Source organism: Pseudochaenichthys georgianus, chromosome 7 (assembly GCF_902827115.2).
Source record: "Pseudochaenichthys georgianus chromosome 7, fPseGeo1.2, whole genome shotgun sequence".
NCBI classification, from domain to species: Eukaryota; Metazoa; Chordata; class Actinopteri; order Perciformes; family Channichthyidae; genus Pseudochaenichthys; species Pseudochaenichthys georgianus.
Genome location: NC_047509.1, coordinates 22,540,812 through 22,611,267, shown reverse-complemented (window position 1 = coordinate 22,611,267; position 70,456 = coordinate 22,540,812). Strand labels below are relative to the sequence as shown.

At 40.3% G+C, this 70,456-nt stretch overlaps 6 protein-coding genes across 10 annotated transcripts in view; 2 read left to right on the top strand and 4 right to left on the bottom strand.

Moving 5' to 3' along the window:
* The window catches only part of eno1a (enolase 1a, (alpha)), a 10,156-nt gene extending 2,067 nt beyond the window's left edge, over window positions 1-8,089 (bottom strand). The window contains exons 1-8 of one of the 2 annotated variants that reach the window (XM_034087417.2): window positions 7,980-8,089; window positions 5,718-5,812; window positions 2,838-2,933; window positions 2,622-2,680; window positions 1,811-1,880; window positions 1,298-1,431; window positions 582-804; window positions 32-229 (exon numbers count right to left, since the gene is read on the bottom strand). In XM_034087417.2, the coding sequence (XP_033943308.1) occupies window positions 32-229; window positions 582-804; window positions 1,298-1,431; window positions 1,811-1,880; window positions 2,622-2,680; window positions 2,838-2,933; window positions 5,718-5,802 (865 nt within the window). In that variant the 5' untranslated portion in view covers window positions 5,803-5,812; window positions 7,980-8,089. Of the gene's footprint in view, window positions 1-31; window positions 230-581; window positions 805-1,297; window positions 1,432-1,810; window positions 1,881-2,282; window positions 2,342-2,621; window positions 2,681-2,837; window positions 2,934-5,717; window positions 5,813-7,979 lie in introns of both variants that reach the window. The other variant, XM_034087415.2, reaches the window with a different exon arrangement.
* Window positions 8,090-12,886: 4,797 nt separating this feature from the next.
* Window positions 12,887-19,587, top strand: LOC117449629 (carbonic anhydrase 6-like). The gene is made up of 11 exons (XM_034087414.2): window positions 12,887-12,972; window positions 13,554-13,711; window positions 14,225-14,404; window positions 14,835-14,983; window positions 15,840-15,935; window positions 17,565-17,631; window positions 17,706-17,863; window positions 17,958-18,084; window positions 18,210-18,293; window positions 18,378-18,413; window positions 18,765-19,587. Exons 2-11 carry the CDS (start codon window positions 13,618-13,620, stop codon window positions 19,394-19,396), a joined length of 1,623 nt encoding a protein of 540 aa, XP_033943305.1. The 5' UTR covers window positions 12,887-12,972; window positions 13,554-13,617; the 3' UTR covers window positions 19,397-19,587.
* A 762-nt stretch (window positions 19,588-20,349) lies between these two features.
* On the bottom strand, window positions 20,350-31,092 carry LOC117448895 (solute carrier family 2, facilitated glucose transporter member 5-like). The gene is made up of 13 exons (XM_071203799.1): window positions 31,031-31,092; window positions 29,708-30,065; window positions 29,310-29,429; window positions 29,103-29,201; window positions 28,590-28,750; window positions 28,382-28,506; window positions 27,681-27,833; window positions 26,791-27,104; window positions 25,760-25,870; window positions 25,578-25,679; window positions 24,025-24,100; window positions 23,690-23,817; window positions 20,350-20,431 (listed from the first exon to the last, which is right to left on the bottom strand). Exons 3-13 carry the CDS (start codon window positions 29,352-29,354, stop codon window positions 20,360-20,362), a joined length of 1,386 nt encoding a protein of 461 aa, XP_071059900.1. The 5' UTR covers window positions 29,355-29,429; window positions 29,708-30,065; window positions 31,031-31,092; the 3' UTR covers window positions 20,350-20,359.
* A 3,987-nt stretch (window positions 31,093-35,079) lies between these two features.
* Window positions 35,080-41,708, top strand: LOC117449016 (carbonic anhydrase 6-like). Its single transcript, XM_034086335.2, is given in 12 exon segments — window positions 35,080-35,095; window positions 35,676-35,833; window positions 36,351-36,530; window positions 36,960-37,108; window positions 37,966-38,061; window positions 39,685-39,751; window positions 39,826-39,879; window positions 39,882-39,982; window positions 40,077-40,203; window positions 40,329-40,412; window positions 40,497-40,532; window positions 40,885-41,708. Coding segments are annotated over 11 exon segments (1,620 nt in total). The 5' UTR covers window positions 35,080-35,095; window positions 35,676-35,739; the 3' UTR covers window positions 41,517-41,708.
* A 91-nt stretch (window positions 41,709-41,799) lies between these two features.
* LOC117449017 (solute carrier family 2, facilitated glucose transporter member 5-like) lies at window positions 41,800-53,247 on the bottom strand. 3 transcript variants are annotated; one of them, XM_034086337.2, is made up of 13 exons: window positions 53,158-53,247; window positions 51,834-51,902; window positions 51,436-51,555; window positions 51,229-51,327; window positions 50,723-50,883; window positions 50,515-50,639; window positions 49,813-49,965; window positions 48,922-49,235; window positions 47,890-48,000; window positions 47,708-47,809; window positions 46,157-46,232; window positions 45,822-45,949; window positions 41,800-42,640 (listed from the first exon to the last, which is right to left on the bottom strand). In XM_034086337.2, the coding sequence occupies exons 3-13, from the start codon at window positions 51,478-51,480 to the stop codon at window positions 42,416-42,418; spliced, it is 1,539 nt and encodes a 512-aa protein (XP_033942228.1). In that variant the 5' UTR covers window positions 51,481-51,555; window positions 51,834-51,902; window positions 53,158-53,247; the 3' UTR covers window positions 41,800-42,415. The 3 variants fall into 3 exon arrangements, with proteins under 3 accessions (XP_033942228.1, XP_033942227.1, XP_033942229.1); XM_034086336.2 differs by having other exon boundaries at window positions 51,834-52,191; window positions 53,158-53,219; XM_034086338.2 differs by lacking the exon at window positions 51,834-51,902 and having other exon boundaries at window positions 53,158-53,234.
* A 486-nt stretch (window positions 53,248-53,733) lies between these two features.
* Window positions 53,734-63,976, bottom strand: gpr157 (G protein-coupled receptor 157). Of its 2 annotated transcripts, none has more exons than XM_034086340.2 (5): window positions 63,366-63,976; window positions 61,530-61,743; window positions 60,339-60,533; window positions 55,957-56,176; window positions 53,734-54,389 (listed from the first exon to the last, which is right to left on the bottom strand). In XM_034086340.2, exons 1-4 carry the CDS (start codon window positions 63,740-63,742, stop codon window positions 55,967-55,969), a joined length of 996 nt encoding a protein of 331 aa, XP_033942231.1. In that variant the 5' UTR covers window positions 63,743-63,976; the 3' UTR covers window positions 53,734-54,389; window positions 55,957-55,966. The 2 variants fall into 2 exon arrangements, with proteins under 2 accessions (XP_033942231.1, XP_033942232.1); XM_034086341.2 differs by having other exon boundaries at window positions 53,734-56,176; window positions 63,366-63,602; window positions 63,701-63,976.
* Window positions 63,977-70,456: the final 6,480 nt, after the last annotated feature.

The window sequence follows — 70,456 nt, the reverse complement described above, 5'->3', positions numbered from 1 at the left end:
TTGAAGAAGAGGATATATTTTAGAAACCCACCGGGGTAATCTTTGACAAAGCCCCTGTAGAGGTCGGCCAGCTGGTCTGGGGTGATGTAGCGGCTGGGGTCGTCGGGGGACTTGAAGTCCAGGTCGTATTTTCCAGCCTTGTAGAACTCAGAGGCAGCCACATCCATGCCAATCACGATCTTGTCGGTGTAGCCGGCCTTAGCGATGGCATTCTTCAGCAGCTCCAGAGCTGAGATAAAAATAACATATTACAGTAGACATTTGATAAGAGAGTCAAAACACTCACTTCTCAGGAATGAGTCACCACTGAATACTCCGCTCCACTGGGGCATTTGCCATATCAGCCCCTTGACGTGACACTGGAGTCAGAGGCTGGCTGAGTTTAGGTCTTAACTTAGAAACCATATGTGTGTAGAGTGAAGTACTTCCCTCAGAGGTCTAAGAATACAATGCCCTCAGGATATTCCCTTTAACCACACAGCAACAACTTTATATGCAGCTGGATGTAAACTCTGTTAGCCTGTAATGAAACTCTATATCAAACTTATAGTTTAGATTATAGTTTTATTGTTTCCTCTCACCTTCCTTGTTCTCCAGGATGTTGGGGGCGAAGCCTCCCTCGTCTCCTACATTGGTGGCATCCTGGCCATATTTCTCCTTGATGACATTCTTCAGGTTGTGGTAAACCTCTGCACCAATACGCATCGCCTCCTTGAAGGTGCTGGCTCCAACCGGCAGGATCATGAACTCCTGCATGGCCAGCTTGTTGCCTGCATGGGAGCCGCCGTTGATGACGTTGAAAGCCTGAAGGGAAGCAGAGAGGATTGTCTTTCAGCCTAATGGAATCACAACAGAATTGAAATGTATCGATCAAGTTCAATGATACATGTGTTTTAGGCCTATTTGCATTAGGATTAGATTACATTCAACTTTCTTGTCATTGCACAGAGTAAAAGTACTTAAGACAACAAAATGTAATTAGCATCTAACCAGAAGTGCAAAACAGCAGAAAGTGCAGTGCTGTTCAAGTATAATATTAATATATATATACATGTGACGGATTAAACAAACTGAATGTATTTACAGTATGAATATTATGAGGAGGTATAAACATTATTTAACAGCAGTATGATAATAATAATACATTTTATTTAAAGGCGCCTTTCATGACACCGTACAATTTGTTAAATATACTAGGAGGTAAAAGCAACATATATAGAAATTAGAAACAGTATAAATCATGTATAAAAAATATAGGAGTCTCTAAAAAGCCTGTGATAAATGAATTATTGCTCACAGGGACGGGGAGGATGACTTCAGGGTTTCCAGCCAGGTCAGCGATGTGGCGGTAGAGGGGAACGCCCTTCTCTGCTGCACCGGCCTTGCACACAGCCAGGGACACGCCCAGGATGGCATTAGCTCCAAACTTAGCTGAGGGAGGGGACACAAATATTTCAATATGTTCTGTGTAGACTGCATTCAAGTAACATTAGCGTCTTCTGATATCTTTATTCATTATGCATGACCTTGAAATAGTTTTGGTTCTAATCGAAGTATCTGTTGTACAAATGCAATGTTTACATGCCTATTAAATGTGTTTATTTTATTGTTTTAAGCTTGTGTCTATTTTAATCTTTGGTTAACTGTCAAAACTGAATATGACTAGTCAAGATACAACCAATTTAGTGTGGAAAATTGACATATTTATGAAGGGATTGCTTCACCTAAAATACATATGGAAAAATCTTTCACCGTTGATAAATTATTATTATTAAAATAACATAAAACACAAAATGAAGTAGCCTCTTACACTTGTTTTCTGTGCCATCCATGTCCAGCATCAGCTGGTCGATCTTTTCCTGCTCAACAACGCTCACATTCTGGATCAGACAAAAAATGACAAATTAAATTGTAAATCTGGAAATAAGTAACATATACTAGGTTTAATTTGAACTTGTTAGTTAAAAAACACACTCAAATAATGTTAGCATAATCACTGCATATCAGTCTATAGCTACCTTTGATATTAGATTGTTATAAATGCAAAGGTAAAAAAAACCTGATGCCAAATTGAAACAACTGCTCAATATGTCCGTTTTAAGCCTTACCATATGTTTGAAAATTCGATTTATTTCTAAAGATTGTCAGTACTGCTGTAAATGAAACTTTTTGTAATCATTATCTTTAAAATTGTCGAGATACATAAATGATTAATTCAAGGAACGGGTTGGCTGAGTCTGACAATAGCACAGTGATATTAGTCAAACAATAAACGGTCCTACCTTGCTTATCAGTGCAGGTGCAATTGTTTTATTGATATGCTCAACAGCTTTTGAGACACCTGCAAGGGACAAGCAGACCGTAACTGACCCAGACAGCAGAAGACATGCAGAGCAGGCGGGACAGATGACCACAGAGGACCTCATCCAATGTGTAGATTATCCTGACCAAATATGATTTAGCCGTCTATGATTGTCCTCTTTGACATTTTTCTTTCTTTTCAGATCTGTGAACATCTTTGTGCCCGTCGAGATTAGTTTCCAAAAGGCAAAGCCATTCGTCATGCTGCTGTGCACGCCGATTTGTAAGAAGGTCATTCTGTTATTCCACACTATATTTACCTGGTTACACAAAGCAGGGGCCAAGAATTCATTAACATATTTAACTGCTCTTTTGACTCCTAACAGGGTGAAGAAAGATGGAGGAAATGGAAATCAAGAAGGAGGAGATTGGTACAGACAACAGAAAATAAAGTGGTGTTGAAATGACATTAAAGATAGGTAACAGGATGGAGGTGACCAGAGAGGTTGTAGGGGGACTCCGATTGGACAGCGTACCTTTGCCCATGTAGCGTGTTTTGTCATTGTCACGGAGCTCCAGGGCCTCGTAGATGCCTGTGGAGGCACCGCTGGGCACTGCAGCTCGGAAAAGACCTTGGAGACACAAAGAGGACATTTTGAAACAGTCATTCCCTAAAAAAGGGCTGAATCATGTCCAACAAGCAAAGGACTAAATCAATGTATTTTTTCAAGTCAGCCATTACCATGACATTCATGGCTGTAAACTATGTGATGACTTTGTGATATTCATACAGCACAGAAAATGCATGCATACATCTGGCATTATGTTACAAGGGGCTACTTGGTATTCAAGGGAACAAACGGCAAGTAAAAGGAGACGCAGTTTAATCTGCTAAAGGCTCTTAATGTCTGTCCAGAGAGAGAAACACAGCATGAGTGGTGTGGAGGAAGTCGTACAGGCTGTGCGACAGACGGCTCCGATGTAACAGGGGGAGACAGGCTGCCGACTAAGTGGCCATTTCTGCATGGTGGCTGCAGAGCCACCATTTCAAGTATACTACGTCATCGAGTGACACCAAATGCTGGGCATTTAAACAGTCCTTCGGTGCCACTCGATGACGTAGTATAAAAAAAAAAATGAAATAGTGGCTCTGCAGCAGGTTTACTCGACATTGAGAAACGGCCAGTAAGTGCAGGCCAAGCCCCGCCCACATGAGAAGATGGCCATTTGGGGGATTCAACAGAGTAAGGAGGAATTGGGGATGAGCCAAAAAACCTATTGAGTTTGCTCAGTGGAGCGGCCGAGATGGTGTGGTTCTGATGAGATTTAGGGTTTAGGACAGGAGGCTTAATCCAGGTTTAGCAAATCATCTGCATCAAGACATCACCTAGCCACAGCTGTGCGAAAACAGGATATGAACTGAGACGCCATACTATCACATCCTACTAGCATTTTATCTGGGCTGAGACCTATGACCTATATACAATCAAAACTAGGTCATATCATAGTGACAGTGACTGTAAATATCTCTCTAGAACACCAGAGTAAGCCTGCTGAAATTATATAATTGACACGTCTGCAGCATAAGAGGTTTTCTAGTATGACTGTGACCGAGTGGAAAGCTGGTTACCTAACGCAGCAGAACACATCACTATGACAGACGTGCTCTGTGTGCAGCTCCCTCACTTTGGTCCGTGGTGTAAATTATGCCAAAACAGGCCTGGCAGACTTAAAAAGGGTTTTTTATAAAGAAAGGTGCTGTTTACAGTAAACTGGAGCACTTAGTAAACATCCCAAACTAATGAAAGCAGGGCAGCAAAATGGAGCAGTCGATGTATTGAAGCCAGTGGAGGCACTCACTTCCATGCCAATGGTCATTGAGGTTGCTTCATTAACATTCTCGGGACATTTCATTGGGTTGAGCTGGTCCTTTGTTTGAGCTCTCGGAACAGAACTGCTCGCCAAAAAACTTCAATCACATTCGAGCTATTAGTACATTGAAAATATTGATCTCAACCGTAGGCAGACATGTCATACATAAAGATGCTTATGCTGCTTCATTATGTAGTCCAGTGTACAATAAGGGAGGGAGCTGCAGATTTAACACATTATATCTTCCTTGAATGCAATTCCGAGATTTAACTAATCTCATAGATTTGCTAGAAGATCCTACTGTATGAGCTATCTGTGCCCTCAAACAGGAACCATTACAGTAACAGAATGCCGGACAGGCAGTGTGATATTACAGGAGCTATTTTCACACATCCACCATCTGATCTGACCCACTCTGGGCCGGGAGCTGGCTACAGTGTAGGGCCACACAGGATTGACCATCTTTATCTTCAGTTTAACTAGTTTTCACTCTCTAGTCTAGACAATCAAGAAAGACACTAAAAATGTATGTCACTTTTATTATGATATTCTCAATGCAGCATTACAGGTGCTGGAAAATAATTACATATTTGAACTTGTAACTTTGTTTAAATAACCTAAATGTGTGGAGGTTGAAGAAGAACTAAAGTTTGATTTATACATAATGCTGCAATATATCTTTTTTTTTTTAAGTCGCCGATCATTATGTTAACTTGTGAGATAAGTACATTTGATTTGATTTTGCGCTAAAGTATTTTAAAAATAAAGTTACTAAGAGAACTGCAGTTTTAAATGTAACTATCCTTTTATTAGTGCCCTTAGAGTCAGTTAAATGTTTTCCATAAAATAACATTGGAAATTATTTCCTTATATTGAATCTATAGACATGTTTTGTATTTTAGATAGATAGAATAGATAGAATTTGAGGATGAAACCCTCTTTAATTGTCACACATACATGCACACAGCACACACATTGAAATTGTACCTCTGCATTTAACCCAGTACTAGGAGCCTAGCACTAGGAGCAGTGGGCAGCTATTGTATAGCCAAAACCCGGCTATACCCGAGGGCACCGAGCCTTCGCAGCAGCTGGCCCCAGGCTCTGGAACACTCTGCCCCTCCATGTGAGGTAGGCCCAGATCCTAGGGGTTTTTTAATCTACTCTTAAAAACACACTTCTTCTCCCTGGCCTTTTAGTCAGAGCGGAGCACGACTCCTGACTTTTCCCTGTGTTTTTTTATATATCTGTTGTAATTTATTGTCTTTTATTATGAATGTAGTAATGTGTTTTTAAGTGATTGTAGTATTTATTACATGTACAGCACTTTGGCCCGACCAAAAAATGCTTTTAAATGTGCTTTATAAATAAACTTTGATTTGATTTGATTTGAAGAAGCAGACACTCAACAATGATATTGCATATTTACCTTTTACTGTGCAGCCTTAATTGTACTGTGTTCCACTTAACTATTTGTGCCACACCTATTTCTTAGCCTACCAAGTAGAGGAACACATAAATATATACACATCATAGTACAGTACCTTTCTTGGTGTAGAGGTCAACCTCCACAGTGGGGTTGCCACGGGAGTCAAAAATCTCACGTGCGTGAATCTTCAGGATCGACATGGTTCTGGTTCTGCGGATGAAACGACAAATCAGTAAAGAGCTGCAGCTATAGGCCAAGCAGACAGACCCCTGCACTGTTACTCAGGGAAATACAGCTTTGAGTCATAACAGTGAGTTGGCAATAATTTCAACACTAAATGACACAACTTGTGTCACTCAAGCAATAAAACACATTACCCTTGTGTCACACAAGGTTTTATTGCTTGAGTTTGAAGAGTATGAATGGAGCTCATGAATTAATAAAGGAGCCATCTGAATCAACTGTTGGAGGCTGGCCAGGATAGAAGGCATGTTAGTCACACAAGGGCGTGGCCTATGCAGCAAAATCTCTGGTATATTCAGGTTTCTTAATATCTCTGATTACAAAACAGTATTGCAAAAAGCTTGCAAAACTGATTTACGAGAATTACTGTCCCACAGGGAACTGTTGTTAACAGCAGTGAAAGATCACAAAAAAGAAAAATGGTGATTCACTTGGCACACATTTTTGGCTTTTTATTGTCCCAGTTCTACTGTAATAATATGGTATGAATGTCTGAGCAGCAGAGTAATCCCACAGAGCCTTTGTTATCACTCTGAACTGCAGTAGCAGAGGACAGAAAATGTTTTAAGCTTTACAATCAGGCCTTGACGCTTGTTGCCCTACTGATTTCATTGGTTTTATCTGACTTGCCTTACAAGCACTAACTAGCCTATCTATCTATCTATCCACTCTGTATGCATGAGTGAACGTTGAGTACAGCCACTAGTTAAGTTGTACTGCAGTTGAATCAATGGAAACACCTCGGGCCCTAAACACTGACCCTGTTCTTTAGTTAAATGGAAATATATTACAGTTTACTGGGGCCTGATTTAAATTCCATTGGACACCCTATCAAGATAAGCCTGTTTTATTTAGGCAAGTCATATAGATTTGGGTGGTTTTTAAACAACAAGAATGTGTGCTTCTATTGTTAATATGAAAAAACTGAAATATATGTCAATCATTCTTAAAGTAAGATACAGAAATATAGGAGCAAAATATACATATCAGATTTGAGATAAAATAACAAGAGTAGATTATAACAATATATCCTCTTAATATACCTTAACCTAAAAACTTTTCTGACCTTCTTGTCAAAGAAAGCTCTTAAAGATATTCTGATGTTCACTATTTTATGACATTTTATAGACCAACTGACTGATTCTTGTAAAAAGTTGTTGATCAGTCATTCAAATAGTTGTTATTGGCAGCCCTAACTATCTATAGCAGATACACTATATTTATATCATGCATGTTTCACGTGCACATTGCAGTAAATATCCATCCTTTTTTTGTTTAATCTGCACTCCATCCAACCGTGGAGAGCAAGGAGGTAAACTGGCAGAACAAAATGGCAGCCACAGATAAATACATAATCAAGGCTTGATACCTGATATGTGTGTGTGCATTTAAGTCTGGCTTGTTCCTTAATTTGGCTGCATTAGAGTCTGCCAGCAAGCTATATCTGTGTGTATTATTTATCAGAGTAAAAATAACTCAAAAGAAGAACAAAATTAAACTTGCAGTATAAACTTACAATGTCACTAACTGAGTGACGCTTTCGAGTATTTTCTGAGAGTATAAAGAGAGTATAAAGAGACACACTGAGTGTAACCTTACTACATACAGTAATTTTCCTACAACCGGTGGACACACCCCCAAATCTGCTGCAAGCAACTGGTAGCTCTCTGCCTGAGCCTGCGTGCAGCCTGGATGTCTCACACACATCACGACCCGTAAGTCTCTACACAAATATACACCAATAATGGTTCTTTAACACATTTAGGGGACTGTTGGAAGGTGGTCTTGCAACTTGACGCCCATTTCCCCAAACAGCCTGGAGCTCTAAATGGAGTGACATCTCGCCAGCTGACGGTCAGGTTTAAAAATAGACGCTGCGATATAAAACTACTGCATCCTGCGAGCCATAAAACCAACTTATACTGTAGTTGATAATACACGATAAAACGCATAGTATCTGCGAACACAAAGGCAATACTTCGAAGTCATCAGTTGATGAGGAACGCCATGTACAGATGTATAAAAGCAGAGTTAGTTTAACAGCATATCTAAGAGTAGTCATTTTACATTTTGATAGCTGTTGTCGTATATACAATATGCATATAAAAAGCAGAAATCAAGATGTGATAGTTACCTTTTCCGGGCCTAACTGTGTGCAAGGAAGGTGCTGTCTCTCTCTCGTGCGGGCAGGCAGACAAGGCGCTGGTGACGCTTCGGACTCGCTGATAAGTGAGCGTGAATCAGGAAGAGACGCAGAAACGAAGCCACGCTATTGGCTGGGACTGGCTCACGAGGCAGACAGTGTGAGGAAGGATGCACGTTCACCATCAGGAGGCAGCTTGACTGATGCGAATGTTTTAATTCCTTAGCATAGACACAAACATTATTGTCAGTGAACACCAAACATATGTGCATACAAATAGTAGGTTTCTCTTATTTGGGATGAATTATGGGAAATGTAGTATTTTCTTTTCGTGTGATGATGAGAGAGGCAGGACACAAAAAGCTGACGCATTCTGAGTACGTGCAGGAAGGCATGCAGGGATTTCCGATGCAGTGGTTCAGTGTTGGTCACATGTCTGTTACGGTCACGTTTTTTGGCTCTGAATCTCTTTTCCCATCACGAAAATGAGAGACTACAAATGTGGGCATTTCCAACAAGATCAGACACCAAGTAGACTGGTGGTGGTTTTAAGATCAAAAGACGTCTAGGAGTACGCGACTGGATGGGAAATGAATACTAGGCTACTATTATTTTTCTCTTACATCAACCATATCAGTGATACAAATACACTTGTGTTAAACGACACAGTGATCCCAGAATAAGACTATTTCAATGTTTCTGCTTTAGATCCACACCTTATTTGCATAACCAATTTGTTATTTTCTTAGCACATATTATTTGACATTGGAAGTGTTTATGTAGGCCTATATATTTTTTCTTTAGAGTATGAAAATGAAGTGCTACGTTATGTGTATACATATATTGACACATACATATATATAAATCCAAAGATAAGTAAATGGTGAGTTATCCCCAACACATCTTAAGGATTGTCGCTAGAGGACACAGGTTTGGTGCAGCTGCGCAGTGCAGGCAGTGCAGCATCATGGTTCTGGAGCTACAGTGTGATGAAAGCCTGCTGCAGTGACCTTGAGACTCAGTCAGTATTAAAACCAACTGCGCCATCTGCTGCTCACATGCTCTCATTAAAATGTCCCTGCAACAAGTGCCTGCAGCAGACATGTGTTATTATGTAGGGATGGAGGAATTTAGTGACTCAATATATTTAGCAAACAAGCAACAACAATTCTCAGTCGGAAGAAAAAACTCAAAAGAACAATCTTTTGTATTTTGAAGCGATGCCATGATGGACCAACATGTTCTTTTGACCAGTTAATTTCATTCTGAAAGAGCTGGTATTTTAGGCTAGCAGAAATGGGAAAATGCCAAATGTTAACTTAAAATCTAAACAAAGTTGAAAAATAAATACAGACTCAGAACACATTATTAATTACTCGTATACAAACGTATACAAACGTATACTTTGATGTCTTGTTGGAAAGTGAAAGGGCAATTTACGGTTGATGCAGAATACAGTTCAGCAAGTCAAAAACAACTATTGTTAAGTTTTTGATTGGATGTTCAACTGAAAGTTATACAATTTGCTAACACAAGTTTGTTTACTTTCATACTGAGTTAAACAAGACGATCGATACCACTGTCATGTCTGTACGGAAAAGATAAAGCAACCAGACGTGAGGAAGCATGAGTTGTCAATCCTTTTAAAACATTTCCCCATAGCCAAAGATTGTGATGCCAGGCAGCCTGGGGCTGGGGTGGAGGCCAAGCCAACAGTGAAAGCTGCATGTTCTTGAGGAATTGGCTTAATATGAGCTCCTGCGTCTTTGCCCTCTGGCTCCAACAAATCCCCAAAACAGGAATCCACACCTGCTATGATATTGTCAGAAAATATGACATGTTTCCACTGTAATATGTATAATTCAAAAATATTGATGTGTAGCATTATAGAGACGTTTGCTGTATTATAATGTCATTGCCTCCGTTAAGCAGCAGTGGTTGTTCTGGACAGCTTGCAGGCTTGAATGTTTACAGCTGATAGAGTGAGGCCTTTCTGACGAGCCTTCAGGCTTACTAGACCTTGGTTTAAAAAATCAATAAAGAAGAAAGCCCTTAAATTCTTTCTATTCCTGGCATGTCTTGATCCGAATGGCTCAACCAACAACAGTTTGTGTTCATGCATACACAATAACTTGAGTCACTGTCATGGAATTCTTGTTAACACATAACTTCCGCAGTTATCAGTATCTGATGCATGGTCTGTGTGAAATGTCATTCTTCATACCCCCACATACAGCTAAAACAGTTTTTTTAATGGAAAGAAAATGAAGCTGCCATTAAAATGTCAATAACATATCTTCATCTTATTGCTGTGATATATTTTGTTGTTAATTCTGTTATATTGATCTTATAGTCTTGTTGATTGAATCATCACAGCCAAACAAGTTTCTTCCAACTCACTGCTGAGTTGATCAAACTGTTGGCAACAAATACTTTTTTCTCACGGTTGATGGAAGACACTGTAAACTGAATGAAATGTCAAGGTACTAACAGTCATATGGTTTAAATGTGGCCCTTTGACTGTAACGCCATAAAACATCTTCGAAAAGAGATTGTCAGGAAGTAAGGTTCTTGGTATTTCACCCAGGAGGGTACTGGGAAAAATTGGAAAAGTGACATTCAGTGAAATAAATTCTCAGCTGACTCAAAAAAAAGCAGGAAGACATTTTAAAGGTCAAACTAAGGGTTCTTGTGATGAGACGTCGTATCTAGGGGGTTTGAGCACTCGCATGTTGTGAATTGGATCATGCACTTGAGCAATTGTACTCAAGAAAAATGTAGTTTTATTAACTTTCTAAAGACAGAATCTAATTATTCTTGTTTTATTTTCTACACTTTTTGGTCCCATTGTCACCAGCACAGGACAGTTAACATACCACCTGCAGCTCACACATATGTCAACCTGACCATATGTGGGCTTCAAATGACTAGGCTTACTGTTAGCCTTCAATCACATCATCTAAGTCCAGAAGACCTTAACAACTGTTATTGTCCTCAATACAAAGACAAACCTAGTGATTTACCAAGGAAGAAGACAGCTTCAGTTTATTTCTAAGTGCTGGTGTATGCATGTTGAGCGCAGAGGGGCATCACACATGTGGCTTCTTAATGATCTCAGACTTTGTGTTAGCTATAAGAAAAGGCTGGCCTGTCAGTTCACCGTAAAGGTCAGTTCTGTTTTCTCCACCTGGGGTTGCTTAACATGTTTTTTTTATATATAAATCAGCCAAGAGTTGATAGCCAAACACAGAAACAACTGGTAATAATCAAAAGCAGACCGCCGAGAGGCTGTAACTCCAATCCAGATAGGAAGGATGTGAGTGGAACAATGAGAGTCTTAAATCAAGTTGAGTGCTTTGATAATTTCATCAGTAACTCAATCAGACCACACACTCACACGCACACACACAATGGCAAACTTAAAACTAGTTCCAATTTTAATCCTTCATTTAAGTAAGAGTTAAAAAATGTCGTAAAATACACTAATTTGCTCTTCTTCCAAGAGTTAGATGAACAAAACCACTTTTGTAAGCTAATCGCAAAGCCAGTTAGCTTAGCTTTAAGACTTGATACAAGGGAAAACATAGCCTGGCTCTGTCCAAAGGCCTCTAAATCTGTCTTCAAAAACCTCTAAAGATAATTAATTAACTTATAACATTACTACTGTTTTATGTGGGGTCGTGTTGGAGTTTTTTGTGAACAGAGGGTAACCCTTGTTTTGCAAAACTTGCAGGCCCATGACCTTTCCCATACATAAACATTTGAGTTTTAAGCCATTGTCATGAATTGTTATGCCATTTGAGTTTTATCATCTAGACACAATCTTTTACGAGGGGTTATACGCAGCACCATTTCTTGGCAGAGGATGCCATTCCTGAAGTTTCTGTTGTTTCCAGCATCAGGAAGTCTTTCTCGGCCAAGAAATAGTGCTGGGTATAACCACAAATAAACTGCAACTCATCTTTGTTGTGCTTGTTTGTCTGTACGGATGTGATATTAAGCTCTATCCTCCTGCTAAGATAAATATATATACCTAGCTGGCAGACGCTTTATCTTAAACAAAAATATATGAGATTAGCATTCTTATCCAATTTCCAGCAAGAAGGTGAATCAGCTTATTTCCCAAAAGTGTTGAAATCTTTTTTTTTTTTTTAACCTGAAAAAAGATTATCCGTTAAGATAATGTGCTTTCGTCTTTCATCATGTGCATGTTCTTGCGAAGACATTGGCAAGCTGCACACTCACACACCTCAAAGATAAATAGCTCTGGCATGTAATGCTGAAGTTCTAGACATGTTGCAACTAGTTTGCAGGAACAGGTGATTCAAGTCATAATATCCTACTCCTTACATTGGCTATCATGCTTGTTTTTTTATCAGAAAACAGCCAGGTTTTTCAGAATGACTTGCAGCAGCTTTCAACCTAAGTGAGAGTGATGTGAATGTGCTTCTTCTGTGGTTTTCTGTGAAGTGTGATGACAAGTTAATCAGCAAAATGTTTAGAAGAAAGTGACAGCAAGTGCTATTTTAATAATAATAATGAAGAATACAAATATTCAAAGGTGTTGGGACTGACGGAAAACGGAGATGCTGCATTGCAGGCAACATAAGATGTTCTCCTTGTCAACACTGATATCTGATGATATTCCAAAGTCAAACTTTCCGTTTGGATTTGGGCAAGAATAACCAGCTAAAAATGATCAGTTTGAGGGATTGTCACGGTCTGTCTGTGTTGTGTTTTGTCTGTCTCTGGTTTCCTGTTTTATTTTGAAAAGTGTTCACCTCCTGTCTTGTCTGTTGATTCTTGTCTCTGTGTTTTCCCTCCTGTGTCTGATTGTGTTCACCTGTTGCCCTTGTGTTTCTGCCTCCCCTGCCCAGCTGTGTCTTGTCCTGTGATTACCCTTCTTTGCATTTAGTCTTGTCTTCCCCTGTGCTCCATGTTGGTTCATTGTTTGTTTTTCCTGTCTCCCTCCATGTGGATCACGGTTAGTTATTGTGTTGTTGTTTCCTTGTGGTTCCTTTTCGATTCATGCTTGTTCATCAGCTTTTAAATAAAGCTCACTTTTGTTTCTAGACCTTTTTCCGAATCCTGACAGGGATACATTTCAACATTATTCAATTTAAAATGTCAGATGAGTCAGAGTTTTCCTTGTCTACACTAATACAATAGCCTGTATACTTATTCCAAAGTCAAACACGACACTAGCTTTTGTTTCCAACGTCAAAACAAATGATGTATTTGTGTTATTGGGTGAGTAATGCTGATATAAGAGTATAGACGATCTATCTAAGGATAGAGGGTGTCGTTTTTCTCATACTGATATTCTGAAGAATCTGTGCTGTTGTATAAAGTGTCTCTACTGTAGGCTATTTTTATTTTATGTACAGCACTTTGGCTCGACCAAAAATCGTTTATAAATGTGCTATATAAATAAAACTTGATTTGAGACAGAGAGCAGACAGAGAAGTGTTTTAGATAAGACATACCTTCCTTCTCACTTTGGGCCTGATGGGCAGAGCCCTGGGCGGTTTCAGCAGAGGTTTCATAACCTCCCTCTACTTGCAGTTTAAATCCGAAGGGAAAACCTCTGAGGTGTCACTGTCCTGTGTGAAGGAGCAAAGACGCAGCGATGGAGTTCCTCTCCGTGTTTGTCTCCGCGGTTGTAATCTGTGTCATCAGTGCTGCTGGGATCGCTCATGATGGAATACACTGGACATACACAGGTATTTGTATTGGTAGACATTTCAAATCCTTTATCATGATGTTGTATTTATCAAATCAACTTTTACTCATTTAAACACCACATGTAACGTAAGTGCATGTGAGAGTTTTGATGCGTAAAACGTATCCAATTTGTTTAGTATAGAAGTTGGTTAAACATTATATTATGCTATTTTTTATTATTTAACACTCACGCGAGGCACTTGTCAGTTTGTTTAGAATCGCGCACTGCATTGGCTAAATGCTTTGGATACGCACTGAGTCAATATTTGGCGTCAACTTTACAGCGCGGGAGTACGAAATAACTTGGAGAGTGAATACTTTTGGGATAGGCACATGAACTGCCACTGTGCCACAGTATCCAGTCGAACAAATCGTGTGCTTGTCAATACCACCAACATGTGAACGGGATTAATATTGACAGAGTTAATATAGTGCAAAAGTTCGAAACTCCCTGATGTAATAGTGTATTTTAAAATATGGTGACGGTTTCTTCTTGATTTTATTTGCCACAGAGGGAGCTTTGGACCAGATGCACTGGCCAACCAAGTACCCATCCTGTGGTGGGAAGAAGCAGTCCCCCATAGACATCCAGAGGCGCAGTGTGAGGCACAACCCAGACATGTTGCAGCTGGAGCTGAACGGATATGATGCTCAGAGTGGGAATTTCCTCATGTCCAACAACGGGCACTCTGGTAAGAAAGTCCAGCATGAAGTCCAGCATTAACATTACTAACTCACTTTTAAAGGACTAAACCGCTGTTTTCATTCTGTTGTTACTAAACTATGAGCCAATATGAGACTGCAGATCATTTCAATGTCAAGAATTTCAAACGTTTACTTTCCAGTGAGTAATTAATTTAGTTAATTTCTTTATGGTGTAAAACCCATTTAGCACATACTTAACACTTTACATCAAATATAGAAGTTTGGGGTACATTATTTCAGTCCTTATGCTCATTGTAGTGGATTACACAATTTAAACAAGTCTTCAGAAATTAATAGAATCCAACTGATGGAAGATCTGAAATACTAGCAGGGATCAACAGTTGTTGTATGCTTGCTCTGGTGTGCTTTGTTTAGTAAAACAGTTCCGTGATCTCAAAATCTGTATGTTTCCATCAGTTCAAATTGACCTGCCTCCAACCATGATGATCACCAAGGGCCTTCCAGGAAAGTACACGGCTGTCCAGATGCACCTGCACTGGGGCGGCTGGGACCTGGAGGCCAGCGGAGCGGAGCACACTATAGACGGCATCCGTTACATGGCGGAGGTAAGCTTTATGAAAAAAGAGTTCTGCTTGATAAACAAAGGCAGATACTGACCTTTTAAATTCTTTAACACACAATGCATGCATCCTCCTCACAAAACCGGCAATTAATCAAAAAGTAGTTTCGAATTACAGGCCTACTATGTATACTTAACTGTTTATGTAAACATAAAACCTTCAACTATGCATGGAAACTGTATTTACACAGGAGATTATTACACTGCTAGGAAAATATCACTCGACACCAGGTTGAGAATCAATAATCAGGGGAGCAGAGTTAAATCACATACAAAGGATATGGTTTAACTCACACACATGGGGTATGTTGCTCAACGGAGCAGGAAAAAACATCAGGCTTATATAGTCCAAAATACAGGAGATAACAACAAAGTCGTAAATCGAGGTGGCGCTAATATCAGCTGCGGGTGTCGGAAAAGCGTCGGGTCATCTGCGATGGGTCATCTGTGACATCTGGACTTCCTTCACGCCTCATAGAAATGAGATATGTAGGAGACAACAAGTATGTGTCTGTCTCCTCATAAAGATCAACAACCTGAAATGCCCTGCCTCCTCCTATCATAAAGAGGCAGCTGCAAGGTCGTACACAGTTCACAATCACACATGATATCAATGCATTAAAACAAACCCAAAGAGGAGACAACAGTATTTTCTCCAACAGCCTAAAACAAATGTTTTACAAGTATGTAATGCCAATGTTGCGTCAACAATATTATTATTTGAACTTCCATTATATGTCAGCCTTGTAGTAACCTTCCAGTAGAAATGTTTCCAGTTGCAAAGCAGGTCATCGGGCATGTTTTGGCACCTAACCTGTTTTACACTTTACCTTGTCTTTCAGCTCCATGTTGTCCATTATAATTCTGACAAGTACAAGAGCTTTACTGAAGCCAGAGATAAGCCAGACGGGCTGGCAGTACTCGCCTTTTTCTATGATGTAAGTAACTCACAAACATTTTTGTTCCCTTTCCTTTATGCTATGCTTTATCTTTTGTCAAAGGTCTACGGATGCCTGCAGTATTTCGGATTTAAAAAAGCTCTCATAGTTTTAATTTTTAAAAATGTTTAATGACAAACAACAAATGCCTCTTGATGTTTATGACACTTTGTTTCAGTCATCCTGCTGGGTTAAAGGCTCTATTGAGTGTTCATTTACAAGCCGACATATTGAAAGTTTTATTTATATACGTCGGCATGAGCTTGTTTCCAGAGGAATGCTCTGGATCGCAGACAGCCAGTGACTCTCAGCTGCGAGAGGTCATCGCTGCAGCAACACCAGGGCTGGCATCTATCATGATGGCAGCTCAGAGTGGCTGAGAGTTAGTGCTATTTGGACAAACTCATTTAGAAAACAATGATTCACTGACATGGGGGTTAAAAGAAGGACAACGCTTAATTATACTCACTCAAAATAAGTCAGATTGGGCAACCAAAACAGCAGTCAGATGATCAGATTGGATGTTTTCTGAAGGGAGAAAATAATTATGTGAACGCTAAAACTATCAACTTCAAAATATTCATTGTAGCCTTTATTTAACCAGGTGAAAATCCCATTGAGATCAACGATCTCTTTCAAGGGAGATCTGCAGCACATTGGTTACACATAAAAACAAAAAGGACATCAATACAACATAATTACAGGGGTATACATTAGCAACCTATTCACAATGAGAGATATCTAATAACATTTCATCTATCCGAGCTTTAAAATGATGCAAGGGAGCCAAAATGCTCAGTTTAAAAAACACACATAAAAGCTTTAGTACCTAAAACAGTCCTAGCACTTGGCACATGTAATAAAAACATATCCTGGGATCTCAGGCAATCGCTACTTGCCGCTCTCTGTGAGATCATAGAGCAGATATAAGTTGGTAGTTTATATATATACTTATAGTTTATATATAAACTTATATATAAACTGTTGATATATATGGAGAATAAAAGTGGACCTAAAAGAGTTCAACCACTCAGAAGTGAGCCAATCAAAGATAACACATTGGGACCTTTCAGAGAGGTAGTTCACAAACCACCCCACTGCATGGATATGCCAATACTGAGTAGCCTCTGCTTTAAGATGCGATGATCGACGGTATCAAACGCTTTGGAAAGGTCAATAAATAGGGCTGCACAACTCTGCTTATCTAAAATACTTGTAATGTCATTCACCACTTTCATAGTCGCAGTGATGGTGCTATGTTGCTTTCTGAAGCCTGACTGATGTTTATACATCATTCTTACATAAAAACTCCTTTACTTGTTTACTCACTAGGCGTTCGAGCACCTTCGCCAGAATTGATAATTTAGCCTATAGTTATTTAAAATAGTTGCTTCCCCCTCCTTTTAGCAAAGGCAAGACATAAGCTGACTTCCATACTTTTGGAATTGCAGTTTTTTGGAATTCATTACTGTTTACAGACCCACATCCTGGTTCAACTTTGACTTTTTGTATCCTAATGTAACTTAAGCCTTTTGTTTAACAGAATAACCAAGCCTCCTTTCATTCTTTACACACTCACCATATTGTTTTGAGTGAACATCTAAGTTTGAGCTTTGATTTTACCTTCAGGACGGACATTTTGAGAACACGTACTACAGTGATTTCATCTCCAATCTGGAAAATATCAAATATACAGGTGAGTGACTGCACACTTAATTGAATCGACCTTAAGTGTTTGCATCTAATGGGATTGTAATGTGCTGCTGACAGGTCAGACCATGAACATATCAGGCATCGATGTGCGCTCCATGCTGCCCGAGAACCTCAACCATTTCTTTAGATACGAGGGCTCCCTCACCACGCCACCCTGCTACGAGAGCATCCTCTGGACTGTGTTTGATACTCCCATCACTCTGTCACATAACCAGGTACGGCGGATAGAAAGGGCTTCATTACTACATTTGAACAAAATGCAATGCTCTGTGTTGTGATGTTTAAGCTTAATGTTCTTTGTGTATTCAGATCAGAAAACTGGAGCACACCCTGATGGACATCCACAACCAGACCCTGTGGAATGACTACCGCATGGCCCAGCCTCTCAACAGCCGAGTGGTGGAGTCTTCTTTCCTGCCACGCCTCGGGAAAGGAAGTATGTCGTTTATGACGGCAAAGTGATAAATCAAAAGAGCAATATCATTTATGTCTCAGAAAAAGCGTGGGACGACTAAGGCCTGAGTCTAATCTTTATCTTCCTTATTCTCTTTGTTTCTTCAGCATTTTGTCGGCAAGACGAGATTGAATCCAGACTTCTGAAGATCGAGGGTCTGATCACGTCCCTTGGAAAGCATATTTATACAAGTGAGTCACAAAGACTGATAGAGATGGCTGGATGTGAAATAAAAGTGCCCATATTTACTTTATTTCTTACTCATTCCTTTTAAGGTAGACATCACAATCCTTCTAGGCCTACTAGATTAGGTGAGTCCTTGTTTTCACTCCGATTGAATTTGAGATCTAAATGTGTTTAACTGTGGATGGTTTAAGGGGGCACTTTATCATTGCTTGTGCACATTTGGGTATCTGGAGTGACTACCATACTCTGCGAAATAGGGCAACAAGTCAGTGTTTTGTGGACTGACTTGGTCAGATTTGGGTCTCCCAAATTCAAGTGCAGGTTTTTAAAAGACACCACCCCCTACCTCTCCATCCGCAACCTTTGCAAAGTACGAGTGTATAAGGAGCATAATATATCCTCTTTAAAAGGTAGATGTTTATTTCCCATTTTTCTCAACTGCCAGTCTGATTGTAGTTGTTTCTGTTTTTCCTCAGAAACTCGAGCTCTGTTTCCTCTGGTGTTACACTTTCAGGAGAAAAACTCTGGCAGTTATGCTTTGGCTCGCCTCGGCCATCCCATGGAGCTCGACTCATTCACAGTCTGCATGCACGTGCGGCCTCAGCTCGAGGGAGTCCACACCGTCATCTCCTACTCCAGCAACCGCAACGACAACGAGCTGACCATCTCCATCGTTGAGGACAGGGATTCGAGAGAAGTAGGCCTCTGGATTGGCAACGAGTTTGTCAACCTGCCACACAACTTCAAGTCACACAAATGGGCCAACTACTGCATCACCTGGTCCTCCCTCACCGGGGGAGCAGAGCTGTGGATCAATGGCATGGTGGGGGAGCAGCGGTACCTAAAGAACGGTTACACCATCAGCCCTGACGGTGTGTTCATCGTGGGCAAAAACCAGGACGGATTACTGGGCATCTCCAATGCAGACGCCTTTGTGGGTAAGATGACAGACATCAACGTGTGGGACTATGTGCTAACCACGGCAGATATCCGAGACCAGCTGTCATGTGAGACAAACAGCACCGTGATGGGAAATGTGTTCAGCTGGGGAACCACCGAGCTCAGTCTGTTTGGAGGCGTGCAGCTGGACAGTCAGTACAGATGCTGAAGAGCTCTCTTCAAAGTTCTGCAATAAACCAAAATATAAGTGCTGATGTAGGGGAATAAAGTGTCTATATGTACTGAAGGTTCAAATGTCTTTCAGGGAACTGCAAGTCAATATTTAATGCAAACTGCATCTTATAACTTTGGCCATGCATTGTATTCATGTTTGCATCTTCAATAAAGGCTTGAAAGTGACTCGCTGGTTTGTTTAATGACTCAAGTTCACATTCACACCTTTAAAAGGCTGCATGTTATCAAGTTCTACTATATTTTTAGCAATTGAATTACACAAGGATCTTAGTATAACTTGTAGCATTGATGAATTACATATACAAAGAAAAACAGGTGTATTTTAATGCATGATTCATTCCAAAAACCTTGAAAAAACTTCAAATCAATCACACCTAAGGTAAGAATAAAAAATCATATAGGATAATAGATGGAAGCACTCACGTTATGTGAGTACACCCTATGTATTCAATATAGCCTGTCTTTATATTTAGAATAAGCTTAACATCAATATAATTTAGTTGTAATATAGGTATAACTCCACTGTAAAACATCCTATTGTTAAAATATACGATTGCTCAACATAAAGGACACTTATTTTATTCAGGTGTTTCTGCATGGCCACCAGGAATGCATAATAGTGGCTATAAAACAGAGGGTGGCGGTCATAAATAAACCTTTTTGCCTCTAATTATCTTGTTTGTCCTTAAGATCTGAATGTTCTGTAAAAAAAAATGTTTAAGCCACAACAGCCATGGAAAAACTATAAACAGAGATTATGTGAAGATCCCTTGTGAAATAGAAAAGACGTTAAATTAAGACTTATCCATTCCTTTTGAATCCTCCCAGGGTGTAGACTTCCTCTCCCCTGAATGGTCTCATGTATCTTCAGAATGTCGTGACCCTTTCTGCATCCTCCAGACTTTCTTTACCCTCTTCAGAGGCAGATCTCCATCGCCTAGTTTGATCTCCACTTTGTTCCTCTTGGCAAACATTTGGCAGTTCTCCAGGAAGGTCTTGTTCTTTGTCTCTGGGACCACAAGCCAGATGTAGATCAGCGTGACCAGGCAGATGAAGGGCAAAAATTATAAAGCTGTATGAGCCAGACCTCTCTGGAGGAAGAGAAAGAGAGAGGAAATATGATCAGTGTGTCCACACGATGAAACGTTGTGAATATGTTAGACACAACAGTTGGTTGGACATAAACAGCATCCAAGGTGCGGTAAAGTGCGCCTTGCACGCTCATTTGGTTGGACTGCACTTTCTCTGGTTCCTGTTTCTCGAACAAATCCTCCACTGTTTGCATTGTGGTTTGCAGATGAAGTCTTGTGGTGAAACATGAGACATTCATAATGGTGGTGTTTATCTCTTAAGATTACACAACTCAATGACACAGGAAAACACACAATGACAATTGAAAGTTCCCTGAAATAAGAGTGACTAATGCTACTTCTGATAGCAGAGCATCACACTTAGTAATAGTTACATATTTGACTATGATTCGCTTGTGAACTTGTTCAGTCAAAATACTTGTATATCTCTGTGTTGCACTGCTATTAAAGGAGACCGCAGAAACATTTCTTCTTTAACAGATAGATGTGAAAAAAGCTTTTAGCGTCAAACTCCGCACATAAATCATTATGCACAGTGAAGCTCAAACATTCAAGTGAAGTTACAATAACCAAAACATATTGTTGAGTGGAGTGGGACTGGAACTAGTAAACATCAATCTTTTGTAATGTGTTTACAGAGGAGACATTTCTGATCATATGGATTCTTAAAATACTGTTGCTTTTTCAGATACATTTAAAATTGAGTAGGCCTACTCATTTCCAGATTGTACAAACCAAACCTTCTGTTCTCTACAAAAACGTTTTATTTTTCCACTGGATCCTCTTAATACTCAGACATTACATTATGCCAGTAAAACTCTTGTATCTGTCTCCTTTAAACATTAAGCTACAGCCAATAGACATTTAGCTTAGCTTAGCATAGCATAGCATAAAGACAGGGAAAATAGCTAGTCTGGTAACAAAGGCAATACAATTGGCCTTCCTGCATCATGATGAATGTAAGCAGTTAACATGTTTTATTATATCTTGTTTGTTTAATATGTACAACAAATAGATTACAATGTTTAAATGACAATTAGCGATTATGGACAATACTATTTTGTGTCCAGGATCAGTGTACCTACTGGCAACCTCATGGTAAATACAAGACTGTTTCAACAATGCTTTCATGTTTTTAGTTTTAACCTTTATTTATTCAGGTATCTGCCCACTGGCCACTGAGCAGCTTCACTGGATTTAAGGGTCAGTGCAGTCCAGTAACAGTGGATTGATCTTCGTTTGTATTCCCCAAAATGTTGAACTGTTGTATATATTTTTTAATGGTGTATTGTTTCAGATGTTTGTTTCATGTTTGACTGGTTGTGTCAATTCTATTATAACAATGATATTGTTTCATATTGTGAGTTTGGTGCTTGAAACGTAGCATTTCATCCACTCAATGCTAACAGTGTTTCTTTTGTTGGGAGGTATTAAAAGTGTGTCTGCCAATCCAGACAGCCCTTCATTCCAATATTCAGTAAAGTAGTGTATCAATGATCATATCACTGTCAGGAAGTGACCTGGAATGCCTTTTTGTTTACACCTATAACCAGGGTTGCCAACTTTGGGTACCTGGCTGGAGTGAGATTTTGGTATCATGGGTTTGATTACACATATGCGCACGAAATGACTGCTATCGTGTCAGTAGCGGGACCTTAGCATATATATATATATATATATATACAAATACACAATATTGGACACAGACTATAAAGGGCACACAGTTTCATTCACTAATGAAAGTCAAAACATGTTTTGTTTCCACTGTTTTATTGTGTGCCTGTCCGCGATAAGCAATTAGTTGACTTATCGTACGATAAATAAAAATGAACTCGATAAATTGCCATTTACATGAGGATGTGACTAGCAGTTTGAAAGGATGTACTTGAATTATTATTATACATTATCATTATGTCAGTTGTCTAAAATGGTCATACAACGGTGCCGACAATATTATCGTTTATTGCAATAATTTCCGGGAAAATGTATCCAACAAAATTAATTATCGTGAGATGCCTTTACATGAAACACACACACAAACAAATCTACAGACTTACTCTAAACTCCCAAATATATTAATTAACACACTCTCACTCTCATACTCTTTGACTCTATTTTGGCCTAGTAGAACAATAAGCAGCAAACTTTTACTTTTTATCATTTCTACTGGATCTTAGATCTGCGCATGCGCAATACGGGTCGGCAGTGGCGGCCACGGAGTATTTTTGTTGGATAATCTATGGTAGGGCCGGCTAACCCATACAGTGGTGGGGCTCAAATCAGTATTTGCAATGTAATTACATACACGCTCCCCTTGACAGTGAAACGCCACGCGTGAGGTTTAGATTATTTCCCTGTCTCAATCCAAATTGAACTGTATGAAATAAAAGGCACATTTGTCTTGTAGTAAATAAAAAGGGCGACCTGGAGCCAATCCTGCAATTTCCCCACAAGTGAAAGAGTTGACATGCTGAAAACCCAACCCCTGCAGGGGGGTCTGGGTGGATTCTCCCCCAGGAGATTTTTTGAAATACTAACATAAAATACACATTCTGGTACTCTCTTGAGAAGAAAAATAAATACATCTATTACTCCACGACATATTTAAAAAAATGAATGCCATTTTAGTTTTTTGTTACTTTGTTCTGAAAGCTGAACCTGCTGCTCCTCACAGAGAGAAGAGGCTGTGTGAATTACTTTACATTGGGGATAAGGGTGGAAAGCCCCCATTGTTCTGTGTGTCAAAATGAAAGACAGCCCACCTATCAATCATCAAACCGTGGGGTCTTATTTCATTACGTGTTGATTTCTATCAACACGTAATGTTGCATCGATGTATATGTACTACGGCAAAAGTATTCTCCGTCGGGACTTCCTGCAACAACACAACGCCGTTATCTTTATTCTGATTGGTCAGAAGACATTATCAAATATGTTTTATTGAGAAGACGTTCACTACGTGACAAAAGTTTTCAAAACCGCTTCTAGTCTTCGGTATTCTTGTTTTGGCGTGAGAATAGTTTGGGCAGCGTGAGAGAGTGAGATTGAGAGTGAAAGCGTGTGTCACACGCCAGATGCGTGAGAGTTGGCAACCCTGCTATAACATATGTAACTAATTACATTTCAAAACAACAAACTTCCTTCCCCCCCAACGCAGGACACATTGTGTAACTGACCTCAAGGAAGGGGAACACGAGGCCAACAGTGAAGTTGGAGAGCCAGTGGACGGAGCCTGCGACCATGAAGGCAGCGGGCCGGGCCGACTGCCGGAACATCTCGGTGGTCACCACAGTAGGAATGGGACCTGGAGGGAACAGATGTGGTTAACCACAACACAAACACTCGAGACACGTCATCACTCTTCAGGGTCACAGCGTGGGGAGATCATGTCTGAGTGCCGATTTGCAACCTGTATCATTACATGTCTGAGCACATCCAAACAACACTTCAGCTAATGGACAACTGTTATAATCAGGGGGTGTGTAAATAACCATCGCCAGGTCAGACTCACTGGGTCCTATGGCGTGTCCTATAACGTAGATGATGACACAAGCGATGCTGCCGTAAGACATCCACGTCACGCTCTCCTGTCAACACAAAGCAGCAGCTGCAGTTATCATTAACAGGAAATCATGATGCTTTTAAACAGGAACATATGTGTAACAAAATCCTGCTAATGGCTGCATTGTGTGGGAAGATTTAAACAGACAGCTGAAAGTGAGGCCTGTCTGATTTTTAATCCAGGTGAGATCACACCGCTGGCTTTGTGGTTGTCTGATGGCCTGTGTTTCCTCATACTTCACTGGTGGGTGACTGTTGTTATGTCCTTAAAGTTCTCATGACCCCAGCAAATAAACATGTCAAGTCAGCACATTTATCTTCCAGACCAACATCCAAAAGGTAATATATTAAAATGATACACCAGTGATACACTGGTCTCTTCACCACCAGCTGGGAAGAGACCAAGGGGTAGACCTAGGACCAGGTGGAGGGTTTATATCTCTTCGCTGGCCTGGGAGCGCCTTGGGATCCCCCAGTCAGAGCTGGTTGATGTCGCCAGGGAAAAGAAAGTTTGGGGCTCTCTGCTGGAACTGCTACCCCCGCGACCCGACCACGGATAAGCGGGAGAAGATGGATGGATGGATGGATACACCAGAGCAGTGATCATCGTAGCACAGTGACGCACATCCTGCTGTGTTGGCTTTGAATTCCGGCCCTCTGGACCACGAGGCTAAACTGCTGATTTTCTTTTTTTTAAGTTATTCAAAATGCACTTTAAAATATAGATCGATACATTTGAACAAAATTAATTACTCGAGCCTATTGCACCACCACGGAGTTTAAAACATAGATGGTGGACTTAAATCCAATAAAAAGAGGCGTGTCTTATTTGTCCACTATATCTGGTATGGATTTTGAGTCACTGTGCCACATGATATGGAAGCTTTTGAAAAACAAATCATTTGTTTGTCTCAAAAAGAAGGTGCATTAAAATCCAATAAAAAGAGATGTGTCCTACCCGTCTAGTGTAGTCATGCATTGATCTAGAGTCAATTGGTCACATGATATGGAAGCTATTGAAGAGAGAAATGAGATGGTTCAATAAATAAACCACTACAGTTGCTCTTTACCTCAGTTTGCCCATGAATAAGTAAACAGACCACTACTGACTTACATTAAGTGACTTATTTGTATTCTCCGTCTATATTTTGTTTGTGTTTTTTATTTTAACAATCATCGTTTTTTTTCTTTCTTCTTTTAACTGTGGACTTTCCAATGCAGGACAAGGCTATTTAGCGGACGGGGGTTGCTCTGTAAATATAGCGGCGTGTGCTCAAGTCTTCAACGTGCCCTCTTCTGTCAGATTTTTAAAAACAGTTTTAATCTTTTTCAAGAATCCCAAATTAACCTCTTCTAAAAATCTCCTATGATTCAAGGTCCTCTATAGAGAAACTCTGCTGATTATATATGTGTATGGTGAACCACTAGAGGACAGCAGAGTTACATGTTGAGACACTGAAGCTTTCTGATGGTTCACTTTAAACTGTACATCCATGATGGTACCTGGAAGTTGAGAGCGACAGTGAGCAGCACACAGGCCCCACAGCAGATCCCAAAGCCACAGAGGAGGAGCACCCGTCGCCCCACGGCCTCCACGATGAAGACCTGGTGAGACAAATTCCCTGTTCATAACTATAATCATCTACTCTGATAAGATCAAACAACAGATATCACAGGGTACCTACAGCAGCGATGGTCATGAAGACATTCACTGCACCTGTTCCCACGGTGACGTACTGGATGACGTCCTGCTTCACACCTGCACTGGCATATATGCTGTCTGCATAGTAGTAGATCTGAGGAGGGAGGGAGAAATGCATGTATCCTTTATATAATGTCATTTAAATAATGCATTATAAACATACTCATAGCATAAGTATAGTTATAAACACTCATAAATGTCCAAAATGTTTATAAAATAATCATTATAAACAAGTCAAGTATTTTATAATGACTTATACGATCCAGTATCATAATTGCTCATATTTTTTGTAATTATCACAGCTTACAATAGGTCCCATTGTAATGATTTAAACACATTTTAATTACTGTTATATTACATTTTAATAGGATTATCCATTATAAGTCGTCATGGGATCCTTTAGGTGAAGTAATGAAATTCCTGAGTTACAGGCGGATTTAGTACATAACAAGTTGGTCATAAGTCACTGTAAGTGGCGATTGTTTGCTTTAAGTAGGCTTTAAGTGAAAGAAATATCATTAGATGCTGAGATTTAAATCACTTAAGTGTTTACAGCATTGGTTTAAAGTTAGGGAAACGTTACATTAGGGAAATGTACATGTCCATCATTCAGAATTCACATTTTACTGTCTGTCATAACCTGTTGAATCAAATTGACATTTAACCGTAATAATATTGCATTATATTATGAAACTGATAATAACTATGATCCTTACAGTGGATGAGCGAATATTAGGATCCATGATCTATAAGCATAGAGGGCCTATCTGTAATGATTCACTTTCATTATAATCTATAATGCATCATAAGTATGTTGATGCATATACTCAAAGCTACCAAATGCATTATAGGTAAATAATTAGGCAAGAGTTGGATAACAAAGTTTAAAACATAAGAAGGAGGATGCAACATTACTGTAATTGAAAACAAAGAAAGTGTTGTGTAAGCGATTCATTATATCTGATCAGAGTAAGTGTGTGCATCAGTGAGTCAGGAACCAGGGCCATTGCTCACCGCGTTAACCCCCGACAGCTGCTGGCCCATGTTCATGACGACGATGGAGATGAGCTGCCAGCGGAGCGAGCGCTGGGATAGCAGGCTGAGCACGGACAGGCGGCCCTCGGCCTTCTCTGATTGGTCCTCCAGACGCATCTCTGACAGCTCTGCATCCACGTCCTCTCTGCCGCGCAGACGCTGCAGAGCTCTCAGAGCAGTCTTCTCGTCTCCTCTCTGGATCAGCATGTACCTGGGGCTCTCTGGGAAGAAGGGCAGCAGCAGGAGCTCTACCAGGGCGGGGATACTGGTCAAACCCAGCATGAGGGTCCATCCTGGATACATAGGGAACAGAGAAAATTCTATTTATTCACAAACAGTTCAAAATACAAGTACAATCAAAATGCACCTTGATAAGCAATCCGAAGCTTGGCAATTGTGGCCCAGCCATTGAACAGAACGTTTTTACAATATATCTGAACAACACATTTAGTAATGAAGAGAGTTCATGCATTATACAGACACATTTACAAGCTAAAAAAGACCTTAGACGAGTTAAATACCCTAAAAACTAACCTAATCTAACCCTAAATACAACATGTTGCCAACACATAACATTTTAGCAGTTCAAACATTGGTCTAACATAGTTAGGATACAACAAACCCAGACGCATGACAAGGGAAAAAAAATTAAATGCATTTCAGAGTCGAGTAACTTGTTTACTCCAAAGCCATTATGCGTGTTTAAGAGATATTTTCATGACAGACTCTGCCTTAAGCAGTACTTCTAAGACAGAACCAGATAAAGACCAACACATATTTTACCAATAAACAGATACATTCAAATCTCTCCGGAGTCTCCAACAACCAGCTGTTAAGGATGTGCTTCAACATATAAGCGGAGAATTGACCTGTGCTGTTGCCCAGTATGTTTCTGATGCCAAGCACTTGTGCGCTGAGGATGCCGATAGTGATGAAGAGCTGAGGTATGATGCCAAGGGCTCCTCTCAGGTTTTTGGGAGCGAGTTCTCCGATATACATGGGCACCACGTTGGATGAGAGGCCTGCAGACAGGGAAAGAAAACGTGCAGGGAAAATTCACCTCCAAAATGATCATTTTCAGTGCTCATCCTTTTGTTTTTCTTGCATGCCTCCAGGGTGAACAAAGAAATGAATGGAGGCAGTGTTTCACAACAGCAAAGCAATATTAAATAATCCATTTACAAATGTAGTCTCAGGCGTCTATGCTTTATATGCAAAAGTGTTACAATTGTAAGTTTGCAACATGCATGTGTCGTGGAAGCAGTGAGCATGCAACTGGATGAATAAGACTTGGATTATACTGCACAGGTTGGGGATAGCTTGGAAACAGATGTTTGATTGAAAGATTGTGCTGCTGTCAAATGTGGCCTGCATTTACTTTAAATCAGCAAGTATTGTCTCTGATTTAAAAAAATGTTTTACCATGTAGGCAACCAGTTTCCTTTGCAAATTCAAGGTAACACTTGGTGAGTAGTTCATATACAAATGATCATTTTGGAGGTAAAGTATTTCTTCAAGATAGGCTACATATAAATGACTTTTGGAAATTTGGATTATCAAAAAGTTTAACCTGCACAGATGCCCACTATGAACCTCGCCAGAATGATGATCTCATAGCTCTTGGCAATCTCGCTGACTCCCATCATCACAGCAGGGACGATGGAGAAGATGTTGTTGAAGAGAAGGGTGCCCTTCCTGTTCCAGGAAAAAAAAAGTCCTCTTAGTTAAACAAACACCCGTACAGATTTGGACATTGCATGATACATGTGACATATTACCTCCCTAGTTTGTTGACCAGAGGGGCCACCATCAGCGAGCCGAAGAAGCCCCCCAGCGGGTACATGGACACAGTGAGAGACCACAGCAGGGTCAGGAGGGTGCCCTCCATCGGTGCGCCGTAACGCTCCATGTAGGTGGCATTATAGAACTGCTGCATGAACTGAAGAGAGCAACACATCATCATATAAGATATTATATAATATATCATATTTTTAAATCTCAGCAAAAAACTCATCTCTTTGAACTTTTTTTTTTTTTTTTTTTAATACTAGTTGAGCATAACATTTGGATATTTGTATGTTTTTTATGTCTCTAGTTACTGTGCTTTTTATCTTGTTTTTAATTATTGTTTTTTATTTTACTCCTATTGTCTATATGTGTTCCCTGTACAGCACTTTGGTCAATCGATGTGGTTTTAAATGTGCTATATAAATAAATAAACAAAGATCGAGATTGAGATATAAGAGACACTTTGTGCTAGAGTGAAGCTAGTGTGTTTCTGCATCTGTTACCGGTGAAGGAGAGTTGACCACAGCCACATTGTAACCATACTGGAACGATGAGCCAAATCCAGATATGAGTGTTGCCAACACCAGGACTGCAGTTAATCTCTGTCGGGGGGGACATCAGTGCAATATGTGAAGCCACTCTTTACGACACAAACATGATCCATCATGATTACTCCACATTTGTATACTGTCACAGAGCAGACAACTCACCCCTCTCCTCTCCACAGGCTTTCCCCATTCCTCAGTCTGCGCCATAGCTGAGATTGGACTCTCTCACAGCAATAATAAGAGCCCACTTTGTTATTACTGCTGCAGTGCATTCTGCCTGCCCTTTGGACAGGAGATCAGAGAGCGTGGCAGTGGTTTACAGCCAGGCTTTAGTTATCGTTTTCATGTTGCGGACAGTGCCCCTCAGGTTCATGAAGTGTTGTATGCAATACACTCAACATCTGAAATGCTGCCCTGGGCTGAATGTTAATATCTGGTGCTTTTATTGCAGTACACCTTCAACTGAATTAGTTCAATTTATGAGATCTAAAACTGTCATTTTGGAGTTATGTCATCATCAAATTGATAAAGCTTCATGAGCGTGTGTATTGCTTAGTCACCTGGATCACAGAAGAGGAGTTCTAACAGGATGAAGACCGGATGTTGAAATCACCAAGAGTTGGAGGAGGCTTTAAAGATAACACACTTTACTGATCTATGTATGATTTGAAGGAATTCTCAGTATTTACACTGATCACTGAAAACATTAATTATCTAGAAAAACACCACAGCTGTAAATCTATTTTGTTGTTTATTTTGTATTCAGTGTGTCAGGTGCTGTAATGGCTCTTATCTCTAAAACCGAGTCCGTTTGTCAATACGGCGGCCCTGAAGCGGTTTGCCCTGAAGGTTGTGCTTCAGGGATGCCTCACTACAAAAACAAGTGAATACACAACATGTGTATGTGTGTAGATAATGCTGGTGGGAAACAAGAATGATTAGAAATCAGAACTGTTTGCTCACGAAAGATGAAACGTTAAGAAAAGCGGGATAAGCAGTAATGATATAACAAAAACAAAGTCAAACATTTTAGGAAAGACACATTTTTATTCGCTCACAGTTTATAAATTATATTTTCAACCATTAAAACTAAAAGGAAAACTGTCATATATTCAATTCAACATATGTCATTTTCACTTAGCCTATAGCATTTGTTGCAACATAATTGGACACTGTGTTTAACTACAGGTAAATCATTAGAAATATGGGTCTATTTTGGCTAAATGTCTCCAACATAACCTGATGGATTAGGCTCATGATCCAAAAACAATATCCAATTTGTTTATTACATTATCTTTATGCCCAGGGGGTTGAATGTAACTAAGAACTTGCGTATTTCCACGTTAAGCTTGTCAGACAGCGTTACTTTTTAGATGTAGTCTGTTTTACCAGCTTTCTGTCCAATGAAAACCACAGCAGTAAAATGCAGCAGTAACAGCTTGTTACCAGAAAAGTACTTTCATCAACATTTAAAATAACATGTATTGCAGCCAGTTATTCCACAACAGTTTTGGGCCAAATTAAAGTTGATTAGAGCGGTTGCAATATTTTTAGGTAACAGTTGGGGGAGCTAATACTGTGTTTGGTAGCATATCTACATGCAAAGGGAGAGGAGAAGAAAGACTTAAAGTCACAGTGCAGTCCTCTGTGTCCCTTTAATATCTCACTGCCTAATTATTCACACACTGAGAACATGGGAGCCAACCAGTAACCTCTCTTTTAATGAATCTAGTGTTTCTGACATCTTATATTACATGCGTGTCTCTCTTCTAATTTAAATAAGCAGCTCTGAACTGTTGCTCTGCTGTGTTGAGAATTGGCTCTATGAACCACTGACGCAGCAAAATGAACAGCCTGTGTTGTGAAAAAAGTACTTCCATTACCTTGACTGGTGAATGGTCCCCCCATGCAGCGTGGCACTCTTTAACTTAATGAATTAAGTGGGCTGAGAGCCAGCAGGAGAGAGCAGAAACCCCTTCCTTAAGTGTTTCCAAGAGCTCCAGTTACACCAGTGTCAGCCCAATCTCACAATGACACGATGGATTCATTCCTGCAGGAAATACAGTAAGTGTCGGTCGTCTGTCTGGCCTCTGCCGTCCTCAAGGACAAATATCTGTTTTTCATGTCATCAGCATAAACAGCACTGCACTTCTTCCATTTTCCCAGACATGGTATCAGTTCTGTTGGTCCTGAGAGGACGACCTCTGCTCGGTGTCACGTTTAGACCATGTGTAAAATTAGATGGAAGGAAAGCTCTTCTTTATCTCATACAAATATTGATGTTTTCATAATTTCTACTATAAACAGCCAAAGGTCTCCATGCTTTTGGAATGATGTATGAGAACTAACTGCCCTCAGTGTAGCTGCAGAGACTGACTGACTGCCCTGATATACAAATTATTACAACCATATTACTCACTATTGCATATCACCAAGTCATCAAACAGATCAAGACACAGTGGTGGAAGAGAACATTTAATCTTATTTATCAATACTACATTGTAAACATACTCTGTTACAAGTAAGTCATGCATTCAAGATCATTAAGTAAATGTACAAAAGGTTTTCTGAATAATGTAAAATATATTACTTAATGATGTCCAGTGATACATTCATTTGCCCTTTACTTTAGTCCTGTAGCTAATGTATGTGGGGATAGTTTGCATTACATTACATAGTGTCTTTGGAGTGTAGAACCATTAAGTAGCATACTATGGAAATACGCAAGTACACCCCACAATTGTATTTTGCTGCCAACCCAGAGCAAACAGCCATACATCCCCTCACTGTGACGCCACCTTCTCAACACAAACAAGGGCCTTCCCTCTGTGAGAGTCAAACAAACAATAATCACTTTAGGATAAGAGAAAATTGGCTGTCAAAAAGATGAACATTCTGCTTCACCTTTTTTCCAACGATCACCACAGTAATGAATTTAATTTGAATGTAGCTCATCATCTCTGAGGCAGGCTCATTAAACTCAATAGATCTTAGAAAATATTTTAAAGAGCTGAAGGAACTACGGGGCTTGAGGTCGCATGAGTGTGGTTCAGCGGGTTCGCAGTGACGCCTCGTTGGTATGCGCTGGGCCTGGAGCTCAGTCGGGGAACAGGAGCTAACAACAGCGGGGGTCAAAGGAGAAGTGAGGCTCACAAGGTCTGGTTTCAAAAAGAGAAGGACGCCATGTGATGCTCGGTCATGCATCCTGACCACAATGACAGTATTGATGTCAAGTTATTTACAAATACTGATGGGGTTTTGCTACTACGGTCTAAAAATGTTGCAACTATGAAGTTAGGCAATGATAGGAAACACAAATATAGTTGGAATTAATACTAAATATGGAACATCCTAGATTAAACTTTTAATGTAATGATAAAATGCAGAACAATCTTCAATTTAGTTCATTTCATCATATTTCACTTGCAGCTGTTCTTTTTTTATGTTGCTTTGACTTTTAAATGTTTATTGTATTCAAAATTGTATGTTTTTATTGCCAGCAAAGTTTCTTATTTTTGTGTTTTTCGGTGAAAAAGATTTTTTTTTTTTCAAAGGTTGAATGTGTATTTAAGTTCATTCAACTCAACACACAAACAGTGCCCATATCATGTCATTTACTTTATATAGACAGTCAGATGTAATCAAGTTTCTTTCACATATGCAAAGTTATATCTGATATTTGAAATTCGATATTAAAGTAAAATCTAGGATAATCTACCCAAAATATAAACACAAACAAAAGTGTAGCTGTGATGCACTATTGTTTGCCGTTTTCCTTAGTAACAAAACAGCAGCTGTGTTCAGGTTAAGGTCATTAAAGTTACAAAGGATTGTAATGTTGACAGGATTTCACTTTGGGAAATACGTGTGAAATGTAATCTTTTCATATCCCACCTGCAGCTTAATTGTCTTCCAAGATATTTATATATCCACTTTTGCGTTACAAAATCTATTTCATTCACCAAAATAGGACCCAATGTGCTGCTGTTGTGCTATGACCTTCCACAGCTCTCTAGTAAGACGTGCATTTAGGCATATTTTAGAAGAACAATGACTGAGCACCTTACAAGTAACTCAAACTGAAAAAGTTCACTCAAGCTGACCACAACCATTCAAGCCAACAGACTTTGATAGTGGTAAGATACGATTGTGGGTGGTTGTTCTCACTTAGTCTTTGTGAACGTTTAGAAATGGACATCGTTTGTTAATCACAGTGAGAATGCTATGCAGGCACTTAACTGTGGGTCATTTTTCTCCATAAAAACGAGTCTGTACAGTCCAGTGTAACAATATAAAAACTGAATATTCATTAACTTCACAGTGATAATCCCAGAATGTAAGTGAACCCACATATTATGTGATAAGTAAAGCTGCTAACCCTTCACGGAGTGTACAGTTGTTCAAAATACAATAAGAAAAACACCTACAATAACAACTGTAAGTAAAAAAGCACTTTAAGGTTGATGTTTTATAAAACAAAAAAAAATCATGTACCACACTGAAAAAGATTCACCAAGGCAGCAGCACCCTCATCACCAGAGTGCAGACGTGTGACTCCCTGTGACATCGATGTGCAAACACTTGCAGAATCTCCAACCTCTCAGAAGGCACTCGCTGTAATGAGGCTCAAGGTGAGGCAGAGAGCCCCGCGCACCGAATGTAACCCTAGTTTTTCTTCTCACCCGCAGAATATCATCCATCAGTCCCCACTCGACTGCTGCGGTCTTCTTCTCTCGGTGTGGAGGCGTCCTGTCCCGGCAGCAGCCTCTGAGCGGCGTCCTGAGAGTCCGCCCGACACTTGGAGCAGCAGAAGAGTGCGGCGCAGAGGCGTGTGCGGAGCGGCCGAGTCAGCAGGACGAACATGATGCAGTTGGCTGCTCCCTGCGAGGTGTTCCCAATTCCCTGTTGGGTCCAGACAAAAGCATTCAATGTGTAATGATGTGTAGGTGCAGGCAGCAAATATGGTAACTGAATTCAATTATTATGGTTTTCTTTTAAGAGAAGTGTGTAGCAGTAACAGATTATTCAATGGAATAACATATCCCTGAATCGTTTGAATCCAAATCTCTTCATATTATTATCTGACCATGATTATTGATTAGTTAATATAGCGACAGCAGGCAACAAACAAAGTTGCTGAGAGGCTGAGACCTTTCTTATTTCTCTAATGTCATCTCCTCGACTCCTCGGTCCTCCGGTAGTGACCCGGAAATGGTTTTCGGCACGCCATGTTGAAGGACATCTAATTTCTCTAAATGCACTTCGAGGACCGAGCATCGAGGAGGCTCTCTGGAGGAGCTATAATCGAGGATACACTGATGGGTCCTCCACGGCTCCTTTGTGGATGCATTTCCGGCAACAGTGATGTTTAAAAGAGGCGTGACGCACGGCCGGACTTATCTCAGCCAATGACAGCTCTGCATGCATCCCCTGGAAATTATTTTATTAACTGCTTTCATCGTGACGCGATGTTTACAGTGAGAACAGCTGTGAGGTCCGTGCAGAAAGCAGAGCAGTGTGTATATATATCACTCAGTATAACAGGCCTACATTAATCTATTTGCTTTAGTTTAGTAGATATCTACAAACAAAGAGTCGATATTTGTCTAAAACCATTTAGTGCTTCACATAATAAAATACACAATGGCTGTAGCCTGATATTATATGCTTTAGGAGCTGTAGCTGCGTGTTGTGTGTGTGTGTGTGTGGTGTGTGTGTGTGTGTGTGTGTGTGTGTGTGTGTGTGTGTGTGTGTGTGTGTGTGTGTGTGTGTGTGTGTGTGTGTGTGTGTGTGTGTGTGTGTGTGGTGTGTGTGTGTGTGTGGTGGACAGACAGGTCTCAGTTGGTTTGGTGTCCTATGCTTACTTTTAAAAAGGTCCCATGTCATGGCCATTTCTACTGATCATAATTCCCATTGTTGTTTTCCTGTCTCCCTCCATGTGGATCACGGTTAGTTATTGTGTTGTTGTTTCCTTGTGGTTCCTTTTCGATTCATGCTTGTTCATCAGCTTTTAAATAAAGCTCACTTTTGTTTCTAGACCTTTTTCCGAATCCTGACAGGGATACATTTCAACATTATTCAATTTAAAATGTCAGATGAGTCAGAGTTTTCCTTGTCTACACTAATACAATAGCCTGTATACTTATTCCAAAGTCAAACACGACACTAGCTTTTGTTTCCAACGTCAAAACAAATGATGTATTTGTGTTATTGGGTGAGTAATGCTGATATAAGAGTATAGACGATCTATCTAAGGATAGAGGGTGTCGTTTTTCTCATACTGATATTCTGAAGAATCTGTGCTGTTGTATAAAGTGTCTCTACTGTAGGCTATTTTTATTTTATGTACAGCACTTTGGCTCGACCAAAAATCGTTATAAATGTGCTATATAAATAAAACTTGATTTGAGACAGAGAGCAGACAGAGAAGTGTTTTAGATAAGACATACCTTCCTTCTCACTTTGGGCCTGATGGGCAGAGCCCTGGGCGGTTTCAGCAGAGGTTTCATAACCTCCCTCTACTTGCAGTTTAAATCCGAAGGGAAAACCTCTGAGGTGTCACTGTCCTGTGTGAAGGAGCAAAGACGCAGCGATGGAGTTCCTCTCCGTGTTTGTCTCCGCGGTTGTAATCTGTGTCATCAGTGCTGCTGGGATCGCTCATGATGGAATACACTGGACATACACAGGTATTTGTATTGGTAGACATTTCAAATCCTTTATCATGATGTTGTATTTATCAAATCAACTTTTACTCATTTAAACACCACATGTAACGTAAGTGCATGTGAGAGTTTTGATGCGTAAAACGTATCCAATTTGTTTAGTATAGAAGTTGGTTAAACATTATATTATGCTATTTTTTATTATTTAACACTCACGCGAGGCACTTGTCAGTTTGTTTAGAATCGCGCACTGCATTGGCTAAATGCTTTGGATACGCACTGAGTCAATATTTGGCGTCAACTTTACAGCGCGGGAGTACGAAATAACTTGGAGAGTGAATACTTTTGGGATAGGCACATGAACTGCCACTGTGCCACAGTATCCAGTCGAACAAATCGTCGTGTGCTTGTCAATACCACCAACATGTGAACGGGATTAATATTGACAGAGTTAATATAGTGCAAAAGTTCGAAAACTCCCTGATGTAATAGTGTATTTTAAAATATGGTGACGGTTTCTTCTTGATTTTATTTGCCACAGAGGGAGCTTTGGACCAGATGCACTGGCCAACCAAGTACCCATCCTGTGGTGGGAAGAAGCAGTCCCCCATAGACATCCAGAGGCGCAGTGTGAGGCACAACCCAGACATGTTGCAGCTGGAGCTGAACGGATATGATGCTCAGAGTGGGAATTTCCTCATGTCCAACAACGGGCACTCTGGTAAGAAAGTCCAGCATGAAGTCCAGCATTAACATTACTAACTCACTTTTAAAGGACTAAACCGCTGTTTTCATTCTGTTGTTACTAAACTATGAGCCAATATGAGACTGCAGATCATTTCAATGTCAAGAATTTCAAACGTTTACTTTCCAGTGAGTAATTAATTTAGTTAATTTTTTATGGTGTAAAACCCATTTAGCACATACTTAACACTTTACATCAAATATAGAAGTTTGGGGTACATTATTTCAGTCCTTATGCTCATTGTAGTGGATTACACAATTTAAACAAGTCTTCAGAAATTAATAGAATCCAACTGATGGAAGATCTGAAATACTAGCAGGGATCAACAGTTGTTGTATGCTTGCTCTGGTGTGCTTTGTTTAGTAAAACAGTTCCGTGATCTCAAAATCTGTATGTTTCCATCAGTTCAAATTGACCTGCCTCCAACCATGATGATCACCAAGGGCCTTCCAGGAAAGTACACGGCTGTCCAGATGCACCTGCACTGGGGCGGCTGGGACCTGGAGGCCAGCGGAGCGGAGCACACTATAGACGGCATCCGTTACATGGCGGAGGTAAGCTTTATGAAAAAAAGAGTTCTGCTTGATAAACAAAGGCAGATACTGACCTTTTAAATTCTTTAACACACAATGCATGCATCCTCCTCACAAAACCGGCAATTAATCAAAAAGTAGTTTCGAATTACAGGCCTACTATGTATACTTAACTGTTTATGTAAACATAAAACCTTCAACTATGCATGGAAACTGTATTTACACAGGAGATTATTACACTGCTAGGAAAATATCACTCGACACCAGGTTGAGAATCAATAATCAGGGGAGCAGAGTTAAATCACATACAAAGGATATGGTTTAACTCACACACATGGGGTATGTTGCTCAACGGAGCAGGAAAAAACATCAGGCTTATATAGTCCAAAATACAGGAGATAACAACAAAGTCGTAAATCGAGGTGGCGCTAATATCAGCTGCGGGTGTCGGAAAAGCGTCGGGTCATCTGCGATGGGTCATCTGTGACATCTGGACTTCCTTCACGCCTCATAGAAATGAGATATGTAGGAGACAACAAGTATGTGTCTGTCTCCTCATAAAGATCAACAACCTGAAATGCCCTGCCGCCTCCTATCATAAAGAGGCAGCTGCAAGGTCGTACACAGTTCACAATCACACATGATATCAATGCATTAAAACAAACCCAAAGAGGAGACAACAGTATTTTCTCCAACAGCCTAAAACAAATGTTTTACAAGTATGTAATGCCAATGTTGCGTCAACAATATTATTATTTGAACTTCCATTATATGTCAGCCTTGTAGTAACCTTCCAGTAGAAATGTTTCCAGTTGCAAAGCAGGTCATCGGGCATGTTTTGGCACCTAACCTGTTTTACACTTTACCTTGTCTTTCAGCTCCATGTTGTCCATTATAATTCTGACAAGTACAAGAGCTTTACTGAAGCCAGAGATAAGCCAGACGGGCTGGCAGTACTCGCCTTTTTCTATGATGTAAGTAACTCACAAACATTTTTGTTCCCTTTCCTTTATGCTATGCTTTATCTTTTGTCAAAGGTCTACGGATGCCTGCAGTATTTCGGATTTAAAAAAGCTCTCATAGTTTTAATTTTTAAAAATGTTTAATGACAAACAACAAATGCCTCTTGATGTTTATGACACTTTGTTTCAGTCATCCTGCTGGGTTAAAGGCTCTATTGAGTGTTCATTTACAAGCCGACATATTGAAAGTTTTATTTATATACGTCGGCATGAGCTTGTTTCCAGAGGAATGCTCTGGATCGCAGACAGCCAGTGACTCTCAGCGAGAGGTCATCGCTGCAGCAACACCAGGGCTGGCATCTATCATGATGGCAGCTCAGAGTGGCTGAGAGTTAGTGCTATTTGGACAAACTCATTTAGAAAACAATGATTCACTGACATGGGGGTTAAAAGAAGGACAACGCTTAATTATACTCACTCAAAATAAGTCAGATTGGGCAACCAAAACAGCAGTCAGATGATCAGATTGGATGTTTTCTGAAGGGAGAAAATAATTATGTGAACGCTAAAACTATCAACTTCAAAATATTCATTGTAGCCTTTATTTAACCAGGTGAAAATCCCATTGAGATCAACGATCTCTTTCAAGGGAGATCTGCAGCACATTGGTTACACATAAAAACAAAAAGGACATCAATACAACATAATTACAGGGGTATACATTAGCAACCTATTCACAATGAGAGATATCTAATAACATTTCATCTATCCGAGCTTTAAAATGATGCAAGGGAGCCAAAATGCTCAGTTTAAAAAACACACATAAAAGCTTTAGTACCTAAAACAGTCCTAGCACTTGGCACATGTAATAAAAACATATCCTGGGATCTCAGGCAATCGCTACTTGCCGCTCTCTGTGAGATCATAGAGCAGATATAAGTTGGTAGTTTATATATACTTATAGTTTATATATAAACTTATATATAAACTGTTGATATATATGGAGAATAAAAGTGGACCTAAAAGAGTTCAACCACTCAGAAGTGAGCCAATCAAAGATAACACATTGGGACCTTTCAGAGAGGTAGTTCACAAACCACCCCACTGCATGGATATGCCAATACTGAGTAGCCTCTGCTTTAAGATGCGATGATCGACGGTATCAAACGCTTTGGAAAGGTCAATAAATAGGGCTGCACAACTCTGCTTATCTAAAATACTTGTAATGTCATTCACCACTTTCATAGTCGCAGTGATGGTGCTATGTTGCTTTCTGAAGCCTGACTGATGTTTATACATCATTCTTACATAAAAACTCCTTTACTTGTTTACTCACTAGGCGTTCGAGCACCTTCGCCAGAATTGATAATTTAGCCTATAGTTATTTAAAATAGTTGCTTCCCCTCCTTTTAGCAAAGGCAAGACATAAGCTGACTTCCATACTTTTGGAATTGCAGTTTTTTGGAATTCATTACTGTTTACAGACCCACATCCTGGTTCAACTTTGACTTTTTGTATCCTAATGTAACTTAAGCCTTTTGTTTAACAGAATAACCAAGCCTCCTTTCATTCTTTACACACTCACCATATTGTTTTGAGTGAACATCTAAGTTTGAGCTTTGATTTTACCTTCAGGACGGACATTTTGAGAACACGTACTACAGTGATTTCATCTCCAATCTGGAAAATATCAAATATACAGGTGAGTGACTGCACACTTAATTGAATCGACCTTAAGTGTTTGCATCTAATGGGATTGTAATGTGCTGCTGACAGGTCAGACCATGAACATATCAGGCATCGATGTGCGCTCCATGCTGCCCGAGAACCTCACCATTTCTTTAGATACGAGGGCTCCCTCACCACGCCACCCTGCTACGAGAGCATCCTCTGGACTGTGTTTGATACTCCCATCACTCTGTCACATAACCAGGTACGGCGGATAGAAAGGGCTTCATTACTACATTTGAACAAAATGCAATGCTCTGTGTTGTGATGTTTAAGCTTAATGTTCTTTGTGTATTCAGATCAGAAAACTGGAGCACACCCTGATGGACATCCACAACCAGACCCTGTGGAATGACTACCGCATGGCCCAGCCTCTCAACAGCCGAGTGGTGGAGTCTTCTTTCCTGCCACGCCTCGGGAAAGGAAGTATGTCGTTTATGACGGCAAAGTGATAAATCAAAAGAGCAATATCATTTATGTCTCAGAAAAAGCGTGGGACGACTAAGGCCTGAGTCTAATCTTTATCTTCCTTATTCTCTTTGTTTCTTCAGCATTTTGTCGGCAAGACGAGATTGAATCCAGACTTCTGAAGATCGAGGGTCTGATCACGTCCCTTGGAAAGCATATTTATACAAGTGAGTCACAAAGACTGATAGAGATGGCTGGATGTGAAATAAAAGTGCCCATATTTACTTTATTTCTTACTCATTCCTTTTAAGGTAGACATCACAATCCTTCTAGGCCTACTAGATTAGGTGAGTCCTTGTTTTCACTCCGATTGAATTTGAGATCTAAATGTGTTTAACTGTGGATGGTTTAAGGGGGCACTTTATCATTGCTTGTGCACATTTGGGTATCTGGAGTGACTACCATACTCTGCGAAATAGGGCAACAAAGTCAGTGTTTTGTGGACTGACTTGGTCAGATTTGGGTCTCCCAAATTCAAGTGCAGGTTTTTAAAAGACACCACCCCCTACCTCTCCATCCGCAACCTTTGCAAAGTACGAGTGTATAAGGAGCATAATATATCCTCTTTAAAAGGTAGATGTTTATTTCCCATTTTTCTCAACTGCCAGTCTGATTGTAGTTGTTTCTGTTTTTCCTCAGAAACTCGAGCTCTGTTTCCTCTGGTGTTACACTTTCAGGAGAAAAACTCTGGCAGTTATGCTTTGGCTCGCCTCGGCCATCCCATGGAGCTCGACTCATTCACAGTCTGCATGCACGTGCGGCCTCAGCTCGAGGGAGTCCACACCGTCATCTCCTACTCCAGCAACCGCAACGACAACGAGCTGACCATCTCCATCGTTGAGGACAGGGATTCGAGAGAAGTAGGCCTCTGGATTGGCAACGAGTTTGTCAACCTGCCACACAACTTCAAGTCACACAAATGGGCCAACTACTGCATCACCTGGTCCTCCCTCACCGGGGGAGCAGAGCTGTGGATCAATGGCATGGTGGGGGAGCAGCGGTACCTAAAGAACGGTTACACCATCAGCCCTGACGGTGTGTTCATCGTGGGCAAAAACCAGGACGGATTACTGGGCATCTCCAATGCAGACGCCTTTGTGGGTAAGATGACAGACATCAACGTGTGGGACTATGTGCTAACCACGGCAGATATCCGAGACCAGCTGTCATGTGAGACAAACAGCACCGTGATGGGAAATGTGTTCAGCTGGGGAACCACCGAGCTCAGTCTGTTTGGAGGTGTGCAGCTGGACAGTCAGTACAGATGCTGAAGAGCTTCTCTTCAAAGTTCTGCAATAAACCAAAATATAAGTGCTGATGTAGGGGAATAAAGTGTCTATATGTACTGAAGGTTCAAATGTCTTTCAGGGAACTGCAAGTCAATATTTAATGCAAACTGCATCTTATAACTTTGGCCATGCATTGTATTCATGTTTGCATCTTCAATAAAGGCTTGAAAGTGACTCGCTGGTTTGTTTAATGACTCAAGTTCACATTCACACCTTTAAAAGGCTGCATGTTATCAAGTTCTACTATATTTTTAGCAATTGAATTACACAAGGATCTTAGTATAACTTGTAGCATTGATGAATTACATATACAAAGAAAAACAGGTGTATTTTAATGCATGATTCATTCCAAAAACCTTGAAAAAACTTCAAATCAATCACACCTAAGGTAAGAATAAAAAATCATATAGGATAATAGATGGAAGGCACTCACGTTATGTGAGTACACCCTATGTATTCAATATAGCCTGTCTTTATATTTAGAATAAGCTTAACATCAATATAATTTAGTTGTAATAATAGGTATAACTCCACTGTAAAACATCCTATTGTTAAAAATACGATTGCTCAACATAAAGGACACTTTATTTTATTCAGGTGTTTTCTGCATGGCCACCAGGAATGCATAATAGTGGCTATAAAACAGAGGGTGGCGGTCATAAATAAACCTTTTTGCCTCTTAATTATCTTGTTTGTCCTTAAGATCTGAATGTTCTGTAAAAAAAAATGTTTAAGCCACAACAGCCATGGAAAAACTATAAACAGAGATTATGTGAAGATCCCTTGTGAAATAGAAAAGACGTTAAATTAAGACTTATCCATTCCTTTTGAATCCTCCCCAGGGTGTAGACTTCCTCTCCCCTGAATGGTCTCATGTATCTTCAGAATGTCGTGACCCTTTCTGCATCCTCCAGACTTTCTTTACCCTCTGTCAGAGGCAGATCTCCATCGCCTAGTTTGATCTCCACTTTGTTCCTCTTGGCAAACATTTGGCAGTTCTCCAGGAAGGTCTTGTTCTTTGTCTCTGGGACCACAAGCCAGATGTAGATCAGCGTGACCAGGCAGATGAAGGCAAAAATTATAAAGCTGTATGAGCCCAGACCTCTCTGGAGGAAGAGAAAGAGAGAGGAAATATGATCAGTGTGTCCACACGATGAAACGTTGTGAATATGTTAGACACAAACAGTTGGTTGGACATAAACAGCATCCAAGGTGCGGTAAAGTGCGCCTTGCACGCTCATTTGGTTGGACTGCACTTTCTCTGGTTCCTGTTTCTCGAACAAATCCTCCACTGTTTGCATTGTGGTTTGCAGATGAAGTCTTGTGGTGAAACATGAGACATTCATAATGGTGGTGTTTATCTCTTAAGATTACACAACTCAATGACACAGGAAAACACACAATGACAATTGAAAGTTCCCCTGAAATAAGAGTGACTAATGCTACTTCTGATAGCAGAGCATCACACTTAGTAATAGTTACATATTTGACTATGATTCGCTTGTGGAACTTGTTCAGTCAAAATACTTGTATATCTCTGTGCTTGCACTGCTATTAAAGGAGACCGCAGAAACATTTCTTCTTTAACAGATAGATGTGAAAAAAGCTTTTAGCGTCAAACTCCGCACATAAATCATTATGCACAGTGAAGCTCAAACATTCAAGTGAAGTTACAATAACCAAAACATATTGTTGAGTGGAGTGGGACTGGAACTAGTAAAACATCAATCTTTTGTAATGTGTTTACAGAGGAGACATTTCTGATCATATGGATTCTTAAAATACTGTTGCTTTTTCAGATACATTTAAAATTGAGTAGGGCCTACTCATTTCCAGATTGTACAAACCAAACCCTTCTGTTCTCTACAAAAACGTTTTTATTTTTCCACTGGATCCTCTTAATACTCAGACATTACATTATGCCAGTAAAACTCTTGTATCTGTCTCCTTTAAACATTAAGCTACAGCCAATAGGACATTTAGCTTAGCTTAGCATAGCATAGCATAAAGAAAGGGAAAATAGCTAGTCTGGTAACAAAGGCAATACAATTGGCCTTCCTGCATCATGATGAATGTAAGCAGTTAACATGTTTTATTATATCTTGTTTGTTTAATATGTACAACAAATAGATTACAATGTTTAAATGACAATTAGCGATTATGGACAATACTATTTTGGTCCAGGATCAGTGTACCTACTGGCACCCTCATGGTAAATACAAGACTGTTTCAACAATGTTTCATGTTTTTAGTTTTAACCTTTATTTATTCAGGTATCTGCCCACTGGCCACTGAGGCAGCTTCACTGGATTTAAGGGTCAGTGCAGTCCAGTAACAGTGGATTGATCTTCGTTTGTATTCCCCAAAATGTTGAACTGTTGTATATATTTTTTAATGGTGTATTGTTTCAGATGTTTGTTTCATGTTTGGACTGGTTGTGTCAATTCTATTATAACAATGATATTGTTTTCATATTGTGAGTTTGGTGCTTGAAACGTAGCATTTCATCCACTCAATGCTACAGTGTTTCTTTTGTTGGGAGGTATTAAAAGTGTGTCTGCCAATCCAGACAGCCCTTCATTCCAATATTCAGTAAAGTAGTGTATCAATGATCATATCACTGTCAGGAAGTGACCTGGAATGCCTTTTTGTTTACACCTATAACCAGGGTTGCCAACTTTGGGTACCTGGCTGGAGTGAGATTTTGGTATCATGGGTTTGATTACACATATGCGCACGAAATGACTGCTATCGTGTCAGTAGCGGGACCTTAGCATATATATATATATATATATACAAATACACAATATTGGACACAGACTATAAAGGGCACACAGTTTCATTCACTAATGAAAGTCAAACACATGTTTGTTTCCACTGTTTTATTGTGTGCCTGTCGCGATAAGCAATTAGTTGACTTATCGTACGATAAATAAAAATGAACTCGATAAATTGCCATTTACATGAGGATGTGACTAGCAGTTTGAAAGGATGTACTTGAATTATTATTATACATTATCATTATGTCAGTTGTCTAAAATGGTCATACAACGGTGCCGACAATATTATCGTTTATTGCAATAATTTCCGGGAAAATGTATCCAACAAAATTAATTATCGTGAGATGCCTTTACATGAAACACACACACAAACAAATCTACAGACTTACTCTAAACTCCCAAATATATTAATTAACACACTCTCACTCTCATACTCTTTGACTCTATTTTGGCCTAGTAGAACAATAAGCAGCAAACTTTTACTTTTTTATCATTTCTACTGGATCTTAGATCTGCGCATGCGCAATACGGGTCGGCAGTGGCGGCCACGGAGTATTTTTGTTGGATAATCTATGGTAGGGCCGGCTAACCCATACAGTGGTGGGGCTCAAATCAGTATTTGCAATGTAATTACATACACGCTCCCCTTGACAGTGAAACGCCACGCGTGAGGTTTAGATTATTTCCCTGTCTCAATCCAAATTGAACTGTATGAAATAAAAAGGCACATTTGTCTTGTAGTAAATAAAAAGGGCGACCTGGAGCCAATCCTGCAATTTCCCCACAAGTGAAAGAGTTGACATGCTGAAAACCCAACCCCTGCAGGGGGGTCTGGGTGGATTCTCCCCCAGGAGATTTTTTGAAATACTAACATAAAATACACATTCTGGTACTCTCTTGAGAAGAAAAATAAATACATCTATTACTCCACGACATATTTAAAAAAATGAATGCCATTTTAGTTTTTTGTTACTTTGTTCTGAAAGCTGAACCTGCTGCTCCTCACAGAGAGAAGAGGCTGTGTGAATTACTTTACATTGGGGATAAGGGTGGAAAGCCCCCATTGTTCTGTGTGTCAAAATGAAAGACAGCCCACCTATCAATCATCAAACCGTGGGGTCTTATTTCATTACGTGTTGATTTCTATCAACACGTAATGTTGCATCGATGTATATGTACTACGGCAAAAGTATTCTCCGTCGGGACTTCCTGCAACAACACAACGCCGTTATCTTTATTCTGATTGGTCAGAAGACATTATCAAATAGTTTATGAGAAGACGTTCACTACGTGACAAAAGTTTTCAAAACCGCTTCTAGTCTTCGGTATTCTTGTTTTGGCGTGAGAATAGTTTGGGCAGCGTGAGAGCATGAGATTGAGAGTGAAAGCGTGTGTCACACGCCAGATGCGTGAGAGTTGGCAACCCTGCTATAACATATGTAACTAATTACATTTCAAAACAACAAACTTCCTTCCCCCCCAACGCAGGACACATTGTGTAACTGACCTCAAGGAAGGGGAACACGAGGCCAACAGTGAAGTTGGAGAGCCAGTGGACGGAGCCTGCGACCATGAAGGCAGCGGGCCGGGCCGACTGCCGGAACATCTCGGTGGTCACCACAGTAGGAATGGGACCTGGAGGGAACAGATGTGGTTAACCACAACACAAACACTCGAGACACGTCATCACTCTTCAGGGTCACAGCGTGGGGAGATCATGTCTGAGTGCCGATTTGCAACCTGTATCATTACATGTCTGAGCACATCCAAACAACACTTCAGCTAATGGACAACTGTTATAATCAGGGGGTGTGTAAATAACCATCGCCAGGTCAGACTCACTGGGTCCTATGGCGTGTCCTATAACGTAGATGATGACACAAGCGATGCTGCCGTAAGACATCCACGTCACGCTCTCCTGTCAACACAAAGCAGCAGCTGCAGTTATCATTAACAGGAAATCATGATGCTTTTAAACAGGAACATATGTGTAACAAAATCCTGCTAATGGCTGCATTGTGTGGGAAGATTTAAACAGACAGCTGAAAGTGAGGCCTGTCTGATTTTTAATCCAGGTGAGATCACACCGCTGGCTTTGTGGTTGTCTGATGGCCTGTGTTTCCTCATACTTCACTGGTGGGTGACTGTTGTTATGTCCTTAAAGTTCTCATGACCCCAGCAAATAAACATGTCAAGTCAGCACATTTATCTTCCAGACCAACATCCAAAAGGTAATATATTAAAATGATACACCAGTGATACACTGGTCTCTTCACCACCAGCTGGGAAGAGACCAAGGGGTAGACCTAGGACCAGGTGGAGGGTTTATATCTCTTCGCTGGCCTGGGAGCGCCTTGGGATCCCCCAGTCAGAGCTGGTTGATGTCGCCAGGGAAAGAAAGTTTGGGGCTCTCTGCTGGAACTGCTACCCCCGCGACCCGACCACGGATAAGCGGGAGAAGATGGATGGATGGATGGATACACCAGAGCAGTGATCATCGTAGCACAGTGACGCACATCCTGCTGTGTTGGCTTTGAATTCCGGCCCTCTGGACCACGAGGCTAAACTGCTGATTTTCTTTTTTTTAAGTTATTCAAAATGCACTTTAAAATATAGATCGATACATTTGAACAAAATTAATTACTCGAGCCTATTGCACCACCACGGAGTTTAAAACATAGATGGTGGACTTAAATCCAATAAAAAGAGGCGTGTCTTATTTGTCCACTATATCTGGTATGGATTTTGAGTCACTGTGCCACATGATATGGAAGCTTTTGAAAAACAAATCATTTGTTTGTCTCAAAAAGAAGGTGCATTAAAATCCAATAAAAGAGATGTGTCCTACCCGTCTAGTGTAGTCATGCATTGATCTAGAGTCAATTGGTCACATGATATGGAAGCTATTGAAGAGAGAAATGAGATGGTTCAATAAATAAACCACTACAGTTGCTCTTTACCTCAGTTTGCCCATGAATAAGTAAACAGACCACTACTGACTTACATTAAGTGACTTATTTGTATTCTCCGTCTATATTTTGTTTGTGTTTTTTATTTTAACAATCATCGTTTTTTTTCTTTCTTCTTTTAACTGTGGACTTTCCAATGCAGGACAAGGCTATTTAGCGGACGGGGGTTGCTCTGTAAATATAGCGGCGTGTGCTCAAGTCTTCAACGTGCCCTCTTCTGTCAGATTTTTAAAAACAGTTTTAATCTTTTTCAAGAATCCCAAATTAACCTCTTCTAAAAATCTCCTATGATTCAAGGTCCTCTATAGAGAAACTCTGCTGATTATATATGTGTATGGTGAACCACTAGAGGACAGCAGAGTTACATGTTGAGACACTGAAGCTTTCTGATGGTTCACTTTAAACTGTACATCCATGATGGTACCTGGAAGTTGAGAGCGACAGTGAGCAGCACACAGGCCCCACAGCAGATCCCAAAGCCACAGAGGAGGAGCACCCGTCGCCCCACGGCCTCCACGATGAAGACCTGGTGAGACAAATTCCCTGTTCATAACTATAATCATCTACTCTGATAAGATCAAACAACAGATATCACAGGGTACCTACAGCAGCGATGGTCATGAAGACATTCACTGCACCTGTTCCCACGGTGACGTACTGGATGACGTCCTGCTTCACACCTGCACTGGCATATATGCTGTCTGCATAGTAGTAGATCTGAGGAGGGAGGGAGAAATGCATGTATCCTTTATATAATGTCATTTAAATAATGCATTATAAACATACTCATAGCATAAGTATAGTTATAAACACTCATAAATGTCCAAAATGTTTATAAAATAATCATTATAAACAAGTCAAGTATTTTATAATGACTTATACGATCCAGTATCATAATTGCTCATATTTTTTGTAATTATCACAGCTTACAATAGGTCCCATTGTAATGATTTAAACACATTTTAATTACTGTTATATTACATTTTAATAGGATTATCCATTATAAGTCGTCATGGGATCCTTTAGGTGAAGTAATGAAATTCCTGAGTTACAGGCGGATTTAGTACATAACAAGTTGGTCATAAGTCACTGTAAGTGGCGATTGTTTGCTTTAAGTAGGCTTTAAGTGAAAGAAATATCATTAGATGCTGAGATTTAAATCACTTAAGTGTTTACAGCATTGGTTTAAAGTTAGGGAAACGTTACATTAGGGAAATGTACATGTCCATCATTCAGAATTCACATTTTACTGTCTGTCATAACCTGTTGAATCAAATTGACATTTAACCGTAATAATATTGCATTATATTATGAAACTGATAATAACTATGATCCTTACAGTGGATGAGCGAATATTAGGATCCATGATCTATAAGCATAGAGGGCCTATCTGTAATGATTCACTTTCATTATAATCTATAATGCATCATAAGTATGTTGATGCATATACTCAAAGCTACCAAATGCATTATAGGTAAATAATTAGGCAAGAGTTGGATAACAAAGTTTAAAACATAAGAAGGAGGATGCAACATTACTGTAATTGAAAACAGAAGAAAGTGTTGTGTAAGCGATTCATTATATCTGATCAGAGTAAGTGTGTGCATCAGTGAGTCAGGAACCAGGGCCATTGCTCACCGCGTTAACCCCCGACAGCTGCTGGCCCATGTTCATGACGACGATGGAGATGAGCTGCCAGCGGAGCGAGCGCTGGGATAGCAGGCTGAGCACGGACAGGCGGCCCTCGGCCTTCTCTGATTGGTCCTCCAGACGCATCTCTGACAGCTCTGCATCCACGTCCTCTCTGCCGCGCAGACGCTGCAGAGCTCTCAGAGCCGTCTTCTCGTCTCCTCTCTGGATCAGCATGTACCTGGGGCTCTCTGGGAAGAAGGGCAGCAGCAGGAGCTCTACCAGGGCGGGGATACTGGTCAAACCCAGCATGAGGGTCCATCCTGGATACATAGGGAACAGAGAAAATTCTATTTATTCACAAACAGTTCAAAATACAAGTACAATCAAAATGCACCTTGATAAGCAATCCGAAGCTTGGCAATTGTGGCCCAGCCATTGAACAGAACGTTTTTACAATATATCTGAACAACACATTTAGTAATGAAGAGAGTTCATGCATTATACAGACACATTTACAAGCTAAAAAAGACCTTAGACGAGTTAAATACCCTAAAAACTAACCTAATCTAACCCTAAATACAACATGTTGCCAACACATAACATTTTAGCAGTTCAAACATTGGTCTAACATAGTTAGGATACAACAAACCCAGACGCATGACAAGGGAAAACAAAATTAAATGCATTTCAGAGTCGAGTAACTTGTTTACTCCAAAGCCATTATGCGTGTTTAAGAGATATTTTCATGACAGACTCTGCCTTAAGCAGTACTTCTAAGACAGAACCAGATAAAGACCAACACATATTTTACCAATAAACAGATACATTCAAATCTCTCCGGAGTCTCCAACAACCAGCTGTTAAGGATGTGCTTCAACATATAAGCGGAGAATTGACCTGTGCTGTTGCCCAGTATGTTTCTGATGCCAAGCACTTGTGCGCTGAGGATGCCGATAGTGATGAAGAGCTGAGGTATGATGCCAAGGGCTCCTCTCAGGTTTTTGGGAGCGAGTTCTCCGATATACATGGGCACCACGTTGGATGAGAGGCCTGCAGACAGGGAAAGAAAACGTGCAGGGAAAATTCACCTCCAAAATGATCATTTTCAGTGCTCATCCTTTTGTTTTTCTTGCATGCCTCCAGGGTGAACAAAGAAATGAATGGAGGCAGTGTTTCACAACAGCAAAGCAATATTAAATAATCCATTTACAAATGTAGTCTCAGGCGTCTATGCTTTATATGCAAAAGTGTTACAATTGTAAGTTTGCAACATGCATGTGTCGTGGAAGCAGTGAGCATGCAACTGGATGAATAAGACTTGGATTATACTGCACAGGTTGGGGATAGCTTGGAAACAGATGTTTTGATTGAAAGATTGTGCTGCTGTCAAATGTGGCCTGCATTTACTTTAAATCAGCAAGTATTGTCTCTGATTTAAAAAAATGTTTTACCATGTAGGCAACCAGTTTCCTTTGCAAATTCAAGGTAACACTTGGTGAGTAGTTCATATACAAATGATCATTTTGGAGGTAAAGTATTTCTTCAAGATAGGCTACATATAAATGACTTTTGGAAATTTGGATTATCAAAAAGTTTAACCTGCACAGATGCCCACTATGAACCTCGCCAGAATGATGATCTCATAGCTCTTGGCAATCTCGCTGACTCCCATCATCACAGCAGGGACGATGGAGAAGATGTTGTTGAAGAGAAGGGTGCCCTTCCTGTTCCAGGAAAAAAAAAGTCCTCTTAGTTAAACAAACACCCGTACAGATTTGGACATTGCATGATACATGTGACATATTACCTCCCTAGTTTGTTGACCAGAGGGGCCACCATCAGCGAGCCGAAGAAGCCCCCCAGCGGGTACATGGACACAGTGAGAGACCACAGCAGGGTCAGGAGGGTGCCCTCCATCGGTGCGCCGTAACGCTCCATGTAGGTGGCATTATAGAACTGCTGCATGAACTGAAGAGAGCAACACATCATCATATAAGATATCATATTTTTAAATCTCAGCAAAAAACTCATCTCTTTGAACTGGTTTTTTTTTTTTTTTTTTTAATACTAGTTGAGCATAACATTTGGATATTTGTATGTTTTTTTATGTCTCTAGTTACTGTGCTTTTTATCTTGTTTTTAATTATTGTTTTATTATTTTACTCCTATTGTCTATATGTGTTCCCTGTACAGCACTTTGGTCAATCGATGTGGTTTTAAATGTGCTATATAAATAAATAAACAAAGATCGAGATTGAGATATAAGAGACACTTTGTGCTAGAGTGAAGCTAGTGTGTTTCTGCATCTGTTACCGGTGAAGGAGAGTTGACCACAGCCACATTGTAACCATACTGGAACGATGAGCCAAATCCAGATATGAGTGTTGCCAACACCAGGACTGCAGTTAATCTCTGTCGGGGGGGACATCAGTGCAATATGTGAAGCCACTCTTTACGACACAAACATGATCCATCATGATTACTCCACATTTGTATACTGTCACAGAGCAGACAACTCACCCCTCTCCTCTCCACAGGCTTTCCCCATTCCTCAGTCTGCGCCATAGCTGAGATTGGACTCTCTCACAGCAATAATAAGAGCCCACTTTGTTATTACTGCTGCAGTGCATTCTGCCTGCCCTTTGGACAGGAGATCAGAGAGCGTGGCAGTGGTTTACAGCCAGGCTTTAGTTATCGTTTTCATGTTGCGGACAGTGCCCCTCAGGTTCATGAAGTGTTGTATGCAATACACTCAACATCTGAAATGCTGCCCTGGGCTGAATGTTAATATCTGGTGCTTTTATTGCAGTACACCTTCAACTGAATTAGTTCAATTTATGAGATCTAAAACTGTCATTTTGGAGTTATGTCATCATCAAATTGATAAAGCTTCATGAGCGTGTGTATTGCTTAGTCACCTGGATCACAGAAGAGGAGTTCTAACAGGATGAAGACCGGATGTTGAAATCACCAAGAGTTGGAGGAGGCTTTAAAGATAACACACTTTACTGATCTATGTATGATTTGAAGGAATTCTCAGTATTTACACTGATCACTGAAAACATTAATTATCTAGAAAAACACCACAGCTGTAAATCTATTTTGTTGTTTATTTTGTATTCAGTGTGTCAGGTGCTGTAATGGCTCTTATCTCTAAAACCGAGTCCGTTTGTCAATACGGCGGCCCTGAAGCGGTTTGCCCTGAAGGTTGTGCTTCAGGGATGCCTCACTACAAAAACAAGTGAATACACAACATGTGTATGTGTGTAGATAATGCTGGTGGGAAACAAGAATGATTAGAAATCAGAACTGTTTGCTCACGAAAGATGAAACGTTAAGAAAAGCGGGATAAGCAGTAATGATATAACAAAAACAAAGTCAAACATTTTTAGGAAAGACACATTTTTATTCGCTCACAGTTTATAAATTATATTTTCAACCATTAAAACTAAAAGGAAAACTGTCATATATTCAATTCAACATATGTCATTTTCACTTAGCCTATAGCATTTGTTGCAACATAATTGGACACTGTGTTTAACTACAGGTAAATCATTAGAAATATGGGTCTATTTTGGCTAAATGTCTCCAACATAACCTGATGGATTAGGCTCATGATCCAAAAACAATATCCAATTTGTTTATTACATTATCTTTATGCCCAGGGGGTTGAATGTAACTAAGAACTTGCGTATTTCCACGTTAAGCTTGTCAGACAGCGTTACTTTTTAGATGTAGTCTGTTTTACCAGCTTTCTGTCCAATGAAAACCACAGCAGTAAAATGCAGCAGTAACAGCTTGTTACCAGAAAAGTACTTTCATCAACATTTAAAATAACATGTATTGCAGCCAGTTATTCCACAACAGTTTTGGGCCAAATTAAAGTTGATTAGAGCGGTTGCAATATTTTTAGGTAACAGTTGGGGGAGCTAATACTGTGTTTGGTAGCATATCTACATGCAAAGGGAGAGGAGAAGAAAGACTTAAAGTCACAGTGCAGTCCTCTGTGTCCCTTTAATATCTCACTGCCTAATTATTCACACACTGAGAACATGGGAGCCAACCAGTAACCTCTCTTTTAATGAATCTAGTGTTTCTGACATCTTATATTACATGCGTGTCTCTCTTCTAATTTAAATAAGCAGCTCTGAACTGTTGCTCTGCTGTGTTGAGAATTGGCTCTATGAACCACTGACGCAGCAAAATGAACAGCCTGTGTTGTGAAAAAAGTACTTCCATTACCTTGACTGGTGAATGGTCCCCCCATGCAGCGTGGCACTCTTTAACTTAATGAATTAAGTGGGCTGAGAGCCAGCAGGAGAGAGCAGAAACCCCTTCCTTAAGTGTTTCCAAGAGCTCCAGTTACACCAGTGTCAGCCCAATCTCACAATGACACGATGGATTCATTCCTGCAGGAAATACAGTAAGTGTCGGTCGTCTGTCTGGCCTCTGCCGTCCTCAAGGACAAATATCTGTTTTTCATGTCATCAGCATAAACAGCACTGCACTTCTTCCATTTTCCCAGACATGGTATCAGTTCTGTTGGTCCTGAGAGGACGACCTCTGCTCGGTGTCACGTTTAGACCATGTGTAAAATTAGATGGAAGGAAAGCTCTTCTTTATCTCATACAAATATTGATGTTTTCATAATTTCTACTATAAACAGCCAAAGGTCTCCATGCTTTTGGAATGATGTATGAGAACTAACTGCCCTCAGTGTAGCTGCAGAGACTGACTGACTGCCCTGATATACAAATTATTACAACCATATTACTCACTATTGCATATCACCAAGTCATCAAACAGATCAAGACACAGTGGTGGAAGAGAACATTTAATCTTATTTATCAATACTACATTGTAAACATACTCTGTTACAAGTAAGTCATGCATTCAAGATCATTAAGTAAATGTACAAAAGGTTTTCTGAATAATGTAAAATATATTACTTAATGATGTCCAGTGATACATTCATTTGCCCTTTACTTTAGTCCTGTAGCTAATGTATGTGGGGATAGTTTGCATTACATTACATAGTGTCTTTGGAGTGTAGAACCATTAAGTAGCATACTATGGAAATACGCAAGTACACCCCACAATTGTATTTTGCTGCCAACCCAGAGCAAACAGCCATACATCCCCTCACTGTGACGCCACCTTCTCAACACAAACAAGGGCCTTCCCTCTGTGAGAGTCAAACAAACAATAATCACTTTAGGATAAGAGAAAATTGGCTGTCAAAAAGATGAACATTCTGCTTCACCTTTTTTCCAACGATCACCACAGTAATGAATTTAATTTGAATGTAGCTCATCATCTCTGAGGCAGGCTCATTAAACTCAATAGATCTTAGAAAATATTTTAAAGAGCTGAAGGAACTACGGGGCTTGAGGTCGCATGAGTGTGGTTCAGCGGGTTCGCAGTGACGCCTCGTTGGTATGCGCTGGGCCTGGAGCTCAGTCGGGGAACAGGAGCTAACAACAGCGGGGGTCAAAGGAGAAGTGAGGCTCACAAGGTCTGGTTTCAAAAAGAGAAGGACGCCATGTGATGCTCGGTCATGCATCCTGACCACAATGACAGTATTGATGTCAAGTTATTTACAAATACTGATGGGGTTTTGCTACTACGGTCTAAAAATGTTGCAACTATGAAGTTAGGCAATGATAGGAAACACAAATATAGTTGGAATTAATACTAAATATGGAACATCCTAGATTAAACTTTTAATGTAATGATAAAATGCAGAACAATCTTCAATTTAGTTCATTTCATCATATTTCACTTGCAGCTGTTCTTTTTTTATGTTGCTTTGACTTTTAAATGTTTATTGTATTCAAAATTGTATGTTTTTATTGCCAGCAAAGTTTCTTATTTTTGTGTTTTTCGGTGAAAAAGATTTTTTTTTTTTCAAAGGTTGAATGTGTATTTAAGTTCATTCAACTCACAAAACAGTGCCCATATCATGTCATTTACTTTATATAGACAGTCAGATGTAATCAAGTTTCTTTCACATATGCAAAGTTATATCTGATATTTGAAATTCGATATTAAAGTAAAATCTAGGATAATCTACCCAAAATATAAACACAAACAAAAGTGTAGCTGTGATGCACTATTGTTTGCCGTTTTCCTTAGTAACAAAACAGCAGCTGTGTTCAGGTTAAGGTCATTAAAGTTACAAAGGATTGTAATGTTGACAGGATTTCACTTTGGGAAATACGTGTGAAATGTAATCTTTTCATATCCCACCTGCAGCTTAATTGTCTTCCAAGATATTTATATATCCACTTTTGCGTTACAAAATCTATTTCATTCACCAAAATAGGACCCAATGTGCTGCTGTTGTGCTATGACCTTCCACAGCTCTCTAGTAAGACGTGCATTTAGGCATATTTTAGAAGAACAATGACTGAGCACCTTACAAGTAACTCAAACTGAAAAAGTTCACTCAAGCTGACCACAACCATTCAAGCCAACAGACTTTGATAGTGGTAAGATACGATTGTGGGTGGTTGTTCTCACTTAGTCTTTGTGAACGTTTAGAAATGGACATCGTTTGTTAATCACAGTGAGAATGCTATGCAGGCACTTAACTGTGGGTCATTTTTCTCCATAAAAACGAGTCTGTACAGTCCAGTGTAACAATATAAAAACTGAATATTCATTAACTTCACAGTGATAATCCCAGAATGTAAGTGAACCCACATATTATGTGATAAGTAAAGCTGCTAACCCTTCACGGAGTGTACAGTTGTTCAAAATACAATAAGAAAAACACCTACAATAACAACTGTAAGTAAAAAAGCACTTTAAGGTTGATGTTTTATAAAACAAACAAAAAATCATGTACCACACTGAAAAAGATTCACCAAGGCAGCAGCACCCTCATCACCAGAGTGCAGACGTGTGACTCCCTGTGACATCGATGTGCAAACACTTGCAGAATCTCCAACCTCTCAGAAGGCACTCGCTGTAATGAGGCTCAAGGTGAGGCAGAGAGCTCCCCCGCGCACCGAATGTAACCCTAGTTTTTCTTCTCACCCGCAGAATATCATCCATCAGTCCCCACTCGACTGCTGCGGTCTTCTTCTCTCGGTGTGGAGGCGTCCTGTCCCGGCAGCAGCCTCTGAGCGGCGTCCTGAGAGTCCGCCCGACACTTGGAGCAGCAGAAGAGTGCGGCGCAGAGGCGTGTGCGGAGCGGCCGAGTCAGCAGGACGAACATGATGCAGTTGGCTGCTCCCTGCGAGGTGTTCCCAATTCCCTGTTGGGTCCAGACAAAAGCATTCAATGTGTAATGATGTGTAGGTGCAGGCAGCAAATATGGTAACTGAATTCAATTATTATGGTTTTCTTTTAAGAGAAGTGTAGCAGTAACAGATTATTCAATGGAATAACATATCCCTGAATCGTTTGAATCCAAATCTCTTCATATTATTATCTGACCATGATTATTGATTAGTTAATATAGCGACAGCAGGCAACAAACAAAGTTGCTGAGAGGCTGAGACCTTTCTTATTTCTCTAATGTCATCTCCTCGACTCCTCGGTCCTCCGGTAGTGACCCGGAAATGGTTTTCGGCACGCCATGTTGAAGGACATCTAATTTCTCTAAATGCACTTCGAGGACCGAGCATCGAGGAGGCTCTCTGGAGGAGCTATAATCGAGGATACACTGATGGGTCCTCCACGGCTCCTTTGTGGATGCATTTCCGGCAACAGTGATGTTTAAAAGAGGCGTGACGCACGGCCGGACTTATCTCAGCCAATGACAGCTCTGCATGCATCCCCTGGAAATTATTTTATTAACTGCTTTCATCGTGACGCGATGTTTACAGTGAGAACAGCTGTGAGGTCCGTGCAGAAAGCAGAGCAGTGTGTATAATATATATCACTCAGTATAACAGGCCTACATTAATCTATTTGCTTTAGTTTAGTAGATATCTACAAACAAAGAGTCGATATTTGTCTAAAACCATTTAGTGCTTCACATAATAAAATACACAATGGCTGTAGCCTGATATTATATGCTTTAGGAGCTGTAGCTGCGTGTTGTGTGTGTGTGTGTGTGTGTGTGTGTGTGTGTGTGTGTGTGTGTGTGTGTGTGTGTGTGTGTGTGTGTGTGTGTGTGTGTGTGTGTGTGTGTGTGTGTGTGTGTGTGTGTGTGTGTGTGTGTGTGTGTGTGTGTGTGTGTGTGTGTGTGGTGGACAGACAGGTCTCAGTTGGTTTGGTGTCCTATGCTTACTTTTAAAAAGGTCCCATGTCATGGCCATTTCTACTGATCATAATTCCATTGTTGAGGTCTACTAAAATAGATTTATATTGTGCAATTTTCCAAAATCACATTGGTTTCTCAAACAGCATCTCTGTATAGTATGTGTATTCACTCTCTGTCCTAAACGGCTTGTTGGAGCTCTATGCCCTCCCTCCCTGTGAGCCCAGTCTGCTCTGATTGGTCGGGACGTTGCAAGGCTCGTTGCTGCGAGGAGCGGACATGTTTCCGGGTCGGCGATACATCGAGAACAAGCGAAACTCATCCTGAGCACACACAAACACTCACAGCCGAAGTAAAAACAATAAGTGTGGCTTGATATTGAGTAAGAAAGAGGTTTATAACGCTGTGAGAATGGGTCTGCGGAGAGCATTTCTCCGCAATCCCAACTCGTCTATTACCAGCGTTCAGGGAGCTCTATGCAAGTCAATGGGGACTCCCTGTTAGTTAGCCAAGGGATCCTGGTGTGCGTTTCACTTCTCTTATTACTCATTTCCTCGCTCCTCGGTCTCTGCATCACCAGAACATTTTCATGATCGCTCTTTTCGTTTTACATTTTCATGTATTGTCATTTCCATTCAGTCAGTCATTAAGTGCTATTAAAATGTTAATGTGCTACATATCCACACAAACAAACAAAGTGTACAATCCAATGAATGTTAATCTAACTGGGTTTTGATAGATAATATATCTCTTTTTCTTCTCTCAATTATTTTATTTCTATTGTGCACTCTAATCAATATTAATCAAACTATTGTTTGTTTATACATTTTAAGAATGGCGTTTATCTTTTTTGAGAATAAGTTCTTATTTTGTTTAATATATTTGGGTCTACAACAGATGATACAAATGTTTATGTCGGTAAATGTGTGGCTGGGGTGTTTGTGAAAATAACGGGGACAGAGCTGCTGTCAGACGATCAGCTGTGCGGAGTCATCACAAACGGACGTCGCTTCACGTGACGCCCCGGAGGAAAGGACGTCCCATTGCTCTTTAAAGTCATTTCCCTGCTTCTCGTGGTTTCCTTGCGTCTCTCCATGGTTCCCTGGTGGGAGGGACTAGTCACAGGGAAACGACGCAAGTGAGGGACGCAAGAGAGGCTTCTCAATACTCAAATTTCCCCTCCTCGACTCCTCGACTCCTCGGTCCTCCGGTAGTGACCCGGAAATGAATTTCAGCGCGCCATTTTGAAGGACGTCTCATTTCTCTAAATGCACACCGAGGACCGAGGATCGAGCATCGAGGAGGCTCTCTGGAGGAGCTATAACCGAGGATACACTGATGGTTCCTCCACGGCTCCTCCGCGGATGCATTTCCGGGAACGGTGGAGGCGTGACGCACGGCCGGACTTATCTCAGCCAATGACAGCTCTGCATGCATCCCCTGGATATTATTTGAGAACCTGCTCTCATCGCAACGCGATGTTTACAGTGAGAACAGCTGTGAGGTCCTGCAGAAAGCAGAGCAGTGTGTACAATATATATCACTCAGTATAACAGGCCTACTCTCTTTATTTGCTTTAGTTTAGTAGATATCTACAAAGAGTCCATATTTTTCTAAAACCATTTAGTGCTTCACATAATAAAATACACAACGGCTGTAGCCTGATTATGCTTTAGCAGCTGTAGGTGTGTGTGGTACAGTATGTAGGTGTGTGTTGTACAGTGTGTAGGTGTGTGTTGTACAGTGTGTAGGTGTGTGTTGTACAGTGTGTAGGTGCGTGTGTTGTACAGTGTGTTGTACAGTGTGTAGGTGCGTGTGTTGTACAGTGTGTAGGTGCGTGTGTTGTACAGTGTGTAGGTGCGTGTGTTGTACAGTGTGTAGGTGTGTGTGTTGTACAGTGTGTAGGTGTGTGTTGTACAGTGCGCAGATGCCGCGGACAGATGGGTCTCAGTTGGTTTGATGTCCTTACTTTTAATACTTGCAAATACAACTTTTGGCCCGTAATTTCAATTCCCCATTTCAGCGACCAGAGAGAGAGGGGGGGGGGGGGGGGGTATATCCAGTCTCTGACTGTGTTACGTTATTATGAGAGTGCTCTCATACTTTAAATTGTATATATTTATATAAATATATTTGTGTGTGTGTGTCCGCATCTGTAGCCTGTTATTGTCTCATTATACCGCACTCTCAATGAATTCAAATAAAATATGTGGGGGAACAATGTTCAGCTGATCTAACAGAGATTATAAAATATGACAAAACACTCGACAGCTGATGCAGCTGTTGCCACGTCATAATGAACGGACGTCGCTTTAATATGACCGCTCAGAGGAGAGGAGTTCTCATTTCTTTAAACGTCTGCTGCTTCCCCTCCTCTCTCCTCGGTTCCCCTCCTCGGTCCTCCGCTCGCATCTCCTGTGGGCGGGTCTAAGTCTCGAGGAGGGGAGTCGAGGAGGGGAGTCGAGGAGGGGAAATTTGAGTATTGAGAAGCCTCTAAGGATTTCATTTAACCGAAGTGAGATGCAGCCCCTGTGTCACCCTCTCTTCCACACACACCTCACGCAGGTGAATAGGATTATAATGAGTGCCGCCCATATCCATGTGACCCAAGCCAACCAACCCATGGTGATCAAACAAATATCTTAGAATAAAACAAAACGCATTACTATATACGTTTCATGGCTCCTACATTTAATATTATAAACTCAGTTTATGATTGTCGTATGGAATAACTTTTTATTTTTCTGAATGAACCGTTGTATTATTATGTTAAATAGTATTTTACAATGGCAGTATCAACATTATGTAATACAACTGTCCAGGAAAGTATTAATCATAAAGGTTTTCATTTTTAACCAAGTTAAAAAAAGACTAACGGTTGGAAATATACTTAGCAACTTTTCAGATGTTTATACATATCCGTCACCACAGGAACTTTTCATGATGAATGCGTGATGATTCACAGATCTGACAGCATGCAATCCCACCATCACAAGTTCAACAGCACATGAACAAATGATACATGACAGCACATTTACACCCACACGTATGTGCTGTCATACACACAAAACAACTCGCACACACTTCATCTAAAAAGAATGAGGAAGTTTTATCAGGATATGAAACTAGATGAATGAGATTAAGACAATTAGCAAGCATCCTTTATGTTTAACATGTTCAAATAAGGGACTAAAAGAAACTTTAAACTCACATGTAGTGTGACCAGCACCGGGTGCTGTCGGGCCGGGGAGTCGACGAGCAGCAGGATGAAGCGCACGGTGCTCCAGATCCGCAGCACGATGAAGATGATGGGGATGAGAGTCAGCTTCATATCCGCCATGGAGGAGAAGGACTGTGACGGAGGCCTGGTGGCCAAGATGGGACGGTACTCTGACAGGGCAGCATGCTGTGCAAACAGAGACAAGATTTCATTCAATCTTTTCTAAATATGTATTTATAAATTTGAAGCATATATTCTTAAGTTCCAAATACAGAAAATCGGTCATTTCAAATTTCAAAGTCATTTGAATTTCCTACATATAACATTGAGGCTGCTTGAGGGAGATGTGACTTTAGAACAAATATTTTCTATATCAAAGGTCGGTTGTGTCTCGTTCCCTCAGTTTGAATTTGCGACTTATTTGATTTCTTAAAAAAAACAGACAACTTGAAGGCCAAGGGTCCAAAATACATCTTAATGTTTAGTGGACTTTTTCCTTAGAGAAATTCTTAGTATTCCAGATAGAGAATTTTGAAACCGTTTGTTTGCTCATTATATTTGATCAGTTTGTGTATATTGGTGACCCAAACTGAGATGCAGATTTAATATTTCTAAAAAAAATGTATGTCTATTTATACTTTACAATCTATTTCCATCACTACATTCAAAACCTAAATTATCTTTCTCAAAAAACATCTGAAAAGGACTTCAATAAGCAAAGAAATAACACTTTGTGGATTTGATTGTAATGCTTCTCAACTAACAAAACGACGAAGACACATTTCTGGGTAAACTTTTAGGTACATTTAGAATGTTTAACAATTTAATATTCCTGCTTAATTTTGAACATTTGATGAATTATGGAAACTTTTTTTTCATCTTTCTTTCTTTTAAGTGTGGCTATTGCTATTTAGTATATTAGGTGTCTTGACTAGCCATTTTTTACTTCTAACCACTGCTGCAGTGTTTTAACATTTTCCCAAGTGTTGTCTTTTTATACGGGTACATATGTGCAATTAAATGTAACTACTGTTTATGACTGTAATGTTGCAACTGTAGAATTTAATACAGCAATTTTCAATATCTGCAAGTTGTTCTGTGTTCTACTGTTCATGCCTATGCAGTTGTGCATCATAAGTGTATTGAATGTAGTCTGCAGGTACACAAACACTGTATCCTCACCGCTATGTGGATGTGTCTCTTGATCAGGATGTAGAGGACAGGCAGGGTGAGGTAAGCCAAGAACTCCCAGATCTTCCCGGTGAGCAGCATCCACAGGATCCGGTCTGGAGCGTGGATCCTGACCCAGCACCAGCCCACCGACACCTCCGACGCATCGTAGCCGATCTTGTACAGGCACACGGCCGCAACAGTGATGGCCAGAGGAACACCCCAACTACAACACACACAAAGAGTTTAGAGGATTTAACAAAACAACCTAAAAGAAGTCAACTTGCAAGTTTTAGGAGAGGGGTCAACATCCAAAAACTTTGAAAAGACATGTGACACCATCTGAGAGAGAACACACTGTGTGTTAGTGCACACTGCAGAGTCACCAGTTGTGTTGCTTCAGCTCTGTGTGACATAAAACCACAAAATGATTTCACTTTAACAAGCCAGTGTTTCCCCTAGGATGGAGTCATAGCAGCGGTGCTAAGGCACGTGGGCCTAGCATAATGTGAGCGTGGAGCGCTATTTTTATATAGGGGAAACACTGCAAGCAATGCCCATCTTAAGGGAATACTATACTGTATTGGCCCTACTGTACATGGCTGATATAAATCCACACCCTGTGTGTGTTTGTTTTGTATACAAGCCTTGATGAATGGCGGCTCTGTTGTGTGATTTCAAATTCAATGGAGCATTTGATAATTCACAGAAACAAACTTAGAAGAACAAACCCAGGCACTGCTTTGAGGAGTGCCCAGGGGTGAAAATGTTCTTGTGTCCAAAAATAGATCAATTATACGCCACCGCTATCCCTTAACTTATATTCACAATCAACATGGACAGCTCTTTAATCTGCAGAAGGAAAACTGAGCATTCATAAAGTCTAGTTTATGAAAAAACAAGCAGCTTGCTAAATAGCCTTCAAATGTATGATTGTAAAACTGTGTGATCTTGTTCGATACGGCTTTAATAAAATTATATTGGGGATTACCCATACAACTTGTAATGCGATTGTCTTTATGTTTTTATATGTCTTGAATGAAGCCATTTGAATGTCCTTGTTGTTGAAGGCTGCGGTACAAATTAACTTGCCTTGTCTAATGAAAAACAGGTTTAGCTCCTTTTGCGAAGACAACTAAGAGCTATCTTATTCAAGCCCAGCATAAACAAATTAGATAATTAAAAGATCACAGTGGTATGAGAGTCTGGTCATTATGGTAACATCAATTTACCTATTGCGAGTAAACCTACTACATGTTGAGATCTAGTTAACCTGCCAAATTACCAATTAGTTTGCATCCATTGTTTTACAAACAAAGTATACAGATGTTTAGTACATTCTGAATTAATGTCTTTGATACCCTAGTCCTCGGTTACAAATTGTAATTTTTACACGTTTCCCCCAGATTGAGCCATTTTCTCATGTTTGCTAGTAGCCAGAAATTGAAATATTCAAGTAAAGTCCCATCAAATTCTACTTAAGTAGAATTTGATGGGACTTTATGTGGTGCAAAGTAACCAAGCAAATGTACTCAAGTTTGAGTATACTTGGTTACTTTGCACCACTGCAAACTACACCAATATAACAAATTAACCGAAACAAACTCATGAACTCTTTTTTAGAGTTAAAACAAAGACATACACTTTTCTTTTGCTGTCCAAAATTAATAGAATAAAAATGTGTTTCTGGTTTAAGGCGATTTGTCACCAGAATATCCCAAGATGCTTCAGGGTAGCCTACAGGTGGGAGGCATCCCACTCCATCTAATGAAACTTAACTTTAGTCAGCTATCTCCAGACTCCACCAAAAGTTATTAGCTCTGGTAGTTAGCATAAGTTAGCAGTTACCTGACGATGTGGAAGCACCACACCAGGCTGTCTGCGGCTCTCTGGTTGGACCGGACGATGAATACATACAGGTACACAGCGGTGGCCACGGTCCAGAAGAAGGAGCTGGTGTTGGCGAAGGTGGACACGGCTCCCTGCGCGATGCAGTCCAGCGAGTCGGTGCGGAAGACCCGCCAGACCCCGTAAGCGTAGGAGACGGCGGACAGCCAGTCAGACACCGAGAGGAAGACCAGCAGCCTGCGGGGAGTAGTCCTCAAATCAGCCCAGATAATGTAGGTGAGGATGATAAGAGAGGAGCCCAGGAAGGAGAGTGCACATGAACACAACACGATCACCTGCTCAGAGAAGTACACGACCGTCTCATTCCCATCTGCCATACTTCAGTGAGGTCATACGATGTTTCTGCAAACACTTCCCCGAAGAAAATACTAGTCTATCTACTTTTCTACCATAGTGTCTCTCTGCTTTATTTCCCCTCGAGTTGAGCTAAATGAGTTCACAAACTTCGTCCATTGCTTTTGAGGCAAGCAAACAAACTTTTCTTGCCGTGTTTAACCCCTCCCTCCCTCCCCGCCTCCTCTGTGTTCTGTTTACCCCTCGCTGCACCAACAGGGACCCAAAGCAGAAGTCCGTCAGCTGCTCACAGGCAGACTCATAATGCTCTATTTATGGCACTAATGTCCTTTACTTGTGCAACCCGAAAGTTCTCACTAATTTGTCACGTAAAAACAGAATCCAATGTAATGCCAAACTAGGGTTTTTACATAAAAGTATGTGCATTGCCAGCAAAACATTATTATAGAAAAAATACAATTATTATGATTATTATTATGTTTTTATAAAATATATATTCTTTCAATTCAGGCATGCTAAACACAGAGCACATGTTTTTTCATTTAGCAGTCACTTATATAATATTGCATCTAATTTTACTTTGTAAATATGATTTTCTCCAAAATGAACCAAAAATGCCCCTTAAACTTCCCAATTGTCCCAATCCACATTACATCTTGCCTTTTTATAATTAAGGTGTTTTACAACAGTGACATAAAATAATAACTCACTTAAAAGAAAAGAAAATGATACATATAAACTTACAACCCTCTCTCTTTTCCTCCATACCCAAATCTCTAAAAACGGGGCTGCAACGGAGCTGATACAGACTGATACAGATTTGAAAATTCTCTGACGTCAGGAACAAGGAGCTCCGCCTATATGGCCAACTCTCCACCTGGGGAATGTGGGGTTGGGCCACGGCCGGCCATTGCCGCTCGAAAGCGCTGGAGACGCTGTAGTACATATGCCAGGCCTGTAAGTGGTGCTGTAGTCTGCCACAAAAGCAGCGAAGAAGACTTCCCGAGCATGGTTGCTATGGTTGCCCTTCTGTTTATTCTCCACTGTGGCTCTTTTTCTCCCTCCCCGAGGCAAGCGTTTGCTCCTGCTGCTGTTATTCAATGCAATCCCTCCCCGTCGAGGCAAGCACTATAATTCTCTCCGGTAGTCCACCAGCAGATGACTAACACCCACCTCTCCGCCTCTTCCAAGGAACGAGGGAACCGTGCGGCAGAGTTTCAGTTAGATTTTTTTTCGCCGGTCAACATGTCCGTTAAAGTTTAAATCTTCCGGACAAAATTAGAAAAGGTCTTCTTTGTTATTTCTTGAGCTTTAAAACAAATGAATAATGACTATATAATCATATAAGAATAAAACACGGAAGACGGAGATCTCTTTTTCTCCCCCCTCTTTTGACAGCCTGCAGGGGGGCGTGGTCAGCTGCAGCTCATTTGCATTAAGGCTACGTCACAGAATCAGCCCCTGCAAAAACAGGGCTGGAAAGAGCAAATGGAGCGAAATGAGGCATGGCTAAAATGCAGGATCTGTTTGGTATTTTGAAAAAAAAACTATATTTATATAATTTATATAGGTATGGCCCTACAATATATTGTTCAAATATAGCATGATAGGTCCACTTTAAATAAAAACCTGTCTGAAAATGAGATGATCAGATTTTAGCCACTTTATGATGTCATAACGACCATTAGCCAATAACCAACCAAGCCCACCTTTTCACTTGAATCTCCTCCTAGAGCACCATTAGGCGCTTTCACACCGGAGTACTTTTCCCAGGAATAGTTCCGATAGTTCCTGGGATTTTGCGTTCACACCAAATAGATCTGGAACTCGAACTTTTTTTTGCAAACCTTTTCACCCATTTTTAGTCCCTGCTAGAGAGCAGGGACTTTCCTGGGGAGAAAAAGGTTCCAATTTCGGACTGGCCATCTGTGTGTTCTGGAGAATCACAGAACGGCCGGTTGTCAGCGGGCCGTTGACGGCCGGCTCGGTACACTGACGGCCGGCACCGCCCTTAATTTAAAATGGCATCATGTAAGTTGCGCTGACAGGCGACAGAGGTCCACAGTTGTCCCGCAGTGAGGCTCCCCCGCCCTCCCGTAGACAGTTCACGAGCTCAGTCACTTCATAACACCAAAGATGGATCGCGGTAAACGTTCTAAAGTGAGGCTCCACTACACTAAAAAAGAAAAAGACAAGGCACAGTGTAATGCCTGTTAATAGCTTGCCACAGGCATAGCTCAGTTAAAATAAAGCACAGCTATTGAGCAATACATTTGTATTGCATGCATATTTTTTATTTGTAAAAATTTCAGTTAAAGCTTAAAAGAATAAAGATATTTTTGTTACCTAAACCTTTGACCTCTTTCTTTTACAATTTGGAATCGAAACGGGGAATCGATTAGAACCGGAATCGATAAGCAGAACCGGAATCGGAATCGATACATTTCAAACGATACCCATCCCTACTTATGGCAACACAAAAGAAAACATGGGAGCAGTGGAGTGATGAGGAGGTGTCGGCGCTTCTGGCGATTTACCCGGAAGCCAGTCCCCAACTCCGGGGACTTCGGGTGGCAGTATACGCCGTGAAGTTGTTTGCGGCCTGCCAGTAAACCCAAAGCAGAAGAAGAAGAAGTGACGTCAGCGGCTCCCTCAGGGACTTATTCCGATGTGAACGCGATTTACTAGATAGTTCCAGGAAATAAAAGTTCCTGGGAAAAGTTCCGGGAACTATTCCTGGGAAAAGTACTTGGTGTGAAAGCGCCTATTGTGTTCTTTTTAACCAAATATCTCTCAGAGGGGCGTGGGGAGTGGCTCCTTATTTTCATCTAAAGTAACAGACAGAGAATCAGCACTTTTGGAACAGGTCTGAAACAGAGGGGTTTATGGGATGCTACAATGTAGGATCTGTTTGGTATTTCGAGCCAAACACTTCAGATACATGTTTTGTATATATCTGAGAACTATAATATATTGATGAAAAACAGTATAATAGGGGACCTTTTAAGGAAAATAAAATGTAAGATAATAAAAGAATGACTTTAAATTATATTTGTGTATAATTTGGAGGTTTAAATTAATAATATATTGTGGACTACATCTAATGATTACTTTCAATATCAATGAATCTTTTTAAATCATTTTTTGGTTAACTATATTATTGTTATGCTTGAGTCTGAAACCAACACAAACTAGTATTTTTTTAATTGCTTGTTTTAAAATGAGCACATTTATTTTCTATTGATATTAATTTCTCTAAACTCCTCAGCCATTTGCTTAAACTGATCTTACTAAAATCGAACTCGAACAGCAGACTTAAACGATGCAGATGAAGCGTGTAATTCATTTCATATTTTTAAGGACCCACTTGAAAACGAGATGGTGCCTCTCAAGGGTTTAAGACGTTTTGAAAGGCAGTCTACAGTAACACACTGCGTTACCCATCCAACCTGTAAGCTTTCCGTTGTATCAAACCTGAGACTGCTACCTTCAGTGAACAAAGACTTTCTCAGCACTCTGGCCACTGAAAGTAGTTTAATTAAAATGTGCGGTTGGTGGTCACCTTTAACTTCAATGTTATTTGTCCTAGTACTGTAGCAGTTCATTGGGATCACAGGCCTCCTATAACAAAGTACACATTCCAGACATTTGTGAGTAATGAGTAATGTCTGCGCTTTGTGTCCAACAGCTGTTAATATTTCAGTGGCCTTTTATTGTAATTGCTGTACCAAAACAAACTTAAGTGTAAAGATATTTTAAGCCATGAAGCAGCAACCTTGTGTGACAGCAGGACTTTACTGCGTCTGCATTGCTGCAGCGCCGAAAAACTCCAACCCTTTATCCTGTTTGCAGCAATGCAGTGACCAAACGATCCGTTTTACAGAGTTAATAAATCGACTAAACATTCTGTGAAAAATAAGTAATGTTTTGGATCTTAAAACCAGGAGTACCTATACATGCTGCGTCTGTGAAAACCTAAATTAGTGAACACCTGGCATACAGACAAATTGTGCCTCATCTGCACTCATTAGGTCTGATGTGTTCGCATGGCAACATCATTTCTCAAGGGATCAAAGTGCTGCTTTTGCACAGCGCAAAGTGGTTTATACAACACCATTTCCCCATAATTACGAAATGTATGTGCACTGTGAAAACAAACAAGACAAAAGAATCAATCAGTGTTAATGTAACTTTTGTTTACATTTATTTAAAACAACAATTACATATACAATAAAGAAATCATTAGCCTGCAACTGATCAATCATAGAAGAAGTTCTTATAACTTGTGAGGCATTTTTAGATTAGCTGATAAATAACAACTGAAAAGTAATACATCTGAAGCCATGCTAGCAGAGCCATCATTTATGAATGAAAGGGATTTCAGATTGTTTCAACAAAAAAAACAATGTAGGTTTACATTGCTGCAGTAATCAATGAACAAACGCATGCTGGGAGGTTGCTCTCAGTCACAAGATGGCAGCAGAGGACCATAACACACTGCAGACGTTTGATCCAACTGTAATTACTCAAGAAGCTGATCTATCTTCAATACATTCTCTATTACATTTCTACAGAGTCAGCACTCATCTTAAAACTTACAGCATAGCAGCAGGATCCATGATTGCTACAACGCTGATGAATGGTTTTTCGTGATTGTTGTGATCCCAAGGCCTGTTATTGCGAAGAGTTTCTGCGGCAGTATACTTGCTGATTGCTTCGTTTTCACTCCTCACAACAACCAGCTAAGACACTGCCAGAGAAACACCCACTGCAGCCACGTCCAGCAGAGTGTCCCTCCGCCTGCCCCAGCAGGATTCTGACTGCTCTGCCGTACTCTTCCACCTGAGAGTCTGGCACTGGGGTTGCTCTCACCTTTCATGTCCAGCTTCCTGTGGTTGTTGGCCTCGCACTAAAAGCCCCCGGGGCGGCGTGGTGCCTAAGCCAACAGCCGGTAGCTCTACAAGAGAAGTAGGAAATAATTAATTTAAGTCATGGAATCAACCTAATGTGGACTAAGACACTTTATTGTAAAACAATTCGGAAACTTTAATTAAGCCTTAAGGAACACTGCAACAAACTCATTTGTTGTTAATGAACAGATTTTTCTCTCAATCATTTGGTCTAAATAATATCATAAGTCAAAAATGTTCTTCCAAGTTTCTCAATGTTAGTTATGTCTTGTTTTCTCAGTCCAGAACCCAAAGTAATTTAGTTTTAATCTGATAAAACGCAAAGAAAAAGCAAGAAATTGCCACATCTGAGAGGCTGTAATCCACATATTTGCATGAAATATCACTTTAACGATTTAGCAATTATCAATATAGTTGAATATAATCTTTCTGTCGTTCAACTAATCTTGGCAGCCCTAGTTTTATATAACTGCGTTGCATAGAAGAGTCTGCACTCTGCTGCTCTAAGACAAGTGACCAAGAGCTTGTTCCTAAACAGATTCTTCATACTCCTCTGGCCTTTTTTGCAGCATCACTTTAAGTGCACATAACTTGGACAAACACCCCCGAACTAAGAATAGACTTGCCATGACTCATGATTTTGCAACAAAAAGCTTTGTCTGTGATTTGAGCTCTTGTCTATGTGAGTGTTAACGGCTGTCTGTTCACATGAGTACTATTTTATGCTAGTTCCTGTACATTTACGGACCTAAGAGACTACAATCCCCTTGCTATCGGTTGCATTTGCTTGCTGCAGTGCTATTTTTGGGCCGGCTGACCACTCCATACTGTCCTCTCTCCCTGTGGACTCTGCTTTGCTGACGGGACAACATGGATACTAGAGAGCGATCCGAGGTCACTGACTAATGAAGGAACAGAGGGAATTATAAAGGGGATAGGTGTCGGGAGGGATGTTGGGATGACATGCAGATGGATGAGCGTCCTCTATCTGGAGTATCTTTGCTGCTGAAATCCGCAGCAAGGCTATTTGTAGCTCTCCATGTCTGCATTTTATGACGCACTTTTGGTTGTATAACTGAATATTCATGTTTTTTGTGGTTGGAACGTCTAAGTAAAATACTTAGTGATGCTGATACTTATGCTCAAAATGTGTTTGTCTCTCAGCACACAGACACAAGTGATGCCCACTGTCAAGCACAGAAACACCTCTTGACCTGCTTTCAGTTTGCCAAATGGCTGCATCTGTGTTTCTTTGTAGCGAACCAGACGATGCCTTCACTGAACACATGATGAGAGGAATTCCTTCCTGCTCAGGGCTTGATGTAATCCCTAATACAGGATTGAGGAAAGCCAAGAAAACAACACCCTGCCTGCTAAATGAATGACTGGCTGTCTCTCTGCATCACACAGCAAACAGCAGCAGTAGGAGCAGCAACGAGCCTCGAATCACAAATCTTGGCCATAAAAATGTTTCAGGCCTCAGGCTGAGTTCAGCTTCACTGACATCATTTTGTCTTCCTATTTCTGCACTATTCGCCTAACAAAAGACGGCTGTGGGGAATGTGTTTGCAAATATGAGTGTGGATGAAAATGTAAAGAATGATTAGGATCTTCAGATTTTCAATATTATAAGTCATATTCAATTCACCTACATGTTCTTGTTATACTGATATGACTTGGGTATCGGCTTAAATTAGAGATATGAGTTGCTTGTAGTGGATAACCTATAAGTCCTAAAATAGGGAAAAGCCATCATCAAGTTAAAGCTGCTGCTGGAGGAGGATATAGGATGAATATGATTAAGAGCTATACATATCCAGATGAAAC

Bases quoted from the DNA above. Each gene is read 5' to 3' on its own strand.
- LOC117449629 (XM_034087414.2), top strand. From the start codon at position 13,618: ATGGAGTTCCTCTCCGTGTTTGTCTCCGCGGTTGTAATCTGTGTCATC. The intron at 15,936-17,564 runs GTAAGTAACTCA...TTTTACCTTCAG, and splicing joins TACTCGCCTTTTTCTATGAT to GACGGACATTTTGAGAACAC. The intron at 17,632-17,705 runs GTGAGTGACTGC...TGCTGCTGACAG, and splicing joins GGAAAATATCAAATATACAG to GTCAGACCATGAACATATCA.
- LOC117449017 (XM_034086337.2), bottom strand. From the start codon at position 51,480: ATGGCGCAGACTGAGGAATGGGGAAAGCCTGTGGAGAGGAGAGGG. The intron at 48,001-48,921 runs GTGAGCAATGGC...CTCCCTCCTCAG, and splicing joins AGCTGTCGGGGGTTAACGCG to ATCTACTACTATGCAGACAG. The intron at 46,233-47,707 runs GTACCATCATGG...TTGTGTTGACAG, and splicing joins CTGTCGCTCTCAACTTCCAG to GAGAGCGTGACGTGGATGTC.
- LOC117448895 (XM_071203799.1), bottom strand. From the start codon at position 29,354: ATGGCGCAGACTGAGGAATGGGGAAAGCCTGTGGAGAGGAGAGGG. The intron at 25,871-26,790 runs GTGAGCAATGGC...CTCCCTCCTCAG, and splicing joins AGCTGTCGGGGGTTAACGCG to ATCTACTACTATGCAGACAG. The intron at 23,818-24,024 runs GTGAGTCTGACC...TGTTCCCTCCAG, and splicing joins AGGACACGCCATAGGACCCA to GTCCCATTCCTACTGTGGTG.
- gpr157 (XM_034086340.2), bottom strand. From the start codon at position 63,742: ATGGCAGATGGGAATGAGACGGTCGTGTACTTCTCTGAGCAGGTGATC. The intron at 60,534-61,529 runs GTGAGGATACAG...CTGTTTGCACAG, and splicing joins AGAGACACATCCACATAGCG to CATGCTGCCCTGTCAGAGTA. The intron at 56,177-60,338 runs GTGAGTTTAAAG...TGGACCCAACAG, and splicing joins CGGTGCTGGTCACACTACAT to GGAATTGGGAACACCTCGCA.